The sequence below is a fragment of the Schistosoma mansoni genome (assembly GCF_000237925.1).
Source record: "Schistosoma mansoni, WGS project CABG00000000 data, supercontig 0253, strain Puerto Rico, whole genome shotgun sequence".
In the NCBI taxonomy this organism is placed as follows: domain Eukaryota; kingdom Metazoa; phylum Platyhelminthes; class Trematoda; order Strigeidida; family Schistosomatidae; genus Schistosoma; species Schistosoma mansoni.
The window spans coordinates 35,838-107,926 of record NW_017386116.1 but is presented as its reverse complement, the minus strand read 5'-3'; the positions used below and the strand labels follow the sequence as shown (position 1 = coordinate 107,926).

The window sequence follows — 72,089 nt, the reverse complement described above, 5'->3', positions numbered from 1 at the left end:
TGGCTAGCAATGGAATCCAGGACGCGCGTTCCATCATATTTGGGACTCGTCAGCTGGATGTGCCTGCATCTCAGATTTGAAATTCACTCTGAGACTAGAATCCAGCACCGTTCGCTTCAAACGCTATCGTGTTATCCACTTAGCTTCTAACTTATTATAGCCATTTACTTCTTCAATGAGGTAAGGTTCAAATTCATTTTTTATTGTTTGTTTTGAACTTCGCAAAAAGTGACTGATCAATTTAAGTCCTGAATGTCAACGGGAAGGTTCAAACGAACAATACAAAATGAATAATACCAATAATTAGACAATTGATTGAATAAATATATCAACACAGAAAACAAAAGTTAAATGTAGAATATTACAGTGAACAATATGTAAATCCCTTATTTAAAAAGAAGATCACTGTGGATTGGAATGAGATGAAGTATAGAATGAATAAGTAAGCAAAATACTTGAGTTAAGAGATCATTATTTCTTCATAGAAGTAGAGGAGAAACAGTTTCAATTTATGACAATGAGACAATTACACTAAAACTCGTTAAACAGTGTCTCTTTTGATTCTTTTGTTATTCAACAAAGTTAAAATTGTTCAATATGGTTAGTTATTGGGTTATTTATGAAATACGTCTATGAATGAGACGGTTTTTGCGGCCTTTATAAAAAACTTTAAATGGATACACGATTTGGCAATGAGAAATGAATTTCTAAGTGGATATTAAAACTAATCTGGAAATAAGGAATAGTTCGAAGGCAGAATTGATTTTTGAAACAGTTGAGTATCATAAAGAAATTATGTCTTGAAATGAAGTTTACAATTAGCTTACATCCCTATTTGGCTTTCAGTTACATAAACATTGAAAAGTATTCAGTATTGAACAAATGTTTCGTGGTGGTGTGGAAGTTCTAACGACTGAGCAACTAAGACTGCAACGGGAGTTGATCTTATGATCAGTAATTTGGTATCCAATGGTTTATATTCTTAAGTTCAGTTAATTGGCGGTATCAAGCAGTTGCCGTTCACTGCTACCGGTGACCATTGGCCGGACCATAATTGCGCACTGCTAACTAGTTACATACTTGAATGAAATAACAATCCAAAACTTTTAGGTTTCCAGTGGCTGTTGAACTGAAGTTAGATTGTGATACAAACTACTAAGTTAATAACCATCACTAACTTCTTGAAATAAAGCTTTATCATTAAATGAAGAACAAATTATACCCGATAACCCATTGATGACACGAATCTTTTCTGTGAGAAAACTCTAATCTTAAGGTTCCATTATCTACTTTTCAAATAAGCCGGAATTGTGAATGACTTTAAACTACAGTTCCAATTTTCCAACATCTAATACGTTTTACATATAAAGGCCGGATGCAGATGTTATATCAAGCAATCCCCTCAGATAACAGCGGTATATAATACCAGTTTATACATTAGTAAGATGGAATGAGGGATTTCCCAACTTCCACAGTTAAATTCCACTGATTAGTGGAAATAATACAACCCATTTTCTTGCTTTGTGTATTAGATGAATATTAATGAAGAGCACAACCGACCATTAGCTTGATAAATTTGGTAAATACATAAGGACCATTTCATTCGTCCAGGTGACTTGACAGTACTCTGAAATCAGAATATCATATGAAACGTACTCCTGACCTTCTAGAGAAGATTTTGTTCATGAAGATTCAATCTAAACGAGATAAATCTCCAGAGATCCCTAAGGATCATGTGTTAAGATTTCTGAGAACAGCATTTGTTTGATGGAACTCAAAATTGTGTTTCCCATTTCTTATCTAACTCACAGATATTTCGAGTATGAACTGCTACTTTGATCCATGTCAATGTGAATCAATCAGTTTGTTTGCTCTCATTCATCAGGTCACGTTTGTTAGAAAATGCATTTGCTTTCTAAAGAATGTTAATTACTGGACGACGCCAATGCTAAACACAAGGTTAGTTGTATTGTTATTAAAAATCTATCCTCCTTATCTTGAGATGTAACATAGTAAAGAACCTAACAACTCGCCTATGTAAACCTGATATCTGTATACACAAGTGGAATGTCTGCCGACGATAGAAGTTTAAATCAATGGATACCAACTTTGTGGTCTGGAGGTTTATTGTTGGGCGTCAGACTTGAAGAACTTAGATTTGACGCGTCATAATGTCGTGGACATACTGTTTCGTTGTCCTATACGAAGACGAAACACTTATCCAAAGCTTCTGGGTTTTATTCATCATTTAAATAAGTTTATCCAACAATTCCCATAAGACTATTGCAATGTTTATAATGGTTTTATCAATCTTTTATTTTCATCATGGTCTAAAGACTTTATCTAGTCTTTCTTTTTTACATTTTTTCTATTCTATCTGATTTGTTTATTCCTTATGATTTCTTACGTTTGTCAAGCGGAATCCCAGTCCCTTATTGAGAAATCATTCTTCATCTCTTAAGTAACGTGTATTTGGTAATTTGAATGTGTTCTGATATTCTCCAATTCATTTCATTAATATTGGCGCGAAACTTTTCGGATTTTTATTTACTTATATACTGCTACATTTTTGTAGAATTACCTATGAATACAAATTTGTAAAGATTTTGGTAAATGACGTCGCGGAGGTAATTAAATGGAGCAAAGGGATTATTATATCAATTCGGAAATCTTAATACATTAGCGTGTCTGTTTTTGATCAAGTACAGGGATAAGACGATTGGTGAATTCCACATATTAAATAAATTACAAGAATAACCAGAGACATTTTATATCGTCATGTTATAATGTTCACATTGTGATGTGACATGGAAGAGCTAGATATGCCAGCTCCGTCTTCGTTTCTGGTTCGGTGAATCGTAAAACATGTACAGTACAATCGTTTGTTTCAAATTACATAGACCTCAGTTAATTATTTTAAACTGTAATGTCCGCTTCTCATTGCCTTCGGATTTAAAACATCGTTGAGATTTATATTATAACGGTTTTCTAGGTGATTGATTAACAAAGCAAAGCCAATACAGCATGACCAATGGAGCTAAGCCACATTGGATGTGAAGCAGTTACACACAGAATAACTAAGAAAGATGGTCGCCCAATGTCATGGATGGAGTGAAGTTAGACAATAATACCGATGCATTTCGATTAAGTGATGTGAAAGGTAATTATTAGCACGTGAGACCGAAGTCACTTGATGTGGACATTTTAGGAGTTCAATACTGGGACAAAACGGCCATCAATTGCTTTCAGGTTTCCGATGATGATCTAACTGAAATCAGTTCATGATAACCTACAAATTTCCCAATTACTCCTCAAATCAGCCTTCTGTTCATAAAGTTCAGTTTATATGATAAATATTCGATAAAATGTTTTGGAATTATTATTTAACTTTTATATCTTATACTGGTTATTCATATTCAATGTTATTTACAACTGAAAGTCAACCAACGATAGTCGTTTTATTCTTGTATGGTTACTCTACCATCCTTGAAAAAACAAGGTCAAACGAAGTACCAATTACTTTACTTACTTACTAACGCCTGTAACTCCTCGTCGAGGAGCATCGGCCGCACACCAGCATTCTCCATCCAAGCCTGTCCTTGGCAATCTTTTCCAGTTCTTTCCAGTAAATGATCGACAAATATAGGTTCAACAAAATGTACTATTCATAGTTTGCATCATGAACTGATTTCCGTTCGATAATCACCGAGAAACATGAACAACTCGATAGCCATTTTATGGGACTTAACAAAATTCATTCACGACTTCATTGTTGACGGAAGCCTTGTAAAGATAGGAAAATATTCCTGTGATTGATGGGCGGACATGTTCATTTCATTGAATATTGTTAAATTCTGATCAATTTCTATCAGTATTATCTGATGTTTACAAAACAGTTTGATTGATTCTGTTGCAAAAAATATTCTTTTTGGTAAAAATGAAGTCAGAAAATACTTATGTATTTGCAAACAATTAGTATAACAAAACTGCGAGAACTGTGAGAACTGCAGAGGTATCACACTGCAATCTGCACCATGAAAAGTTTTCAGCAGAGTGTTACTCAACCTAACAAAGGTTCAGTAGACATTCAACTTCGAGATCAACGGAAAGGAATGCAATACGAATAACACCAACCCAATCACACTGGATGGAGAAACTCTGGAGGAGATGGATACTTTCACATACCGGGTCAGCAGCATCATCTATGAACAAGAAGGATTCCAGGCAGACGAAAAGGCAAGGGTTAGCAAAGTAGAGACAGCATTCCTACAGTTGAAGAATATATGGCATTCAAAAGAGCTATCTGTCAGCCAATATCAAGGTGAGAATCTTCAATGCAAACGTCGAAACAGTTCTACTGTAGAAAGCTGAAGCGTTCAGAACTGCCACAACCATCATCAAGAAGGTAGAGCTATTCACAAATAATAGTCTGCTCAAGACACGCAATATCTGTCATCCAGATATAATCAGCTGAAAACCAGCTTCCAGTTGAGGAATAAATTTTCAAAAGTCGCTGGAGGTGTATAGGATATACATTACGAAAATCATCAAACTGCATCACGAAGCAAGCACTAACTTGGAATCCTGAAGAGAAAATGGAGAGAAGAAGGCCAGGGCAATCGTTGCGTTGGGAATCGGGAGCAGATATCAAGGGAGTGAATAACGATCGAAAGCAACTGGAAAGAACGATGCAGGACAGTTGGATTTAGAATGCTTGTGTGCGGTGTATGTTCCACGGGGGTAACATGCGGAAGTAACTAAGTCAGCTAGTAGAATCATGAGACGTCCATAATCAAAAATATGAACTTTTGAGACCTTCACATACCTGACGACCCGTTATTCATTGGATCAACTCTTCACCGTTTCTAGTGTAGCGTTTTCGATCTGCATTAGTTCAGTTTGGCTTTATATGTACTACCAGCCAAATGACTTCATATTTGAAACTATTATTTAGATACTTTGAATAAATATATGATACATCTAAATAACATATTCGAGGTTGAACAACATCAAACAATTTACGTGCTTCTCACAATAAATCGTACTAAATCAAAATGGTTAACCATTTCAAAAAAATTGATTTAAATGTAAGTAAAAATAATAATATTTACATCAATAAATAGAAAAGTATATGAGTTTTGTGGAGGTTATAACTTGTATCACAGAAAAACTCCAGTTAGATAACCGCTAAAAATTGGGAGGCCTTATTTGTCAGACTCCGCTTAGAATACAATTCTCACTCAACATATATCGAACGTAGGACCTTTCAGGCCTATCAATGTGCTTCTAACATTTATAATACTTGCTCACAATCCTTTGGTCTATATTTCTAACTTCGATCAAATCATGATATTGCCTTGAATTTGATCCACAGTGAGATCATTTACGTACACTGCTGATGAGTCCAATACCATGACAAAATAGATGTCCATACTTCATGGTTTTCATTTGTTGTGAAATTAGTCAGTTCGTGTTATAGGCTACAGTCAAATGATACCTATACTGGCAATAAAGTGAGCAAGAAATGTTTTCAAAAAATAGTAGCTACTCATAAGTAATATGGGAAGTTCCATAAAGCTTATACACTTATTACTGATCTTGGAGATTATAGGATTAAAGTTAATTTTTAGGTTATAACTGACGTGAATAAACAATCCACCAGCATTCTTCTTTGTATCCTCAAAACGTGAACTGTGCAGTAAATCATATTCACAGAGTTAATTACGATAACCTATTTCCATTTATATGGAAAACAGGGAGCTTTATGATGTAGGTTTGTTCACCGAGCTTGATAGTTTGGTCATGGAACTTTCATTATTCTTTCGAATAAAATCATCAGTACAAACTTCAAATAGAAGTGAAGTGTTTGAATTTCTCCCTACATGGTTTACAGATTGTCCTGTAGACCTCGATGTTGATTGGTTTTCTTTGACCTTAAATCTGTGACTGTTTACTTCTGTGTTGAGGTTGTATATCCCATCGGTTTGACTTTCGTTCCTAATTTCACGGCCTCTAGATCTTGGTACTGAACGAATTATAAGAATTTAATGGCAATGTAACCACAACTATAAGTCATCGAATATCTTGGACTCCTTTGCCCCTAGGTAGTTCAAGGCAATCGTCAGAATATCTTACATATATGTTTCTCGTTGATTAATATTCATCTATAGAAGGAGAGTAATTGTAATTTTGAGGGAATTGATAATATAACCAGTTGAAATCGAACTTTAAATTTGTCCAACTAACGTTTAACGTCTCTTACTAATATTCATATCATTACGAATGAGACTAAAATGTAAAGAAGAAGAAGAAGAATAGGAATAACAACTATAGTGAATGAACATGCTTCAATAATGCCCTCATATTTAATTAATCAATCATTATGATCGTAAAGCCCAATGTAACAATAGAATCAATAATTCTGTTTGATTACGTAATGTATATTAACTGATTGAACGAATTCATATTCCACCATTTATAATTTGTACATTGCCAGATTAAATGAACTGAAATGTAATCTTCATTATAACTTTATACTGAAGCTTATATTATAGGCACTTAGTTGACATAACACAACAAATCATTTAACTTGGTGATAAAAGTGTGTGCCCATCTGTGAAGTGAACTTTGCACAGTTAATACGAGAAAATTGTAACTCACAAAGTTGCTATGTAATTGGTGGAAGTGAACAATCATGTAAACAAATCATTATTATATATATACAATTACCCTGATTCATAATTAACATGGTTTAAAGATTTGAAATGAATACGCGGTTTAGTCAAGCTCCATGAGTAGCCTAATTATAACGTTCTGAAAAAGAATTCTTCAGCTGAAACGAATTTATCAGTGAAGAAAATCTGTTATTTTGCTGATTTTCAGTGTGTTTAAAAGACGTATAAACTGTGATTTCTTCAGACGGTAGCATTCATTCGACCGACTGATTATCAGGGTACCACAAAACAGAACTACTAGATTTCTAATTCACCGGACAAATGAAGAAAAAGCTGTTGGAGTTCCGTCAGCTAGACTTATTTACATGACAATATTGTTGATTATATGAACCACAAACAGTCAACTATTATGTTAAACAACTATTTACCCCCTTAATATTACATTTGATCATTTTCCATTCACAAGATTCTAATTTTTTTTAACTTACAACAATCATTTTGACGGTGTAATAATTTTCATCAGGAAGTTATCAGGTAGTTTAAGTTAAAACATTGATACTATTGAACAGTAACATAACGTGCTGTTTATTAATTAGCAAGCATTAAGTGTCTAGTGTGAGGTAGTTATTTAATGATGACAGAGTAAGACAGCTACTCAGTATCGCGATCTGACTCAATTTAGACATGTAAACCATTAAATACTGGCTTCGTTATCTAATGTTAATCACTCACCACAACACACGGAAGTTCCTGGGTTCGATTCCTTAAGGGAATATTGATACAAACTTTTGATAAGTTCAATGCTAGATGAAACAATTCTCCAAGATTTTAACATTTGTCTAACTAAAGTTAATTCGTTATTAATCTACCATACATTAGACCGATAAATAGAAGAAGCAGGTTTCTTTACATATATTTAATATATATTTTGAAATAAGAACAATATTTCACATTAAAATGTTGATATAACAAACGTTAAATACCCATGATTTTCTGTACATTTTGATACCTACCCAACAAGCACATCTTTAGTCTTCTGGTTTGCGACTGTGTGGGTTCTATACGTTCGTGCCTCGTAGTTGTATACCATATTCCGCGTTAATCAAGTAGCAAACTTACCAGATGTGTACTATTGAACTATCACAAGCAAAAAGTTAAAAAAGTATTTCAACAAATTTTTATCTTTACTCAAACAATCTAATAACCATTTAACTAATCATCAATGCTTATCGAATTCTACTAGTGAATAAAACTATGACTTATACATTCAATGTATTCTGTTGATTTATTCATATACAAGCGACAAAATTAAATATGTTATAACATAAAATGCATTCAGTTTCTATTTCATATCAGTTCGAGCTGCCATACCACATTAGCACAGAGATGCAGTTGTCGATTCAAATCCTATATTGGTAGAAGTAGTAAGAGTATAAGCATTATGTGAAAGCTTAGGGTTTGAAGATGTTATTGGAGGAGTATAATCCAGTGAAATAAATATGGAAAGAGAAAAAAGGATAGAGACATAAATAATTCAGAAGATAAGAATTTGAGAGAACACAAAGAGTGGATGTACCTTCGCCATTGCAAACGATTTTCAGCCATGTCATTCAAGGTCTCCAACCATCGGTTGTTATCATCTCGAGGATCCCAACCAGGTAGTCTACACCTACCAACATGGCTCAGTTCACTTGTCAGTGACTTCATGGATTTGTGCCACATTATGGTGTGGCCGCCCTAACTTTCTTCCAACATACTCCTACACCATAAAACATTGCAAGTCGGGGCAGTCGGTAGTTAGGCATACGTAACACGTGTCCCAACCATCTCAACTGATGAAGTTTCACTAATTCATCAATCGATTCGCCTTCCTTACCTAGTACCCGTTTCCTAACAACTGCATTACTTACCCGGTGATCCTAGAGATATACGAGCAATGCTTCGAAGACACCTATGATCGAACACTAGTAGCCTACCAATATCCTCTACTCTTATCGGCCATGTTTCACTGCCATAAAGTAGGACGGAACGGACTGCTGCACAGTAAACCCGTCCTTTGGTTGCTAGACGGATATCTCGCCTACGTCATAAATGACGCAAGTTGGAGAAAGCTAGACGAGCCTTCTGTATCGGTGCTGAGATTTCGTCACACACCAGACCACAAGGGCTGATGAGACTCCCAAGATAAGTGAAGTGGTCTACACGCTCAACATGTGTGCGTGTGAGTGTTAAATAATAGTGATCAAATCTGAATACTTACTCACGCCTGTTACCTCTCGTGGAGGAGCATAGGCTGCCCACCAGCATTCTCCATCCAACCCTGTCCTGGGCAATCCTTTCCAGTTCTTTCCAGTTAACATTCATCCTTTTCATGTCTGCTTCTATTTCCCGACCTAATTTGTTATTCGGCCTTCCTCTTTTGCGCTTCCCTTCAGGATTGCAATGTAGCGCTTGCCTAGTGATGCTGTTTGGTGACTTCCTCAATGTATGTCCTATCCACTTCTAACGTCTTTTCCTAATTTCCTCTTCAGCTAGAAGTTACTTTGTCTTCTCCTACAGAAGGCTGTTGCTGATGCTATCCGGTCAACGGATATTGAGTAGACAACTATTTATAAAAACTTGTACCATCTTGATGATGGTTGCAGAAGTTCTTCATGTTTCAACTCCGTACAGTATAACTGACTGTCTTGACGTTCGTATTGAAGATTCTCACTTTGGCGTTGGTTGACAGTTGTTTTGAGTTACATATATTCATCAACTGTAGGAATGATGACCTCGCTTTGTATCAGATCCTCCTTGTTCATCGATGATGTTTCCCAGGTACGGGAATGTTTCCACATCTTCCAGAGTTTCTCCATCAAGTGTGATTGGGTTGACGTTCTCCGTGTTGTATCTGAGGATTTTTCTTTTACCTTCATGTATGTTGAGGCCTACTGATGCAGAGATTGGATTTTGATCAACTTGGATTTTGGACATGAATAATTTAATCTAGTTTTTTTTTCTACTTCCATCTACCATACAATTCATTTTCTCTTAGTCATTTTGTCATGATCAGCATTCATCATCAATGTAAAGTTGAATAAAATGACAAATAGTACCATAATATTCTGAATATTTGAATCATTAATTTGAGATCCAATTTACAATATTCAAGCAGCCTCAGCAGCAGTAGGTCTCAATATAAACAAAGAGAAAAGCAAGACTCTCCGATACAATACAATATGCACCAATCAAATTACACTTGACGGAGAAGCCTTGGAAGATGTGGAAACCTTTACATATCTGGGCAGCATCATTGATGAACACGGTGGATCAGATGCAGATGTGAGGGCGCGGATCGGCAAAGCAAGAGCAGCATACCTACAACTGAAAAACATTTGGAGCTCAAAACAATTGTCAACCAACACCAAGGTTAGAATTTTCAATACAAATGTCAAGACAGTTCTACTGTATGGGGCGGAGACGTGGAGAACTACGAAAGCCATTATCCAGAAGATACAAGTGTTTATTAACAGCTGTCTACGCAAGATACTTCGGATCAGATGGCCAGACACTATCAGCAACAAGTTATTGTGGGAGACAACAAATCAGATTCCAGCGGGGGAAGAAGTCAGGAAGAAGCGCTGGAAGTGGATTGGGCACACCTTGAGGAAACCACCTATATTGCGTCACAACACAAGCCCTCACATGGAATCCTGAAGGTCGAAGGAGAAGAGGAAGACCAAAGAACACATTACTTCGAGAAATAGAGACAGACATAAGAAGAATGAACAAGAACTCGATAGAACTAGAAAAGAAGGCCCAGGACAGAGTGGGTTGGAGAAAGCTGGTCGGCGGCCTATGCTCCATTGGGAGTAACAGGCGTAAGTAAGTAAGTAAGTAAGTTACAATATTCAAGATGCTCTTCATTCACACATTATGAATAGTCCTCTGATGGTTAGTTGTGAGGAATAAGTATGATAAGTTTGCAATTATAAAACTAAAAAATCAGTCATACATGTCACACGTCATTCTTTTCATACATCCAATCATTCTGATAGAAAACAAAAAAAATACAGTGAAGTAATGAAAACATTTTGTAATCAATAACCATCCTTTATGTAATAAGAAACTTTAGAAAAAATGTTTGGTGTAAGGTAGAAAGTATTAACAAATCGAATACATTCCATACATTGTAAATCATAAATGATGATGCCTTAGAGATGATCCATATCACCTGACCTAATTAGATCATTGTGCAAAGTTATCTTTTTAGAAAAAAAGTTTTTTTTTACTGAAACCTTGAGCACAATTTATATGTAGAGAGAGAGAGTTATAACTAATGAATGCCTTGTAATGCAAATCCAGGTACTTGGAAAAATCAAACGTAACTTTGATTTTAAAAAACAACAGTATGATTTGTTGATGAATGTCACATTGATAAACATGGAAGAAAAGAAACATGGAATAGTTAAGAAGATACCGTTCAAAGCTGATCAATGTTTGTTTCCAAAAAAAGTTGAATTAATACCTGGAATAATTTTAATGATCTACGCAAACAAGAAAATGTTGTGAACTTCCGTTCTGAAGTTAGAAACGGTAAATGTGTAGTCAATGCATAAAATAGCGTGAAAAATGATAGAATAATTAATTTAAGACTAAACATTCAATATATCTTATCAACTAATAAACAAAAACAAAACTTATGCTTAACTTTATTTATAAAATGCCCTGGTACGACCGAGAGTGTGGAAAGTCAGCTCTTCCTTTTGAAATGCTCGCACATGACCACGCGTATGCAAACACTACCGTGGAAGTCCTACTCACTACCTTCTCACTGCACCGGTGTTGTTTACGAAAGTGACAGGACGTTAGATGCTTTAACCAGTTCGGTGGACACAGGGTGTTCACTTAGGGGAGTTGGACAACCCTGATTCCAAACCAATTATGCATAAGGGCTCCAGGACACTGGGGGAACAAATGGTGTATGAGCCAATCATTGGTCAACGGCTGCCATGAGACTGCATCTCCTTACGTTGCTCCACTTTCTTGTGGATCAAACGTTTATATGAAACGCTCCGGGTGTGGTTCCCTAAGTAAACCACCTACTTCGGTTTCGGCACACGGGCACTATCACAACCCATACACAAATCAAGTGACTTGTGTGGCACATATGTATTCAGTGACTATTTGTACCAATATCTATGAGTTCAAATAAATGAATATTACTTTCTTATGATCTCTCTTAATATTCCTATGTCTCGCTAAGATACAATATATTTTGCCTAACATAGTATATGGAGACGTTACGTGTTGTCCAGATTATTGATACAGCCAAACTCCCCTTAGTGAGATTCAGTAAATTATGAGAATTTTCCGATTTTTAAGGCTTCATGTTCACAAAACTCTCATTCTGACCAATAATAGTCAGATTATCTGGAAGCGATCACTATTTATGGGAGGAAAGATTTGTAGTATTTATACCCTTTCAAGCATTAAATTATAATATATCGCAACAGATATTTCATGTATTCAGCCTTACATCCTTCTAGTTGATTTTGTATGATGGTTGATACATTGGATCATCACAGCAGACGCACGGAGATAGTGTAAAGTGTTGGTTGCAGGTAGTCGACAAGAAATCCTGTTTTATTTGGTTGGAGGTAGTCGACCAACCATCTGGCATCTTAACACAGTGCACGTGATATCGAGCCGGCTAGACTAGTGACCAAATTTCAACTTAATGGAAAGAATTCGGACAGCACCAAGATGGATTTAAAATATATTATACTGACCACTGTTAAGTGACCAATCAGTTTTAAAAAGTGAAACAATATTAGAGTAGTTGATTATATTTTCATCAGTTACATGTTGGTGAAACACAACGAATGAAATTGCTAATGAAATTTATTTTGGAACTGACTGTCAAAAGATCTAGTTGCATCGATTTTGTTTGTATTAACAGTAACTGAAAATGTACACATTCGTGAGGTGAATCTACATTAGAAAATGAAATGTTGACAACATTAAAAACTCATAAGAATAATCTAGAGCATGAAAACATTATTTAGTTACTGGACTTGTACGTCTCTCTTCTGTTGACAAAGACTTTTTGTCATAAATTGAATTGAACAAATGGAACCATCAAAAATTAGAGACCAGTAAATTATTCCAATTTATTTCACTGACGGATTCATCAACTTCGGCAGTGAGCACTGCTGAGGAGTCCCGTCCTAGGACGAAACGGCAGTCCAGTGCTTCCAGGTTTTACATATTGGTCTAGCTTGAACCAACTTATGAATTCAACCATCAATATAATACAATCTCTACAAAACTTTCTGATAACTTCATAAATGTATACTGCCGTAAATTTTTAAATCACGCCATAATAACAATAATATCTCTGGTGATTCATTTGGTATCTTTGAGAATGGATTTTAAGTAGAAAACTTAGTAAATATTTGTAATTCAACTGCTAGATTTCTGACAATGGTGTTCTCCTAACCATAAACGTTCTCGGATTATCTTCCAATACATATGCATATTACAAGTATTAGTTAAACCTGATAGTCAGATTTCATTATTTCTTCTTAGGATTATGTATATTACGATACCACTTTACTGGAGAATCAAATTATTCTGGTGAAAAGCCTATTCCTTTTTGGATAACACTTCCATTGAGTGACGAGGTGTTACATCAATAATTCAGTTTAATGGGCAGTTAAACGTTATTCATTATAAACTGTCAACCGTTCACTGATCTATTCATCTTTTATAAGAATTAAAAGCCTATTATCACAAATCCTGAAATATCAGTCAGTCACAACGTAGAACTCCGTACGTACATCAGATCGAGTTGGTAGAACACAAAGAGTGGATGTACCTTCGCCATTGCAAACGATTTTCAGCCATGTCATTCAAGGTCTCCAACCATCGGTTGTTATCATCTCGAGGATCCCAACCAGGTAGTCTACACCTACCAACATGGCTCAGTTCACTTGTCAGTGACTTCATGGATTTGTGCCACATTATGGTGTGGCCGCCCTAACTTTCTTCCAACCTACTCCTACATCCTGAAATATATGTATCCATGATACATAACATATACTTTTTATTCGTAAATCATTTAATTCAGTTTGAAATATCGACAGTAATTGAGCAGATTATGATTAATTATTCATTCTAACCTACTTCTCTCCCTTATAAGAGTATTTAATAGAATTAAACTAAAATCATAATCCAGAAAAATATCTTACGCCTGAAGTCTTTAAAATGGTTTATTAAATAGAATTTAAATGAGATTAACTGAAACGATAACACAGTTAAGAATAATAATAAAACAATCAGACAAGAATATCAGAACAACATTATATTTAGAGAATGGATCTTCTGAAAGAACTTATTAAAAGACTATTGGAGTTTGTCATTTTTCACTATTGAGAGATCGATTTCTTGTGAAATATGAGCTTTCTATATGGTTGCCACCATTATTGCTTCTGAATACACTTGAACTGGAATTACTAGAACATACTAGTAGAGGTAATCCTCATCTTGTATGTGATTCGTTAAGAGACGTTAGTTTTTAAAAGAAGCCAGTGTTTCGATGAACGACAGATTGAATCAGTTATCATCGTTATGATATTGAAGCTAGCGTGAATCTTTGAAACACTTTTTTTCAATTTTTATATGATATTTATCACGGCTTGATATCAATTTGAGTACCACTTAAAAGCTGTTTCGCCACAGAATGGATCCCTTCAGTAGTATACACCAATGATATCAGCTACAATCAAACCCAAGATCAATAAACCATCTTACACGACCATCATTCAATACTAACGGAGATATATATGTCAATTCTAGTATGGCTCAGAATCGATCACAATGGCGTAGGTATATACACTCTCTGTCTTTTCTTAAACTGTGAGATTAAACTAATTTATACCTATCTTTCTTTGAACTAATTATTTCTTCCTGTATTGTATCCCTATATGCAATCTTTCTTTTATATAGTGCTACTGTATTGAATGAGAAAACAGGCGAGGCCATCGAATTATGTACTTATCACAAATTACAAAATTTCTTCATAAAATACAAAAACCATACTCTGATACTCTATTTGCAAATTGTTCATTAATTTTCTCAGGCTTCATTGTTCCTGGATTTCCACACCAATTGCTCTCTATTTCTGTTCTTCTCTTCTCAATCTTCTGCTGCTAGATATTCTATTCCTCACTCACGATATATACTACTTATGTCAATATAAGTAGCCCACACCACACTACTATTAAATTAAATACTATGAATTTCGTGTTCATCTTATTGTGCTAATGAGATGTGGAAACATGGATTGATGCATATGTGTGCCTGGTCCATCGTTGTAGCTGACTGACTGACAATTCCAACATGATTGAACGCTCCATAAATTTCGTCATTCACCTCGAATAACGTCATACATGAATACAATTAGGATAGGCTGAGTTTAGTTTTTATCATTAACATTGATTTACTTAACACTGAAGTCACATTAATGATTAAAAAAAGCCGCAGTAAAATGAACATTTTCTTTAAATAAATAAAAAACTAGTAGTGAAGGCAAAACAAAACAGGAGACAAAAAATTTGAAAGACTCTCCATACGATGTGTTACGTCAATGTCATTTACAACAATGGATCAGTAAACACAAAGATTGAACATTAACTATACGTATTAAGTGGTAGAATCACATGATAAATGAGTGTACATAAGAAAAGAACACAAGAAAAATATACTTATATCACACACATATATGTCTGTTAGAAAAAATAAGTAATATACTACTGATAATCATAATAGTGATCTGTATGGATAAATGATAGAATTTACATAGAAACAATTTATAGATCAACAATTGTTTATATGTCAGATATACTATTTATATGATATGGATATTTATTCATTTCAATGAAATAATCTTCCAAATTTAATAAACCATTGATATATTCCTGAAAATAAAAAATAAGGCATGATCAATGAAAGAGGGAATGAGCATAGTAGTTGATAACTTAGTAGGAGAATAAAATTATTATTGGTAAGCAAAGATGGATAGTGGCTAGCAGTGGAATCCAGGACGCGCGTTTTGCCCTATTTGGGACTCGTCAGCTGGATGTACCTGAGTGGATAACACGATGGCGTTTGAAAGCGAAAGATACTGGGTTCGAGTCAGAGAGTGAACATCAACTCTGAGATGCAGGTACATCCAGCTGACGATTCTCAAATAGAACGAAACGCACGTCAAACTGGATTCCACTGCTAGTCACTATCCATCTTTGCTGACCATGATTGTGAATTTAGGCTATATCGAGGCAGTACGCACAGTATGCACATATGCCAATTAGAGACTGACCAGTTGTAGTCCTAAGCATCAATGGGAAGGTTCAAACACACAATACTAAGTGAATTTTAAAATTATTATTGGTGGTGGTGATACTAAATAGTGTGATTGTGTTTTCATACCGATGTAACTTGACCTTTTTGAAGAAAGAAGTGGTTGTTAGCGTTTAACCAATCTTCTTTTTTCTTAAGGATTACTATAAACAAGTGAATAATGTTGAGGTTAGATGAACAGGCGATAAATTAATGAGTAAGGTTATGAAATTAAATCAATTCAAGTTGTTAAAATATGTGTTAAACACTCATATGCAGTATCTAATCTGTAATTTTATGCTAATTAGGATAGAAATAAGTTAGAAGAGGCTACATCAAGACAAAATTCTATTCATTAATGACAACATCAACTGATATGAAGTGGACGAGAAAAAGTTTTTAATGAGCAGAAAAACTTGGTAAACTTTCACAATGCTCAGTGTCGTGTGAGTTGAGTATTCTAAAATATATCAGATTTTATCAGAAAAAATGTGAAACATGAAAGTTTTCAAAGGTCAGGTGAACCGTTTTGAGGAAAACACTGATGTGATATATTGTTTGAATAGATCTATTTGAACGACGTTACATGTAATAAACTGTCATATAAACCATCATAGTCTTCATCTGCATGTTTGCATATGAAGAATTTGTTAGTATGCTTAACCGATTCAATGTGTGCAAGTCAGTCTAGCTAATGATGCGGCAAGTTATTCACCGAATTTTATGCTTCGTTGCACTACACGAAGTATATCAGAACAGTTTAGAAAAAGTGAACATAGACAATAGAAATTCTGTATTCTCCAAAATCATGAAATCCAGCCGTACATTATCTACTGAATAACATGTTTTAAAGGTTTAACAAGATAACCGACGTTCAACTATTTAAACAAAGATTCAAGTCACATTTCGATTGAGCTATTTTGTAACTTGTACAGAGAAATGTCGTAAACTTTTCATAAACGCACCTGAGTAGGTGATGAGACTAATAGGCATATTGATGTGTTAAGACAAACAAGAAAACAGATAATATGTTGAAATCTCCAGATGGCAAGAACAAGTAGCCCAGATATTCAAGCAGGCCTTTTAGAGAAGAATTTCTGAATTGAATTAATGATTACTTTCTAATAATTTTATTCAAATGAGTTTATGTTACATTTAAATAATTTAGGTTAAAATTGATTTGAAGATTAACTAACTAACTAACTAATGAACTGTTATGGCTTGTTGAATAATAAGAGCAGTTAAGTGTACACATAAATTAGCATTTACATTGATTGATATAAACAATTACATGATTAAATCACTCTTCATATAACATAAATATTTTGATAAATTTAATCGAAAACTTATACAAATAACGTGTGTTGATTGATTCACATATTGGACAGACAGAATAGTGAAGTATTTTATAATTTAGCTCCCTAGTAAGCACAGGATGACTGTTATCATAAGGTGTTAAGTTTAAAATCTCAAATTATTATTACACAAACACATAAATATTGGTACAAGGAAGCACCAAATATATATGCGCCACACAAATCTCATTTCATTTGTATGAAGGCTATGATACTGCCCAGGCGCCCAAACTGAAACAGGTGGTTTTCTTAGGGGGCCACACCCCGAGCTTTTGACCTAAAGGTCTAACCCACAAGGCAGTGGAGCATCGTGAGGAGATTCAGTCCCATGGTAGCCGGTCACCAACAAGAGGTTCATATGCCATTTGTTCCCTCAGGATACTGGAGCCCATGTGCACCATTGGTTTGGAATCAGGGTTTTCTAACTCCCCTAGGTGGACGTGCCGTGTCCACCAATCCGGTTAAAGCGCCGAACGTTCGCTTTTCGTCCTCTTAATTTCGTAAACAACAGCGGTGCCACGGGAAGGCAGTAAGTAGGACTTCCCTGGCAGAGGCTATATACGCGTGGCCATGTGAGAGCATTTGGAGAGAGAGAGCGGACTCTCCCCACTCTCGGCCGTACCAGGGTATTTGGGGGCGTCAGATGATAGTGCAATCGACAGATATGAAGAAAAACGACAAACACAGAGTTCATAATAATAGACTGAATAATAATCATGAAAACTTGTATAAGGTAATAATAATAACTAATTAGAGTTAAAAATGCAAAACAGTAGGTTAGTATGCAAACTCATTTGTTGGTTATTCTCGAATCAATTTATAATGCAATCTTACCTAGCCTCCTATAACCATATATTTTCTATATAACTATATATACGAATATACAGCTTCAGTAAATGATTTCGTCGAAAAGAAAATTTTCTTCGCTGAATTCTCTTTTTCTTATTCAATGACACAATGGGTTATTTTAACTATCAGAGTGACATTGATTAGATAACTATTGGAAAAAAATAAACACTGGACAGCTATTTCGTTTCAGTATGACAACCCTGCTAGGGTTTGCACACAGGACCTTCACGTCTCGCAGCGAGTGTCTAATTTTCATAAATTAATCATTTTAAATGACAATAACAATAATCAAGTAAAATAACTAATAACGTAAATAAAAACGTACATATGATGGAACTGAAGGTCCAGTCCCGTTTAAACCACCATTACACGGGAGTAGATGGGGAGGGATTGCAGCATGAAGACTTTCTAACGATGTATTGTGCATAACAACCTGTGATTACGTAATAAATAACAACCATTAGTTTCGAGATACAAATAAATAATTTTGTATTTATTTCCTTTAAAAAAGTTTACAGAACAGAAATCACTTATTTGTACAATGTCAGGTTATGAAAATTAGGAAAGTTACGAGAATAAGCGTTTTATTCTATAATTAGTCGTAATGTCCAACTATGGAAAAGAACAAGCCAGATCCCAGCGGAGGAAGAAATCAGGAAGAAGCGCTGAAAGTGGATAAAATACACATTGAGTAAAGCACCCAACTGAGTCACAAGGCAAGCCACTCGCTTGGAATCCTCAAGGCCAAAGGTGAAGAGGAATATCAAAGAACACATTACGCCGAGAAATGGAGACAGACATGAGAATGACCAAAAATTGGATAGAACTAGAAAGGAAGGCATATGAGTGGTTTGGAGAATGTTGATCAGCGGTCTATGCTTCACGGGGGTAAAAGGAGTAAGTAAGTAAACATAATTCCTAACTCAGACGCAAAACTTGTATACCGTACAAATGAATTTACTGATGCATAAGAACAATTTGATTGATAAATTCTGTTACAGTATAGGATACTAATATTAAAAATTGTGTTTGTGTATTAAATGTAAATTGAATTGTTCAAAATTAGCTATTCAATGATAAATTTATCACGAAGTATTCAATAAGTCTAATCCCATCATTGTTTATGTGAAAAAGTATATATACAACTGTGGACATACTACAATCTGCACAAATCCCCATATTGAAATACCACAGTAGGTGTAATTGATTTTTGAAAGTTTAGACACTGAATATGTCTCAGTTTGAACTGTTAATTTTATTTGTTATAAATCTACTACTTATCTGGTATCAATGCTCTATGCTTTAGCATTCTACCCTTGATTCTTTTATAGTATAATTTGTTATTTTTCAACATGTTACTATGTCCCATACTTTATATGAAGGTGCTTAGAGACGTTATTGTTGAATTTTGCACGTTCCTGAGACGCAAAAAATGTTAATCAAGAAATATAACGGTTAGTGATAGAGTGACAGTCAAGGTTTGAAACGACTTCTTTTTAAATTGTTAAGTTTCATACCAAACAAACATTAATGACATAATTTAACAAATTTAACAAATTCATAGTGATGATAGACAGTAAGGTTCAAAAGGAAAGAGGCAAGTTGCCTAAAGTCTTCAATTTAAGATTATCTTGAGAGTCTAAAATTCCCAACGTGAATTAATCAGTAACATCATTAGATGGTGTTGTCTTATATTCGACCCACATCCAGACTTCAATCTGTTTTCATGCTACGTAGCATTAAACCTTCGATTAAGAGGTAAGAGGATACCGATTAATAAGAAAGAACAATTTTTGAAGAATGTACTTGGTCACTTGTTTACGGGAGCTTGTGTTAGGAAATGTACTATTTCCCAAAAAGTTAAACCAGTTTTACAAATAGTAATTCCAATTTCTAAACCCTGTGAGTACAGATGAATTTAGCTGTATGAAACTGGAATTATCTATAGTTATTCCTCGAGAAAAACCCTAAAAACCTGTAACTGCCCGAATGCTTTCCATATATTGCTGCTGGTTAGAGTAAAACTGAAAAGTGCGGTTTTATTTTTATTCTCAATATTTAGCAGTTAAATCAAGAATCATTGGGAGTATAGTTCGAACTCAGAATACATATATAAACTTACACGCGCTTGATTTTTTGGTTTTAACAAAGGCATTAATGCTGAATATATTTTAGAAAACATATAAGGACTATTGAAAATATGAACAGCTTTTACTCGTACAGGACTTGAACCTTGTAAAAAATGTACTGCTCGATGTAGAAACCAAGGAGACATTAAATTAATGGCATGTCTCCAGGAAAAGCCTGATAGGTCCACTAGAATTATTACTCCATGCACTTGCACGGCTGGCCAAGACTAAACAGAGAACAAGAGAGATGAAATGACATATAGGCATGTAACAGAAAATGTATAAAAATACAAATGATGTTTTCTCTTACAAATTGTTTGACTACACGGTAATTAAGATGACTAATTATTGAAAAACGAAGTACTCCCCCAAAATCCAACCGGAATCAGTTGGTAAAGATGTTCTTAAAGTCATTGTTTCGAAACTTTTAAACTGTGCGCTTGAACTTGAAAACTAAGAGGCGCGGAAGTGGTATATTAAACATTCTTCAGCACTTTTTATAAATATCCACATATCATAGTCGATTTGAAATGTGATAAACTACAGCGATTTTCTTTGTCATCTCTAGTGCTTTAAAATGGGATTACGGTTATTTAGTTAGATTGATGGTTACATCCGTTGTATTTCGTGTACTTTCTGAACGTAGCCGCGACCTTGACGTGGTGGTCAGGCTTGTCTGTCTTGATGACTCGACCGAGCTACATTGGCTAGAACACATGTTTCTTTACGTCCCACTATGCCAGGAAGGCTGACCCTCAGAAACCGTCTATTTTTGTCAACCACCAACTTCAAACATCAAGAAAAATATCGTCTGACGTCGCGACCTCCACAATCGACTCATCGATGGACTAAAATAGATCAGATTGTCACTAGATATTGTTGGAGGGATTCTACTGAAGACTGCCGTTCATTCTAGAGCACACGTTTAGACTCGAGCAATACCCTCGTTTGAGCATGCATCTTTCTGGGTCTTACTGAATGTAGAAAAGCCACATCAAGAAACCTCCTGAGAGTCTAACTTAGTGATGAAAAGACTAATAATATATTTCAGGAACACCCAGAAAAGGAGTTAGTTAACCGCCAAAATGATATCCACCCCGAGTTAGTTTGGTATGATATCCAAAAATCTGTGAAAACAGCAGTGATACCCGCTAGTAACTTAAACCAAAAAATGTTAGGAAACGAACACTAGATCTCAGTGGCGTCTACAGAACTGATACATGATGGACAACTCATTTCGTCCGGCTCTGAACTCAATGGGAGGCGGAGGAAGCCTAAACGTAATAATAGTTCTGTTTAGTGAAGAAACTGACAAGATGCAGTCTTCTGACAACCTTAAGCAACAAAGCACCCATATTCGGGATGCGGTTCTCTCCCTCCAAACAGAAAATGTTAATTCCGGATTCGTTTGCGTCATCATCTGAATTAGCGATAGGGAGTAAAGTAGTTGAACGTATCGACAGCCTCACCTGTCTTGGGAGCCTCATCATTCCTGATGGTCTGGTGTCTGACATAATCTCAGCACGAACTCAAGAGGCTCGATTGGCTTTGCCAACTTGCGTCGCTGGTGGAGAAGGAGAGATAGGCTTCTGCCAAGTAAACGACGAGTTTACTGTGCATCAATTTATTGCGTTATACTTTATGGATGTGAAACATGGACATTAAGAGAAGAGGATATTCGTACGTTGATAGTATTCAATCACAGGTGTTTGCGAAGCACTGTTCATGAGTTTCTGGACCACGGAGTAAGCAATACCTGAGTTAAGAATAGAGAAATAGGTAAAGGTTGTAAATCGATTGATGAGGTAGTAAATTTTCACCAACTGAGGCGGTTGGGAAATATATTACATATGTCCGACCGCCGCCTTTTTCGACGCGCGATGTTTTATGGAGCAGAAGTTCGAAAGAAAGCTGGGAACGGCCAAATTAAAAAGTAGCATCCGCTCATGAAGTCACTGATATTTCAACTTAGCCAAGTTAATAAGTATAGACTGCTTGGTTGGGGTACGCGTGATTATGGTAACCAATAGTTAGAGACTTTGAACGACATGGCTCAAAATCGTATGCAATGGTGCAGGTGCATCTGTTCATTGCCTTCCCCCGAATCCGGGGATTCTAAATTCCTCACGACTTATTTTTGTTTTTATTTCGCCGATTTAGATTTTGTTCTCGAATCTTACCCTTGATGCTTAATCTTTCCTATCAGCTTTGAAACTGTTATAACCCCTGCTATTCTGGGATTTGGCCTGATAACGTCTCTTTCTGCTAGTGGAGCGACTTGAACCGATGTACATACGTACCAGGTTCTACATTGTGACTAACTGACTGACTGTTTCTTTTACTTTATCATATCTGATTACCAGATTATGTAACGAAGTCAGTACGTGATACCAAGTAACCTATATATACATATTCCAGCAAAATCGAAAAGAGATATGTATACACAACTATCAATAATAGTATTAGTTTATATTAACCAGTCAGTATTTTTAGTAATTAGCGTAAGAGGCAATTGTATTTACTGTTGGTGGAGTTTTGCTCACTGAGTTCAATGGTTTGGTCGTGATAAGAATAGGTTAGAAGTTAGAAATAACTAATCAAGATCGAGATGAACGGGACAAGTTGTAAGTCGTATGTGGAGAAATCCGAATACTTAACTTCTGCCTGAAGTTTGTGCTAGTGGTATTGTTCACAAGAACAATGAAAGCTCCATGACCACACCATGCAGCTCGAAGAACGAAACTTCATCAAAATCATCCACCTGAGCTATAAATCTCCGTCATCATTTCAAATAGACACCATAATTGATGAATCTTTTGCAGGCGACTAAAGTGTTTTTGATACATTCAACCAAAGAGATTAAGTATGTGACCATTTATACACGTGGTTGCAAGATATTCCACCACTCTATTCTTAACTATCAATCCTAACTTCTAACTGAAGCCTCTAATCCGAAAGTTAGCGCTTTTTGAGTTTTAATGAAGGAAACTATTCATTCATATAAACAGTATTATGACTGACTACATATTGGATTTTCTTTCGCAAGGTCATTCGACAATTGCTGAAGATCATCGGTAAAGCATACTGTCATCAGAAACACCACACTTTATTTTCCAATAAAAAAGATACCAAAACACATTTAACTAATAAATTAACCAGCACAGTAGTTACATGTTGGTTGAAATGATCAGTAACAAATTACGAAAACATTTTACGTGACAATACAACAAATTATATGCATGAGGTCAAGAAAGTAAAAATAGATCATACAACATCAATGTGAGTAGATGATAACGTAAAATTGTTTTAATATCATAAATAAAACTAAACAAGAAATCAGTACTGGATTCAACTATAGCTCAAGGGAAACAATACTAGGAAGGACAAACCAACAGAGACATAAGCATAGTGTTAGACAGGATAGATTTGAGATTTTAATTTAATCTCGATCGATGTTACATTTTATTTAAATACATCAAATCACATGTTCTTCCTAAAGAATTCATTAAGCTAAATTCGTTAAGAAAATACATAGTTGTGTAACCGAGATTAGGTCACATGGTTTAGTGTGAAAACCAGTGGATACTTGTCCTGCTAGGCAAGCCAAAGTGAGTGAAGTTGTGGTTCTATCTGAGATGCTGGCTATGATTGTTTGTTGTTGATGATTGTGTCTTAGCTGTCTGTGTATATAAATATTATGATTACCTTCACATTGATATAAGGGGCGCATATGTATCCGGTGCCCTTTGTACCAATATATAAATAAATAAATAAATAAATAAGGGGATTATGGAGATTGAGTATTTCACAGTTTAAACAGAGGACTGGTTTTATCCGGATAAATTAGAACTTTCATTAGTGATACACTGACAAATAGTTAGCCCAAAAACATTATGAGCTTAACGTAGCGACGTACTGAGAACTGTATGTATATACCTCTAATAAGGAGAATATATAAATAATTACTACATGTAATAGACAGATGGGCATACTTCATCAATATAACAGTTATAGATGATTATTCTTCAATAACAAGTACATTAGCACGAAATATGTCGTTTGTTGACCATTCTGCAGGATTCCATAAACCTGGTCTAAAGTAGATAAGTGCTCTACCTTCTGAATCTGGTTGAGGCAATCGACATACAACTCCACTTTGAAATACATGTTCAACTAATGATGGTCTTAAATCATGGAATATATCTGGATAGCGTAATCTTAATATATAATAGTTTGTATACAGTCTCAATGCATTATCCTGATTAAATTTTTTAGCACGTAGAAAACGTAGGAGGAATTCATCAGCCAAACATCCTTGTAAACCTGATGGAAAAAACATCAAAAAGTATGACTTTGGAGAATTGCGTGACACTTCTAGTTCCTTTACCAACAAATATGAAAAATTTCCTTTTATATTCCCCAGTCACCATCACACCAGTTAATCCAATAGCGGAATTCATAGTATATAAGATACTGTTGATATAGAGAGCCAATCAGAAGTATCCTGATGAGAACGTCAATCGATGGCAATCAGGAGTGACCTTAAGGACAGGTGAATTTCCCTGACTAAGAAATGGGTTGGTTTCCTAAGGAGTAGAGTTGTATATATAAATGAGTATTTGTGTATTTTACTCGGTAGCCCAACATGCTTTCTTGCCTACTCTTGTGTTCTCGCTCAAGTGGTCGGGTGGGGGTTAGCACGTAGCACACCGTGTGTCAATATCAGTATCGGACACCACCTGTCACAACGCTGATTTTAATGAAGATGGTTGACTAGATCAATAAATAACACTTAAAAACATATTAGACGGTTGGAAGCGGTCGAAAGACTACTCTAATTCAGGTATTGTGATAGTTGGTATTTGTCAGTAAGGCGTGACCGTAATCTTGAGGGAACTGGTGCTATATATGGCAGGCTAACTATTGTCAGCCTTTTGAACAGTCTATCATGCTACAGTTGAAGCTATTCAGGCAGTAACTGACATACTCTGAATGATCGATCCCTATTTTGTGCCAAACATGGAAGTGGTCACTACTCATTGATCAATAAATAGCTATTAATACACTTATGATTCTTTTGGGAGTAAGGAGAAAAGTGGATGTTAAAAGGATAAACCAGTACGAGGAAAGCGTTTTCATACCGTTGCTAAAATGGAGGAACTTCAGCAAGAAAAGCTTAAATTCAAGATTGCAAACAATAAACAATAAAAACAGAGAGTAGAACACCTCCAACCAAATCAATGGTACATATTGTCTATTTAAGCCACAACCTTTTCGGTAATCCAATATCCAAGCGATGATTCTTTAACATACTCTAACCAGGCAGAATCAAGTCACACGAAAAAGTACATTAAATATTAACAGGGAACTTTACTATTTAAAAGATGGATATAAATTTCAGTTAAGCAATAACATCACAAAAACATCGACAAAACTCCCTTCTCCATTATCATAATCATCATAAAACAAACAAACGTAACTGTTCAATGAATTTTATGAAAAAAAATTGACAGATAAAACCAATTTACTTTGTAACTGAATACGATGTCTTAACTCGGCAATGGCATTCTGTCGTTGTTGCGGCTGTTCATTTAATTCTAGAAATGCTTTTTCTAATGTTTGAGGAGATAATTCTATCATGTTCAAATCTGAACCCATAGTTGATTGAGCGTGAGGAAATACATAATCATTATAGCCAACCGTTTCTAAAACACCCTGAAGCAAAAAAACTCAATTAGAAAATTTAATGACATAAACAGCGTTGTGTTTATTAACGAATATAGACCCCATAAACCTCATGATTTAAGATAACAATGGGTCCATAATAAGCACTACAAGTCAACATTTTCTAAGCATATGTCAGTCGAGAAAAAGACTAGGAGTTCAAAATAGTCTATAAACTAAACAGAAACTTATTAAAGACGATGACCTTCCGTTTTTGGCACTTACAAAGCCGTCGTCATACATTTAGAGAAAGCAAAACTGTCTTCACGAAAGAAACTTATTTTTAGCCACACAAAATTTTATTTAAACACATAAGTATTGGTACAAGGAAGCACCAAATATATATGCGCCACACAAATCTCATTTCATTTGTATGAAGGCTATGATACTGCCCGGGTGCCCAAACTGAAACAGGTGGTTTTCTTAGGGGGCCACACCCGAAGCCTTTAAACTAAAGGTCTAATCCACAAGGCAATGGAGCATCGTAAGGAGATGCAGTCTCATGGTAGCTGGTGAACAACGATTGATCCATATGTCATTTGTTCCCTCAGGATACTGGAGCCCATGTGCACCATTAATTTGGAATCAGGGTTTGCCAACTCCCCTAAGTGGACTTTCCATGTCCACCAATCCGGTCAAAGCGCCGAACGTTCGCTTTTTGTCCTCTCAATTTCGTAAACAACAGCGGTGCCACGGGAAGGCAGTAAGTAGGACTTCCCTGGCAGAGGCTATATACGCGTGGCCATGTGAGAGCATTTGGAGAGGGAGAGCAGACTCTCCCCACTCTCGGCCGTACCAGGGCATTTGGACTAGCTGTTCCAAGTCGATTGATCTTTGTTTCTATGTCCTTTCTAGCTACACTTCATTTCAAACTCAACATGTTGAATAACAATAATACACAATCCTTTAATCGTGATTATTGATTTTATCTAACTTTTGTGATATTTTGATGAACACCCTAGGCCTTTGAAAGTATGTTTTGAGTTCTTAAACAGGTAAAAACTTTGCAAACAATTATTTATTTTGGTCATTTGTCACTGTTCAGCAAATTATTCTTATTTTCAACAAAAATATCAGTTACTATCTTTGAGAAAAAGAATATATATATATTGACAATTTTACAACACTGAAAGTGAATTCTCCGAAAATGAAACCCTTTATTGTGAGTTGCATTTTCTTATTTTAATCTAACTACTAATCGATCGGAATTATTCATAATGCAACTTTATGATCATTAGTATGCTATTTAAAAAAGAACTTCATAAAAAGTACTCATAATCATTTTAAATAACAGAGTATAATAAGAAAAATTCACACCTTAATCGGGAATAATTTCTCAAACTTATTTGTCTGAATTTTTGTACTGGGAGAATATCAAAGTTTTGTTATAAGGTAGTATAACTACTTTCAAGTAAAAGAGTCTTAATGACCTAATAGACAATGATGCACAAAGTTATCTTTTATTACATGGGAAAATTTTGTCAAGTTATCTACTTTTCTATTTATTTACCATAGGACCAAGTAATGATTAGCATGAACGTAGATGGAGCATGATATGTAGCCAGTCAGCTCTAACATCGAATAAGGCACAAATGTGAATCGGCCTAAGTTATAATATTTTCTCAGTACACAAAAATGAAATACACAGGATAAATACCATTGTAATATAACTAGTGGTATCGGTGACAAGTGAAAAGATTAAAAATCAAAAAAATGGTTTAGGAATAAAAATAATTCTCGGGGTAAAATTAGTGTGAACTGATTAATGGTGTGGACCAGACAGAATAGAATATATTTGCCCCCGAATGCCCTGGTACGACCAAGGGTGGGGAGAGTCAGCTCTCCCACACAAAATGCCCTCACATAAGCACGCATATGCAAACACTGCCATGGAAGTCCTACTCACTACCTTCTTGCTGCATCGGTGTTTATGAAATTGACAGGAAGAAAACCGGATTTTAGGTGCTTTAACCGGTTCGGTGGACACAGGGTGTTCACTTAGGGGAGTTGGACAACCCTGATTCCAAACCAATTATGCATAAGGGCTCCAGGACACTGGGGGAACAAATGGTGTATGAGCCAATCATTGGTCAACGGCTGCCATGAGACTGCATCTCCTTACGTTGCTCCACTTTCTTGTGGATCAAACGTTTATATGAAACGCTCCGGGTGTGGTTCCCTAAGTAAACCACCTACTTCGGTTTCGGCACACGGGCACTATCACAACCCATACACAAATCAAGTGACTTGTGTGGCACATATGTATTCAGTGACTATTTGTACCAATATCTATGAGTTCAAATAAATGAATATTACTTTCTTATGATCTCTCTTAATATTCCTATGTCTCGCTAAGATACAATATATTTTGCCTAACATAGTATATGGAGACGTTACGTGTTGTCCAGATTATTGATACAGCCAAACTCCCCTTAGTGAGATTCAGTAAATTATGAGAATTTTCCGATTTTTAAGGCTTCATGTTCACAAAACTCTCATTCTGACCAATAATAGTCAGATTATCTGGAAGCGATCACTATTTATGGGAGGAAAGATTTGTAGTATTTATACCCTTTCAAGCATTAAATTATAATATATCGCAACAGATATTTCATGTATTCAGCCTTACATCCTTCTAGTTGATTTTGTATGATGGTTGATACATTGGATCATCACAGCAGACGCACGGAGATAGTGTAAAGTGTTGGTTGCAGGTAGTCGACAAGAAATCCTGTTTTATTTGGTTGGAGGTAGTCGACCAACCATCTGGCATCTTAACACAGTGCACGTGATATCGAGCCGGCTAGACTAGTGACCAAATTTCAACTTAATGGAAAGAATTCGGACAGCACCAAGGAGGACTGAAAATATATCTCAGTTCTCACACAACTCGAATGATTTGTGTGGCGCATATGTATTCGGTGCCTCTTTGTACCAATATTTATGAGTGTAAACAAATAAATCTTCGCCTACTGTAAATTAACCAGTACCATAATCAGTCTGCCTAATAAGTATGGGGTATTAGGTATATATGGTAAATCGATTGATGGGATAGTGAATCTTTATCAAGCAAGTTGGTTGGGAAATGTATGGCGTAAGCTAGACCTCTTCCTACCTTAACGAGGGATATTTTCCTGTATATCAGTAAACTAGAAGAAAACCAGTGGTGCTAAAAACAAAATATGATGCCTGTCTATGAAATCATTAGTAAATCAAGTGATTTGTTTTCGTAGATGCAGACTTTCTGGCTACAGCTCGAGCAATTCCTCTAATTAATATTTAGAGACTTTGGGTGACAAAGGTCAACGTCGATTCCAGTGGCGAAGATGAACCAAACCCTCGTCTTCCCCTAGATTCTAAGTCTTGAAATATATTTATATCTGTTTTTACTACTTTCTAGACCTAATGTTTCCTATTAAAACTTCTAATACTCTGGGGTTTGTCTTAATAATCTTATGTTTATGTGTTGTGGCAATGTGAACCGATGCACGTGTCGAGTCCTACGTCACATATGACTGACTGATTACTGGATCCCGAAAGCGTAGAGTAACCATGTAAGTATTCAGGAAAAATGGTCTTACTTGAAAAAATTCAACCACCAACATATAGGTTCGAACCACTTGTCACCTACTTTTAGTACGGCAATCGAGTAATATCAATAGTATTCATGCAAAATATGTAGATTAAAGCCGTATTATTTTCAACTTTCGAGTTGCAGTTACATGTAAGTTGATCGAAATGAATGTCTGATATTACATAGTGTTGATAGTCTATAAAGTTTAAGCTAAAATAGGTCGAATATGTTAGGGTTTAAAAATTTACAACGGTTTCAGCCATAAATGAGATGAAATATGGATATATTCGACATGAATAGTATAAAAATGATTGGCTAATTACGAAGATAAGGTATTTTTGAATTGGTATGCATTTTGTTTACTAGCGCATTTCACTTGGATACTACCAACACATAATTAATGGCATACAGGATTTAATGAACAACGCTCTGAGTCACGCATCACCGCAAATATACGGTACAATCAGACATTAAGTGACTCTCAGAACGAGAGAACAATTTGAAATACCGTGAGCTGTTCAATAATGGTTATCTCAAGTAACAAATCAAAATATCTGAAGGGAGATTAAAAGATCTATCAGCTTACAACCAAGATAGAATTTATAGAAGACTTACAGCTTGGAAAATTTAAAAAGTATGTGGCGGACGGAAAGAAAAAAACGGCAAAAAGTCTTTGGACAGGTAAGGCTCAATCGTAAGTTACAAGGATGATGAGCTAAAACTGAAGCTCAAAAATCTGATGGCCACGTACTTCGCATTAAAAATAATTGAAGATAGATACTTTATTCAGGGTTTTGAAACATAATGTTTGTACATTCGCCACAACAAATATAGTTAAAGTGATGCAGAATCAACAATAAAAGTAAGCCAGTGAAGTCTTGCATCGATGGCATTTAGTTGAAAAACTAATTATTAGAAACTCTTTGTTTAGCTGACCACCCAAGATACAATATCTTGGCCCAAAGTTGATCGATGTTATAGTCAGTCTAAAAAAGGGACAGTACCTCATATTATTAGTCTTGTTAGCTTATGATATGACAAATTGTCATGAAATAATAAGACATCAAAAGAATAAAAGAAAGACCAGAAACAAAAATTTAGGGCCAAATTAAAAATCAAACAAAAGAATAAATAAGAGAGAATGAAGCACCGACTTGCTTAACACTGAAAAAAAGATGTGGACTCTGTCTCATAGACTTTGCCAAACGCAACGAAACACTAACGATTAACTCCTAACATCGAGACCACAACCACAAGAAATCTACTGATACAGATTAGCCTGCAGGAATATGATGAATAGTTATAGAACGGTACGGCTCAAACAAAATTTCGCATATGTTCACGAAGGAAAATCCATCTCATTCTGCCGATCCCGGTTATAATTTAAATTATATAAGCTTACAAACAAGTATGTAGCTGTAAATAATTCCCTGAAATCAATAGCTCATTAAGGGTTCGACATTGGATGCTAATCACATCGCTTTAGGCGAACTTGTTTAACTGAAGGCTTTCGATCATGCATCTGTACCAGATCATGTTACGACTTAACGTGGAAAACAGCTCCTACAATACCGGTCGTATCTTCAAGTAAAACAAACCCTACAAATTTAATTCCTTTCCATAGGAATTTCATTATCATAAATCGATAGAAAAATGTTGAAAAATTAAAAAACAAAACGTCTACTGTAAAAGTAAGTTTTATTATAGTCTTTATAGCATTCACAGCCCGTGGCTTGAACTTTCATCGGTTACCTTGCTTTCCAATTACGCACGTTTCTGAGGTCACACAAAGTGGTGTGTTCAAACTATGCCTTAGTATGAACTTCGCTTTATCATGCGATATCAGTTGAAAAATGCAGGACTATAATTGATGGACGAGTCTAAAAACCTCAAACTTGCTTAGTGGAATTAGCGAATTAACTGTTCCTTAGTATCTGCATCGGTGTAGTTGGAAGAGGTTCCTTGTTATGAAGAAAATGAACATCAAAACAATTTAGCTGATAGTGGAAGTGATTGAGAAATAACACTAGAAGTAATCCTCCCTAATTTCCATAGGGTTAAGGTGACTGTAAATCACAAACGGAGTTCTGTGTAGAATGATTGGGAGCCTACTTAATTTGGATAATAGTGTGGTCAACCAGCTAACGTTGAAGATACACCTCACGGTTACCACCTAACGCGGACTACCTTTTTGTCGTATTCAGCTACTACGTATACTTTGATCACCCTACAACACAAACAACATTATTTCAGAAACATATTGGCAAGAGTAGGTACAAGAAACAAAGTGTGATCACCACTGTATGAACCAGTACATGGCGCGTAATCAACTGATGCGCATTGGTTCTTCTTGACCTTGACGACAGTTTGAGAACTGTTTGATATTCAGCAACACGACTGCCAGATGACTTGAGAGGGGCTTGTCGTTGTTCTTTAAAATCCCACTTATAGGTTCGTTAAATGTCAAACAATTAACAATGACAATAATAAAACAAACTTAAAACATTTGGTCACTTTGAGAAATTTCGATAATCTAATGAGAAGGCGAAGTTTATCAAATTATATGATTTGTTTGCGCAATACATTTCGAACAATCCTATCACACATGTACATGTTAGGACTTTTTTATATGAAAACTAAAATGCCAACTATACAAGTTAAAGGTAAGTCGCAACAAAGAAAGAAGATATACAAAGTACAAAAAACAATGTGATAACCACGCTGGACAATAAATCAGTATTGCCAGGGTAGAATAAGGGTAAGAACAAATTATTTTTGAACGTATAAAGGGGTTTTCAATGTTTGTATAGCTTAGGCTTCACTAAACCTTAGTATACGTTCTTGAAGGTTTTTGTTCAGTACTACAAATGCTGACTTAATTTCAACTTTATGACCAGTCTCAGCTAAATGTTTCGCAATCGGGGAAGATGTTTGTCTATCCTGTGAACTTATTCGACTATTGGAATTCAGTTGTTTCAACAGCCATTTGGGTATGTGTTCCGCTACTCTTAATTGCAGATCACGATTGCTCACCACTATGTACGTGTTTCCGCACATACAGGTAAATTGAAGGATAAAGTGGGATGTGGCACAACCGCTTACGAGCTGTTTGGGTTTTTGATGAAACACAGAACTTGACTTTTCAATAATGACAAGTTGAGCTGCATAAAATGTCCTGTTGATGGCTATATTAAGTCTTCATTTCAACATTAGACTATTTGAGTCTTCCCTAAATGGTAACATGATATAAACTTGCTCTTTGAGTGCCAGAAGCGTCATAGGTCTAATCGTATTGCAACCCTTTCAACGGTTTATGAACCTCAATGAATAACCATTATTCATTAACGTATCAGTCAAGAGCTTCGTCTCTTTTTCAGTAGTATCTCTAGTACAAATACGACTGATTCTATTGAATAAGCCCTTTATTAATCCACGTTTGTAATGAATTGAGAAGCGGCTATAGAAAATGAAGATATTGCCCAGTCTATGTCAGCTTTCTATATACAGAACCTTGAATGGAACCACCATCCTTCCTTTTAATTTTCATGTGAGCGTCTTAACAAGTATATGTGTGATCAGATTGCTCGAAACGTATTGCGAATATATATCACATAATTCTGATAAACTTCATCTTCCCTTTGCATTATCGAAATAGAATAAACGTTGACCTTCAGCTTTCCCTTGAAGATTCCCTGCTGCTTTGCAACGACATATCTGATACTATAGATGATGGCAACATCTTGTGTTTATTTTTGATCGTGGAATTAATCCACTTTTGTGTATTCAATTCCCTCAGAGTCCATGATATATTTCCTCGTAGAATTGCATGAAATTGGCGTCAAGACGGACACCAATCATTGTCACTGCAATACTAAACCTATTCCCAATATTTTAGTTATGCCATGATGTGACTACCTGATCTGTGAAATCTTATATGGAAGTCACAACCTTGCCGACACTGACTCGTTCTACAATGATAATCAGCAATATGAATTTCAGGACCTCTGAAGGACAAACTAGGAGTTGGTATAGAATATTGTGTTCGATATTAAAGGGAAGAAGTTATGTAGAGTGATCACACCCGTATGACCGAGCCATGCCATACCGAATAGGTTTTACGACCCTCATTTCTGGCCTCCAAGTGGCAAATGTTGAGTGCGAATCTTCCTAATTATCGTTGGTTCGGCTTCAAGGATCGAGTGGTCAAGAATCCCTACCACTAAAAGCTCCCTTACTAGAATCAACGAGATATTGATCCGACACATATTCAAGTTTGATCATCGCACATCGGCGGCTACTACTAGTATATGAAGAATCCCCCAGGTATAAACAACCTGAAAGACAGATAGAAAAGAAAGCAGCAGCAATTGATTGAAAAATGCACGTAATAATTTCAAAATACTTGGTTTCATTTCCAAAACACTCAAAATGAGAAGTGACGTACACTTTGTTGAAAGTCAACCAGCTTGAGAATATGATGCTGCGAAACCGTTTGGTATTAAGATATTTCGATGAATAACATTCGAACATAAAACAATAACCAATGGTTAGCAATTTTTCGTGTGAACATTCCAAGCATATGGTGGTTAGAGTGATAGTGATCGATCAGTGTTTTAGTGATATCGATATCAGGATTATCTTTAAATTGAGTTGGAAAGTTGGCTTGTAGTGGTACTCGTCCCTAACCACTCGAACTTTAAAGCTGAGGGTATAATTAATGAAAACCTCTGCTTTCAACATATGGTGTGAAGAGAATGCCAACAATGGCGGACGCAGGAACAAATAATCGAAGTGGTATGTCTCGGTTATGCAGGTGCAGCGAGATAATCTTTTTCTAACAAATATGGCTCTTCATCGACGTAAATACTCTTTAACTTGTAATTTGAGCATGAACTGGATAGTTATATGTATCTAACACTTAACTCTTTTCTAAACTATGGACTATACCCTAATATCTTTTCTTTCGAGCACTAGCTGCCTAACTTTCAATTTTCGAGTTTCCTTGCCAAACAGCGTAGACAGTATTTCAGAAACTTGCAGTGAGTTTAGGCTATAGAGATTTCACTCTTTTGAGCTCTTTTCAAACTGTTCATACTGTGGGAGTCAAGTATTTTCCTGGATTCTTGGGTTTGTACTGAATCAAGTGGGTGACAAAGTCAATAACATCACGTACGCTTTGGCATTAGTTGCAATAACGATCGTCTAATTTGATTACTTTCGGACCTATATTATTTTTCGTAATTGACCTTTCATACGTCATATACACAGGATGATTTGAATTTTACTATTTTACTGGATGATCTATCATGTTACTGATAACTCCTAATATGTATATATTTTCAATGAGACTAGCTTAATATATTTCATATGAACTATTCTCATTGGAATATTACGAATATGTTAAGTTATGAATAATCTAACGAATGATCAATTTATTCTGAATTATCAAGTCAGACCTTCGTAGTGATACCTATGCATTCTTAAGACCATTTTGAATAAGATATATTTCATGGCTTCAAATGATGTACTACTGTTAGAAAGTTCATTGTTTTCAGGGGAATCATGTTAGACTGAAAATTGATATGACACTACGTAGTTCTGATCATCGTTACTACATATTTACTAGGTTAACTTCGTCAACCACCTATGAAAATTCCATTATACCGGTTGTACTCCTAACTGCGGTTCCATAGATCATGTTCAAACTTCTAAATTTTTCTTGCCAATTTTTTGTGAGTTGTTATCTTCCGCATCAACTAGCATGTTACCATGGCTTGTACGTGCGTCACATTATATAATCTCCATGCCATTTAAATTTAACGATTATTTGAACCGCCTCTGACAATTTCCTTTAAACCCATCATAGTCGTCATTCCTACATATATTTGAGTTTATGAATCACATCAGTTGCCTAAAAAGACGTTTAACATTGTGAGGGAGATGACTTCAATTCACGTGTGTTTGTAGGGCAGAACATTTTGTTTGTATCAGACTTTTAATGGATAAAACCAAGTCAATCAATCTGTGATATTGAGATTGTTCTCCTACACTCACCATTCAGACTCATGTTTCTAATTTTTATGCCGGATTAGTTATTCTACTTAGACAACCTATAGCATGCCAACTCGGAATTTTACATGAAAACTGTGTGGCAGGCATCGGATGATGAAAACGGAAAAAACTGTAAAGGATATGGTTCTTATTTTACGAACGAACGCTCTTTCCCAAGATCATAGTTCGCACCAGGCACTCCACAAGTCTACTTTATAACAACTATAAACTTAAAAAGCTGCATTACATGAATACTTAGCACGATAAAATCATAATATTATTTTGCCAAGATTGGATCTGGTGTGTAACGTGGACGCGATGCTCCTTCGGAAAATATTTGGAGGACTACACAGTATATCTGAACGAATGAACTGATATTCACTTTTGTGGATAATATTTACTATACAACCCTGCTTGGGATGCGTGATGTGAACCAGCATATGTTGTAACTTGTAGATCATGCCTGTAAGAGTGGCTTGTACCTGGGCCTGCAGAAATATGTGATGGTTATTATTATTGTAATGGTAATAAATTTACTGAACTAGAATGTCGTACTGCACTGGCATGATAACTAAACCATCGAGTAGTTGTTGGACAAACAAGCGTTGAAAATAAAATCTCTACTTTAAAACTACCAAGACTTTTGACAAAGCACATCACACTTCCGTTCTACTTAAGCTAAAGATTTCCATTGTGGCAGATGCATAAATGGACCTCATTCTTCATAAGGGATCTAACCAATGAAGTGAAAATGGAACAACACTCTTCCGACCCTCAGAACATTACTAGTGATATCTCCCAAAGCTCAGTCGTTGAACCTAATTGTTCATCATATGTCCGAAAAATATATGTAATTGTTTAACACTCGACAAAAGTTTTTACTTGCTAATGGCCTTAAAGTCATACATTCGTCCTACTCACATCCCGGTATAAACGTCAGCTGTATAATGTAAAGGGATCTACAAGTACTCCAAGGCTGATGTGATCCACGGTTTCTCGCTTTTATTACTGAAACAATGTGGTCACATGTATATCAGCATGTTTGAACAACAGATGTGTAGTGGATATCGAGTCGAGGACGGACTATGATCACCACTACAATTCGATTACGCGCCCAAAAACGACTTGGTTCCTTTGATAGCTCGTAAATCAGAAGGCTTTATTAATCCAGATCAAGTATATTTATTGGCGATCTCGTGGTATTGAAATAATACCGAGACGTGCCAAAGAGTACAGGCAAAATGGGCAGTGCGTGAGCAAGTTCGAACCAAACCAGGCGGATAGCGAAACAAGAAGTGAAACTGATACAGTTAAAGAAATACAGTAAAACAATCTCTGGTACAATTGGTTACAATAATAATAATTGTTTCTGTTATTCCAATCGTGTTCTTATCGAGACTGGCCGTTCACTACAGGAGCCCCCCGCTAGAAAGAGTTTACACTTTCGATACGTAGCGGTTTCGTTCGTGGGACTGATCGCGAAACGTGCAATTGTAGGACGAAGGCGTTGGCAGAACAGGAAGTGATCGTTGATCCTCGAGTTGCCACCAAAAGTCTTTGACGTAGAACGGTACCAGAAGGAACGTACTATATTGATTGCTTGGATTAGCATGCTACACCAGAGTGGTTTGTATCCAGAATCTGAAGGTTGCGTTCGTAGAGGTCCGGACCAGAAACGCTGCAGACGTAGGACGAAACCAGATTGAGCCAAGGAACCAGATGCGACCAGAATAACCAAGTTCGGGATTAAATGTGTACCATACGTATTCGGAGCCAGAGAGATCGACTGAGTGCGTTGACTAGAGCGTGGGTGATCAGGCCAGCTTTCGCCAAGATTGACTGAAGTCGACGATACCAAAACATCGATGGTTGGAGGCGTAGGCTCGGGGTAAACAAAAAAAAATTGAGAGAAAAAGAGAAAAGTGTAGCATTCGTGTAGTATAGGGTTAGGGTCCTATACTGTATCCGCAGTTGGTTATGAGGTTAGTCACGAAAGCGTACGGGTAAGTGTACTCGGCGACCGGAACGTGAGACGGTAGTCTCGTTCGAACGTCGTGAGCCTGCAGTCTCATCCACAGTCAATGGCGGTGTGGTCTGCTGGTCTGGACGTGAGACGGGAGTCTCGTCCGTAGACGGGGCAGATGACACGTGCTGTTGACTGGGACGTGAGAATGAGGTCTCAGGTGCATCTAGCGTGGGATCCGAGGTAGATGTAGAGATCCCGCCAGAAGCTTTGATGGGTCTAGCATTGGGTCTCGGCTTATCAGGTAGGGCACTGTCATCGACGTGTGCTGGCATGAGACGATCAATGCTGACTACTTTGACGCGGCCATGTCGATCAACCTTGAAGGTCTTTTCGTGACGGGAAATCACGTGAAAAGAGCCTTCGTAAGGCTGTTTGCTCAGATTGACCGTAAGTTGTCGTGTACCATAGTTAGGAATGACTGAGTCATCCGCAGCGCGTAGTCGAAGCATCGTAGCTTGAGACTTACTGTTATTGATAGGTACGACAAAAACTTGGGCACCTGTATCCACTAGGTACCTGGCGTTAGTGCGATAATCGTGCACGTAAAATAAACGGTCAAACTGAGGTGAAGGGCAGGTGAGTACGGCCGTATTTACTCACCGGCTCGGGAAGTTCCCGCCTTGTATGGGCAGGGAGCTCGACAATGACGGGCACCGGCCCCGAAGGCACGGTGGAACCAGCACCAACTCGGACTCGCTTCCGGAGCCGCCTTCTGGCGTGGCTTGGAAGATGCCCGCTTGGGGCGAGTCGTTACGGCTTTTCGAGATTGTGACCTGGGTCGGGGGACGTAGGGGGCTGGCACATTTGCGCGGTCTCGGAAACTGAGACGAGTATGGATACACTTATCCCTATCCACATGAGCCGAAGGTCGTCTAGCATCGAAATCCATGTTTGAACGGGAAGTAGAGGCAACAATATAGTTGTCTTTGGCGCTAGCTCGTGCTAGAATTTTGTCTGCTATGAGGGCCACCTTGTTGAGTGGGGTGTCCTCAAGCAGGGCCGTAAGAGTTGGCTGGATACTCGCTGGTAATGCTTCGAGCCACAGCTCTTTGACTATCTCGGAGTCGGCTGTCGAGTTTCCTGCAAGGGATTGCAGGCGCGTGAGGTGGTGGCTCGGCTTAGCATCACCCATAGGGTGACGTGCTAATAGAGTCCTCAATCGTTCCTCTCTTGATGGGAGGAAATGTCGAAGGATAGCATCCTTAAGACGGTCGTAAACGTTTGGAACGTTGGGATTGAGGACAACCTCACGAACAGCAGTTAAGTGATCCCCGGGCAATGATTCCAAAGTGCAGGCGTACTTCTGCCTTTGATTGGTTATGCGGCTGATCTCAAATTGAGATTCCAGTGCCGCGAACCAGACTTCTGGATCATGAGGGATGAAAGGAACCGGTCGAAAATTAATAGCCTGTACCTCGGAGTCTATTATATTTATACTATTCTTATCGTTATCCACCATAGTAAGTTGCCAAAATATTATATATTGAAAATACCAATACGAATATGTGCAACAGAAGTGTATAGATAAACAGACTCACCGAATTGATCTGGGTTGGAAAAATGGCCAAGTTCGAACTATGCTCGATGAATTGGGTTACCAGTTGTGGTTCACCAGATGTTGTGGGCGTTCCAAATACGGCTCACCAGTTTGTAGTTCACCAGATATTTTGCGTGTTCCAAAATACGGCTCACCAGTTTGTAGTGGATGTCGAGTCGAGGACGGACTATGATCACCACTACAATTCGATTACGCGCCCAAAAACGACTTGGTTCCTTTGATAGCTCGTAAATCAGAAGGCTTTATTAATCCAGATCAAGTATATTTATTGGCGATCTCGTGGTATTGAAATAATACCGAGACGTGCCAAAGAGTACAGGCAAAATGGGCAGTGCGTGAGCAAGTTCGAACCAAACCAGGCGGATAGCGAAACAAGAAGTGAAACTGATACAGTTAAAGAAATACAGTAAAACAATCTCTGGTACAATTGGTTACAATAATAATAATTGTTTCTGTTATTCCAATCGTGTTCTTATCGAGACTGGCCGGTCACTACTGATGAGTGTGCATATGAACAAGCTGAGATTTAGACAATGGGATAGCACCTGAGTTTAATAGTAAAATATTCCGAAATTCTTTGAGTCCTTTAATAGGCCACATCGCAAGCCTCTAGGGCCCGTGAAAATGTTGGGAATTATCAAAAACATGGAAGACCATCTAGTGAAATGGTAAATTTTTCCTGCATTACTTTCTAAATTCAGATCATCCAGTGTATTTGACGTCTGAAAAGCCAATTACAATAAATACTATGTTTATTTTCACTCAGGCTAGCTTGATATATTCCGTATGAACTCTGAACTTGTGCGTGAAACAGTGTGTGGAAGATTTAAACCGAGCAGTTCTTTAACTTGACCAGATGTTTATTGGCAACATATTCGAGAGGTTTGCATAGCGCGTAACAAAGAAAGTTTGTTTTTATTTGCTTGAGATTCCCGATGTCTTTGGTGCAAAATCCTGATTCTGTATATCATAATTACTACTTTTCGTAAATTTTGCAGTGCTACAATCTACTGTGGTTCTATTGCATGGAATTTTTAAAAGCAATGTAAGGGTATGTTTAATTCGTCTTCGGCGTTCGGTAGTTCAATGCCTATATCTCACATCTGTCTTTATATTATAGGTATGGCGTGAGACGTTTCATCAAATGTCATTAAACGTTTTTAACTTTCAGTTGATCAGTGGAATACAGGCAGCTGAATATATTTAAGCAGTGTTACAGTACGGGCCGAACACATACCTTACAGAAAGTTATTTTGGATTCCTCTTAACGGAAACTAAGGTTGATGGACTCAATAAGTTTACGGGCCTTAGAGGCTTGCGATGTGGCCTATTAAAGGACTCAAAGAATTTCGGAATATTTTACTATTAATCTCAGGTGCTATCCAATTGTCTAAATCTCAGCTTGTTCATATGCACACTCATCTGCGGTTCAAACGTGCTGAAATACATGTGACCACATTTTTCGGTAATAAAAGAGAGAAACTGTGGATCACATCAGCCTTGGAGTACATCTAGATCCCTTTACATTATACAGCTGACGTTTATACCGGGATGTGAGTAGGACGAATGTATGACTTTAAGGCCATTAGCAAGTAAAAACTTTTGCCGAGTGTAAAGCAATTGAAATAACAAATATTGAAAATAACCACTTCACAGTCAAAGCCTCAATTGTATCTAGAGTGACAGAAAACTTAGTTAAGGTGGAGGTAGTCCAACATCCACTTTTTAATAATTTCATCTCGACACCCCAGCATGGCCTTTAGGTCCAGATCATCCTATACATGTTTAGTAGACTTCCTATATGATTTAACTCTGACAAGGAACAATTGACTCCTTATATCTGTCCTATTCTTAGAATTAAAGAAAGCTTTTGATAAGGTCTCTTACAGCATGCATCTCGTTAAACGTGAATACAACAGACAACATAAGGGTAGAACATGTTCAAACGCGCTTCACACGTCAACTGCTGGGATGTGACTCCACTCTCGAATATACAGATAGATGTAAGCTCCTAATTGTCATGTCTTGTTTTCTGTTGCGTGTAGACAGATAATTCATCAATCTCATGGATGTTATATATATATATATATATATAAATATAGGGAAAGCACGTTAAAGAATTATTTAAATGACATTTTAATTCCATGCTTTGAAGTTCATAGTATTTGCGTTAATTATTGAACTTCCACAAATGCTACGCTACACTTGCCTGAATAGAGCATGTGAACACAAATGTTTTCAAGTCAGTTTTGTGTATCTCCAAGGCATTTTTAGAAAGTTTCGAAGTTATATTTTGTCCAAGTAATCTTATGCCACTTATGTCCCAAGTAAAATTATCCATCAATGATGGCATTCAACAATTCCTAAGCCATGGACTATAGATTTAGTCCAAGCCAGGATTATTGGACAAAGTATATTGTGACTAGAGAAAATAACTATCGTAGACAACTCTACAACCTAATGACTAGATTTTTCAATTATCCCTCCACCGCTAGGTAGGAAAACAACAGTTTGGTGCGTAACTAAAACACTGAAGAACATTTGGAAAATACTACTTTGATAAAGTCTTTGAACTCATACGTTTCAATTTGCTGTTTTCAGAGATATCCATTATTTTTATTGACTGTCATTGGTTTGAATAAGTCGAATACGGTAGTTAGAACAAAATCAAAAAATCTGCTATACACAAAGGCAAACAGCCTTAGTATCTTAACATTCGAGAAAAAATTGAAATTAAGAGGATATTGAGTGGTGGCTTTGGAGAAACTGTGAAATAGTAAGGAGAATACCAAATAGTTCTCGTTTATTTTCCTTGAACACTTTCCCGGATCTTTCTACGAAATTCACAAGATTCCCACAAAGCAGAGTTAATTCTGAGGAAAAACTTTGAGGCCAATGTAAATCCTGAATTTTATTTGACAAACGACAACCAGGAAAAAACAGTTTGAACCATTTGAACTCTACCCCGTAAGTTGAAAGATCATGATGCCTCATGGTGAAAGCCAAGATTCTTCGGAAGTCACGAATGTATGGACAATCTGGTCTCGAGGAAGAGAATGCTTCACATATACAGGTAGTCACAATGATGCTGTCCAACAAACGACGAAAAAAAGTCGGGAGTGGATAGGACATACATTGAGGAAATCACCAAACTGCATCACGAGGCAAGCCCTAAATTGGAATCATGAAGAGGAAGGCTAAAGAACACATTACATCGGGAAATAGAAACAGATACGGAAAGGATGAATAACAACAGAAAAGTACTGCCCAGGACAGGGTTGGACGGAAAATGCTAGTGGGCGGCCTGTACTACTCTACGAAGGGTAACAGGCATACGTGAGTGATATGACCTAGTTCAGAGTAGGTGATATCTTCGATCTTAGCCGACTAACAAGGCCGTTTGTTACTTCGTTCAATATATATAACGAAGTAGCAAATCTCCATGTCGAAAAGCAATCTGAATTGTGCACTCTTACACAGGAATGTGGTAATTTGCGACAAGCAACATACTATTAAACTGTGGAGTTCGGAATCAATAGTTATCAGTGGGTTTCTATTACATCGCTGTGTGTGCTTTAATGTGACAACCGTACAAATGAGAACCATCTATCTTTTTTTTAAATCATGGACATTTCACTTGAACTTTTCTTAATAATTGGTTCTTTATATCTAAATCTGTCCATTTTTACTGAGATCCGTGTTATTGTAATGTGTGACTAGTTTAAATCGGTCCAGACTAAAGAATATTGCAGCAAAACTAGGGATTTAAGAAAAAGGGGCATTGGATGGGAGCAAATGCAGCTGCGGGAACATGGTTTCTCAAAAATACGCTTAAAATTTACACATCATGGAGTTCCAATAAATGTAAGAATCAGACAGTTATACACGATATCACTGCTGTCAATGGGAACAACCATGATGAACGTGGACATATATGCTCAGTGACGGAATCGATTGAAGAACTGGAATTATTGCCCAGTTAAAATTGGCGAATAAAGAACATGGCAATATAACCTAATAAATAAATAGTAAACTGTTTATTATAAAACCTAAATGTTCTAAGGTACTAACTCATGAAGTCAGAAATATGTGCTGTTAAAACCCGATACGAAAACAAACCAGATATCAAGTACCATTTGCCAAAAGATAATAAATTTAGGTACATATATATAGTGAATTTCAAACAGTATATTAATAAATTTGACACGAAAAAATAATGATACATACATTATAATAATAACAATAGATTTATAAATCTGTTTTTTCTTAGTAAGAAGATTGTGCACGTTAATATTTAGTAAACATTCTTTTGTACAATACATTAATAACTAGGAGATATTTCAAGAAAAATGCTTCTCCGGCAGTTGTTGAATCAAATTAATTAAATTAGTATTAATCAACGTTTATTTTTCTTGTTTGGTGATTTTGTTCCATGACGAGATTTCTTATGAGATACTGGTGATGGACTATGAGCTCGTTGACGTTTCTTTGGATGCACTGTGTCGGATATTTCATTTTTAGCATCCTCTGTAAGAAAAAAAGGAAATAACCTAAGTAGTAAAAATCCGAGAAGAATACATTTGCGAGGTTACAACCGTTTTATTAAGGATAATTTATATAGTATTGATAGGATTTATCGAAAACTTCAATAAGCAATTAAAACAACAAAGTAACCTATGGGAAAACACATAATAAAAAACACATAAAACAGACACTCAATATAGGTCACGTACATGTCACACGGATTTGCTATACTACCTGGTTTCTTAAACTGCAGTGCATAGTGATATTTGGAATATATGATGAAGTTTGACAGATTATGGAGAAAGGGATAGTGTAGACAAAAGGATTTAAATAGAAATCTAACAAGGTAATTCACTTCGCCAAACTTAGATAAAACATATGCGCTGAAAACAAACTATATAATGAAATCCATGTTAATCAAAGTCGAATGATATTCTGTAAAAAAATGTCAACAATTTAATTCATTTGTATCGGTTGTTTGAATTTTCCCATTGGTGTTTGGGTCTACAACTGATCTGTCTCTTTTGGTATATGTGGATTCTGTGCGGATTGCCGCAAGTGACGAGCATTGTTAGCAGAGATAGACAATGGGTGGCAGTGAAATCCAGGACGCGCGTTTCGTCCTGTTTGTGACTTGTTAATTGAATAAGCCTGCTTCCTAGAGATGATGTTCACTCTGTGACTCGAACCAAGTGCCGTTCGCTTCAAACGCCATCGTGTTGTCTACTTAGCTACTGAGTCCAGATAGCGGCCTGGATTCCACTGCTAGCCACCATCTATCGCTGTTTATGTCAATAATTAATTCAAGATGTTAGAAAGTTGTGAAATAACCTTCAAATATTTTTAGCTGTTTAACGCTGTTTGTTAGTTTTAAGTAAAATCCGAAAATTGTTGAAACCATGTCTTCAATTAATTGGATCAGTCATATACTAAGATTGTAATTAATATTACCATTTCTTCCCAAATGTTTTTAGGAATAGAATCGTCAGTAGAGTTCATCATTTCATTCATTTGTACCACTGGCAGCAAGAAGTCTGGTGTGAGTGAAACAATCTACGAGGATGATGGGATGCCAATCACTAACATCTCCCGACGTCTTGGACGATGGGCGGAATTTTTCGAAGGGCAGTTCAACTGGCCTGCTGCTCCGGCAACATCAACCAGCTTGTCCTGCCCCCCATGGCCGGTGACGACTGTTCCACCAAACGAGGCGGAAGTCCGCAAGGAACTCCAACTCTTGAAACGTTACAAATCACCTGGCCCAGATGACTTCTTACCTCCGGCTCTTTTTAAAGATGGTGGCGACTTTCTGACTAAGAAATTGACTGTGTTGTTTGGAAAAGTTTGGGAGCAAGAAAGTGTTCCAACATCATGGAATGAGTCAATAGTCGTCCCTACCTTTAGAAAGGGTTCACGTTGTTCCTGCAATAACTATCGGGGGATAAGTCTACTCCCGATTGCGTCCAAACTATTGGCTTCTATCATTCTTCGTAGGTTGTTTAAAACCCGAGAACGATTGACTCGCGAGGAGCAGGCTGGTTTTCGTTCTGGTCGAGGATGCATTGATCACATCTTCACCCTCCGCCAAATGTTAGAACACCGTCATACTTATCGCAGGCCAACAATCGTAGTGTTTCTTGATATCAGGGCTGCCTTCGATTCGTTGGACAGGACTGTTCTCTGGGATTGTCTATTGAAGAAGGGTGTGCCTGAGAAGTTCATTAACATCTTAAAGGCCCTGTATACGAACACCTCAGGCAGAGTGAGGGCATACAACCACCTTTCTCCCTTGTTCCATTCGAGCAGTGGGGTTAGGCAGGGTTGCCCGATCTCACCATTCCTCTTCAACTTTGCCATCGACGACATCCTGGAAACAGCTCTGGTGGATGTAAGTAATGGCGGTGTGGATATGTTGCCTGGAGAACGACTTCTCGACCTTGAGTATGCGGATGATATTGTCTTACTGTGCGATAATGCCCAAGGCATGCAATCAGCACTTAATCAGTTGGCAATCAGTGTCCGCAGGTACGGCATGTGCTTTGCACCCTCCAAGTGCAAAGTACTCCTACAAGACTAGCAGGATTCTAATCCTGTACTCACCCTGGATGGTGAGGAGATCGAAGTAGTTGAGAAGTTCGTGTATCTAGGTAGCTATATAAGTGCTGGTGGTGGCGTGAGTGATGAGATTGGTACACGTATAATGAAAGCCAGAGCGGCTTATGCCAATCTGGGCCATCTTTGGCGCCTTCGTGATGTTAGTCTGGCTGTAAAAGGTCGGATCTACAACGCGTCGGTGAGAGCAGTTTTGCTCTATGCTTGTGAAACCTGGCCTCTCCGAGTTGAGGATGTTAGACGTCTCTCTGTGTTCGATCATCGTTGTCTCCGAAGGATTGCTGACATCCAGTGGCAACACCATGTTAGTAATGCAGAGGTTCGGCATCGTGTGTCCGGGCGCAAAGACGCCAATCTAATTGGTGTTACCATCTTGAAACACCAACTTCGGTGGCTTGGACATGTTTTACGAATGTCGTCCCAGAGACTTCCACGTCGTGCATTATTTGCCGACTCTGGGACTGGTTGGAAAAAGCAGAGAGGAGGTCAGTGTATGACATGGTGTCGTGGCATGAAAGAGAGCTGCAAAGGGCTAGCTTACGTTGGTCCTTCACGACTCCTTGGTTGGGGTCCGAGAGATGGTGCAACACAGTGGCTAGAGACGTTATCAGATATGGCTCAGAATAGAAGCCAGTGGCGATCCTGCTGCAACCTTCTTTTACTTTCTACATAAAGAATGGTTCTAACTTTCCTAACTGAAAGAGTCTTCCGGTTGTACATTTCAGTCCGCCTTATCTTTTCATCCCTTCTCTTCCTACTTTCATTATTTTGTGTGGCGCATATGTACCTGGTGCCCTTTTGTACCAATATATATGTGTTTAAATAAATAAAAAATAAATAAATAAATGTTTTTAGAATCATCCATGTAATTAAACTAGCATTAGAAATAAGAACGCAGTCTAATCTTCTGAACAATTAGGGGTATACAAAATAGAGACTAATAAGAGTTGAAATATCAGTCACGAATTCAGTGTCCGATTAACCAAGCTCATTTGTTCCCATAAAATATCCTCGAATTAGGGTACTCGGACTTTGAGTTACAGTCTTAATGAGGGCTTGTAATACTCTACCAGATTGTCCAAATCGGAGTATTTATTAATTTAACTCAGTTAAAATAATTATAGACTTGACACAAACCTTTTCTAGCTTCTTCTTCTAATTCATCCCAATCTTTTCCTTCTGACTCATCTGAGTCTAAACTTTCTGGTTCATCCGATTCTTCTTCAGCTTCCCAATCCTCATCATCATCGCTAGACTCATCACCACTTCCATCTTCTTCACCATCGCCAGATAGCTCACTTTCTGACGGTGCATAATTCTCATCTTCATCTTCCGTGTCCTCTTCATCTTCATCGTCATCCTATTTCAAAAGAATAAAAAATGTATCAACGAGTGATATCTAGGTTACACACAGTAGTAGATCTAGGACTTAGGTACTCCGACGACTTGTCGTTTTCTGAACAGATAATGAAACAAACGTCCAAGTCTCAACGCCTTATAGGTTTCATAACTCGAAACCTTCATAACAGCGAATCTCGTATTCTAATGTACAAAGTCTGTGTTCGACCACTCCTCGAATACTGCGCGTTTCTCCTTAGTAGCACGCGCATAAAGGATAAATTAAGACTGGAATCAGTACAGAGACGATTTACACTTCGTACTCTTGGACCTGATAGTGTCTTGACATATAATTCGAGGTGTAGTAAACTAGGGCTTGACCCTTTGTGGATGAGGAGACTCAAACTTAACCTTATCTTCTTTTTCAAAATACTTAACAAACTCTCCTTCACATCCAGCCAGGCGATTCAATATGCTAAGGCCTCACATTACGACATTCGTAACTCCTTGTCTTTAGCCAAACAAACATATTCTAGATCTTCTCTCTATATGAATTACTTTGCCTGTAAGTTTTCTAGACTCTGGAATAATTTACCTCAAACTATCCGTATGTTAAACTCTCTCCCATTGTTTGTTCGCTCAATTAATGCTTTTTGCTCCTCTGAAAATGCATTAAATGCTCTAGCGCCTGCAAGTGTATCTTACTCCGCAAGTGAGATTATAGGAACTTTAAATGTTTAACCTCTTACTTGCTATCATTGTTTTGTTGTTCCGTGCTCTTTGCTTTAATCTTACTTTCTCTAGTTGTAGATAATTAATAATAACTCGCTTTGGCACTGGTAATAACCTTACAGAACAATGTTGATCAATCATAAGGCTATCCACTTAATAAAAAAAATGACAAGTTCCCTGGTGTTGCATTGGCTTGCCGTGACATATGCCATATTTAAACTATTTATCAATTACTAAACCAGCAAACATAAAACTTTCTTATATTTCATGTTTGTTCTCTACATTAAATGTTGATTTTTATAACAATCTGATCATGCCTGTAAACTGGTGTGAATTCTGTAAATATTATCTTCAGAATATATTATTATTATTATTATTATTATTATTATTATAAAATAGTTCTATGATAAGTAACGTATTAAGTACACCAATTATTACTAGGTTCAACAGACAATATATGTTCTTCGTCAACTGTCTAGGTAGTGAATCTTCATTGACTAAGGTGAATGAAATATGTATTACATATTCTTAAGCACCATCTACCTAAACGGGTGATGTCGTCTGGAGTAATAGAAGGTTGAAAGAAGGCTAGAAGTGGTTAAGACAAGACATAGCATCAGTTCACGAAGACACTAACTGGTGAACTGAACCATTTAAATGGTTACAAACTATACGATTGGGGTCCGAGTGTGATTTTTGTAACCCGAAATCGAAGGTGTTGGATGACTTGGTTCAGAATGGCGGAGATGCATCTACTCATTATCTGTATCTTAGATCATGTGTGTTAAACCTCTCTTATAGTGTTTTTCTTTTTCTAACTCATCTTTTCTACTACCTCTAATACTGTTACTACTCTGATTTTTCTTGATAATTTCATCTTACTGTGTTAATATCGTGTGGCCACTTGAGACAGTGTACATGTGGAAGGTCTCATGTTGCGTATGACTATAAATATCAGAAAGATAGGTTATATAAATAACACAATCATATACTGCATACACGAAACAATCAGAATAGTATGATAGGAGTATGGTATAAGTAAATGTTGTTATATAGGACACATCCAGATTCTTTTGAGTAGTTGGTACTTCTGTTACGTTTCTCGTTATAAACGGATACATGTTATCAATAAAAATATCAAATTACCATTATGTGATGTTGGTACTCCAACACTCTAAAACCATAAAGTTTTGGAAGCCTGGAAGCTGGATGTTTTTTTCTTGATACCACTTTCCAAGGTATAGCTGAAGTCTGTCAGGCTACTAAGTATCTAAATATGAGACGGTAATCCCTTTGAAGTTCATCAGTACCACAACTCCTGCGTTGTTGCACCTAATTTTGATGAAATTCCGTCATGAATATTAGATCATAGTTTGTCTGCTGTCAACCTACACCAAACTGTGCAGTCAGTAGGGAAATGTCTATCTGTCTAGTGTGACAGTACGCTTTGCCCCACTTTATATGTGAGAAACATGTAACAAACGTACAAATCTTAAATATCTAATTGTGTTACCCGGACATTGATCACGTACATAATAACCAATAGGTGATTTGATGCTAAATGCAAAGTATAATGTGAAAATGGCATGTAAGTAGGTGGATTAGGTTGTGGCATTTGATGAAGCTATTAACTAATGATCCACTATATTTGGAGGAAGATGTCTCTTGTTTGAATCCGTGAAATAACTGTTATCCAATCCTGGAGACTTTGGATGATGGATTTAAAAATAGATGACAATCAGTACACATATACTTAGTCGAAAGTACTTTAAATCGTTCATATAGTGTGATATTTTTTACTTGCTAATCAAACCAGTCTTCCTTGATATCTTCCTCTGAAGGAGAGTTTTCTATACCGACGACCAACAATATCTTTACGTCTTTGGTTTTTCTCCTGTTAGTTTACTCTTACGTGCTGAGAATTGAGGGTAACATTTAACTGATCAGCATGACATGAGGAAAATAAGAAAATACTTGTATAGTTATATATATAATAGCACTCACTTCATCTGGTGATATAAATGACCAACCTCCTTGTTCAACAAATCCTTCCGGATCATCAAGAATAGTTTTCATTAGTTTGGGCCAATTAAGTGATTTTGACGCTTCGGCATAGAAGATATCACACGATCTATGATGCATATGAATATTTTTTGTTAATAAGATAAATGATATTTCTTGCATCAATTTTCTGCATGAATATTAAACTATCCATTCATAATTAAACGATAATTAATAAGTAAACGGTTTACATTCGTTTGTTGAACTACATTTCTTTACAGAAAAAGAAATCATCGTTGAAAATAAAACACCGTTAAATGTAGCTGGTTTACAAACAATGAATTGTAAGTTGAAATACTAGAATTTCAACTAACAAGTCCGGTCAGGTTTCAACTACGTTTTACTTTGATTTGATCAATCGAGTAGTGTTATTTGCATCCATATATCGAGTAAATAAGTTACAATACAGTTACCAGTTACTGGATTATCTTTTTATTCTAGGAAAATAGAAGTGAGATAGTCAGACAACAATTTAAATATGGGCGCACGCGACTAGTCAAAAGTTGAGCTGTTTAATAAGGAACGAGAAACGCCTTTGGTTGAATATGTGGCTTAAATATCTAAGGGATATATATATATATATATATATATATATATATATATATATATGAGCGTATATATATATCTCGACTTGGTTTAAAACTTTTCCCACTCAGGTAACCGGTTCGAGTTTACGTAAACAGAGCTTGTATATCAGTACCAGAACCAGACATCATACACCATAGCAAATACACACCATTTACAATACGAATTAGCTTAATCGAGCTGTACTACAGCACCTTAATGGTTAGATTGAAGCGTCAACCATATCTCATAATGCTTACATAAATGATAAACCCACCGGTGTTACAAAAATATACATTATTAGTAACATTTTACGTCACCCATTGTTAATATTGAGGACTGAATTCCGATTAGTTTTCATTGGCATATCTCTATTCTGTGTAACTTGCTTCGATATAGCCATTCTATAATATGTTTTATAGAACAGATGAATTGTTCCTATCTTACTTGTTGAACAAGTTAGTACATCAATGGGTGGTGCGTTCAATGTCTCAAACGAATGAGACCGAATTTGAGTACCATAGTGAATATCAGCACTGAGTTACAAATGTATCCAGCTGGTGAGCCCAAAATAAGAGGGAAAGTGATGTTTAGATTATATACAGCTATACAGTTTATGAGTGCTAAAGAGACCTCAGGTTATTTACTTTTTGCTATTAAATGTTAGTTCTTTTTTCGAAGGGTAATCTCAATACCACTTCCTTAATTTATATTCCCGTAAAAACCTTTGCTGTTATCTGATAGGTTGCTATTGCCTTTAGTTTACTAACTTTGAAGATCGTTGCAGGTTTCTACATAAACAGGGCTATTCCTTCCCAATTTTTAACTTCTGTAAAAAGTATGAAATTGTTCTGAAAGTCTCGTACTCTCTGTTAGTGTGGATTACTAATGTTGAAATGTTTTTATGTGGCAGACGTCCAATTTATACAAGTTGTAATTAATTGCGTCGTATTTGGAAGAATCCTCAATCGTTTGTAAAAGAATTTACCGTAGGTCAACTGGAAACTCCTTAATATATAATCATCTTATCAAGATTTAACAATTCGCAGTACACAAATTAAAAATGTACGCAAGTCAATAAAATCACTTAAAAATTACGACTTACAGTAACCATTCTTTAACCAGTTCCAAAGCAGTACTCGGTATTGAATTAATCATCGCTGGTTTTTTATGATAATCTTTAAATACAAACACCATATCAAATGTACGAATCGATAAGCTGACACGTTCCAGCATGACAAATTCAACTTCATCCAATGTAACCACGAATGCAGGTAATTCAACAACACTTATTAATGCACTACTTGTAGGCATCAGTAGTACAGTTGATCTACAACGAAAAAAGTAGTGAAAACAACAGCGATAATAAAAGGAACAATTAGATTTTCAGGATTATCAGAATAATGTCATTTGAACACTTTTCCTGATCGAGTGTAGACGTCATGTGATTTTTAAGAAATGTTAACTATGGATAGCCACCTTCATACACAACGTAAAATCTGGCAAATATGTACACACCATATCAGCACAGAGATAAAATTATGAAGACAAATCCCAGTGTATCAATAGCATCAGTGATATTAAAACGATTAGACAGAGATACTATGGCTTTAAGGTCATGAATTCGAGAGTTAAAAGACAACAGAATTTCAAAACTCAAAAGGTGAATGTATCGGTCAAATAGTTGAAACTTTCGCATTACGCTAAACAGTACGATTATGTATGATTCCGATAGATGACTTATCAAAAGAAATTCCAATTCGTCGGGGAAAGTAAATTTTGCATGAAATTTCAGTTCTATGTGTCATAAGACGGTGTGTTTGATGGCGAACTCTATCTAATAAAAGTGGTAAGGTGAAAAGACATGTAGAATAAATTATTAACATAAACAAACGAGCCAAGGCACAGTAGGAAAATGACATATCCCGTAAACACTAGGATCATATATATAACCCAACAACCTACCGGAAAGGACATCCATGAAATCCAAGTTCACGGAATGGTGTTTCAAATTCTAGATCATATCGACGCGCTAAATTCTCAGATCTATCCACGAATGAACGAAATGCCATTTTAATTTGTTCTCTCATTTCACGTTCTCTTTGTTCTGCCTCTAAATCATCACGATCTTGCATACGAGAGTGAGTTTTACTCAAATCTGTGGTTAATTCACCAACTTCTGTATAGAACTGGATATCGGTATGCTTTTTCTTGCCATACATAATTGCATTCTACAGATTTAAGGGAAAAGAAAGAAAAGTCGAAACTTATTTCATACTAAAAATAAGTATTTAAATAGTAGAGGTGTTTAGAATTGAGTTAAACAACCTAATTACCAAGGAGTAGTAGTATAGGTGTATACTCTTTGCTGTAAAGTCTATTTTATGACATGATATTACCTGACTATCAGAGTCGAATTCAGAAGTCTGTCCCAGTGGTTGGATGTAAAGTGCTTTTGAAGACTAAGAAAACACTTTTATTCAGTGAATAAAAACCCAGAAATTATCGCCAGATGGCTATGAATAGTAAGTACTTTCAAATATAATATGGTTATGAATAATTAGTTTATGTGTGAAATATTTGTGCTACGTACAATAAAACTGTGATGCTGAGCTAGATTCCTTTTCATTAAAAAATATCTAAAGATGAAGTTGTTGTCAGTAACCAGTTGGAAAGTGAAGCGAATCAACTTCCAGAGTACAAATTACTCAGAAAAAGATATAACCAGAATTACTGGTGAAAGATTACTCACAACCCTACATCTATAATCATAAATGCAGTAAAAAGTAAACCGTTAGAGACAGGTGACATGTAGGAGTAACAACTGTAAGAATATTCCTTGATAAATTAAAAGCACGAAACTGGTTACTACAAACAGATCATTTGAAATGACGACTTCAAACAATCGTAAAAGTACCTGTTGACATACCTTTAAATGAAAATGCAGTAAAATAATCATTTCTCCATCACACGGTTGATAGAATGCATGTTTAATATTATTATACAGAATATCAACTTGATCGCCTCGAACTGAAGTGAAACGGAAACCGTTTGAATGAGCCTCTAGCGTACCTAACGAAAAATAGGTAAATATGGACGACATGTAAATGATGGTAACGATAATAACAAGCAATATTCCATGTTCATCATTTTGTCAATTCTTTTGACAGTAGAGCACTATACATCATTCAAAACTACGTACGGTAATTTACTTGGATTGGTACTTAATATCAATTACCCTTTCCGATCAACAAATAGCACATAGAAATAGCAACTTAGTAAACCATGTAATAAGGGTTATATAAATATTTTAAAATACCCATAATACTACAAACAAGTTAAGAGAAGAGCACATTCATTAGGTTGAATAATTTTTAAGAGTTTGGGAAACTGCTCAAACACATACATGGATACATACATACAGTGATACAAATATAGTAACAAATACCTGTTATTCTTTTCGATGCAACATTAGGACGAATGTATAAATCTTTCAAACGAAAAGAGCCTTTAGCGTGATCTACAACCAAGTCATCTTGTTCTACAAGATTTGCACGTTCTTTCTCTTCCGCTTCACGTGATCGAAAACGCTTCAGTACCTCTTTAATTATACGATAAGCATTATTTAAATTGGTCGATGGTATACTAGCTTCACCATGTCGACGTACGTTTGAAGCACGATAAGTCATCTCTTTTACATAGGTTGATTCAGGACTCTAAAACAGAATTAAGTTGTACAGGGAAAATTTTTTAATGTAATTAACGTAAAAATACTGATCTCAAAAACTACGCAGGTTTTGAATTGTATAAACAGATAGGTCGGTAAAAAGCCCTCTGATTGTTTTAACACTAAATAGGTTGGGGAAGTTTCGGACTTAAGATCAGCTAGCTGACAATAACAATGCTGGAACTCAGTCAGTTATATACAACCTAGAACCTGGTACATGTGTATCAAGTTTATTAACACAGTGATATGAAATTGTCAAGGTGAATCCCAACGTAGTAGAAATAGTATAGATATTAATAATAATAGATCAGATTAGGTGTTGACGAAAAAATTCCAGAAAATATGAATTTGTGAAATAAAGTTTTATAGATTAAGAAACTCAGTTTCTAAGAGGAGACAAAGAATGAGCGCGCCTTCACCATTGCAAACGATTCCGATCAATGTCACCTAAATTTTCTGACTGTTGTTTACCATAATCATGTGAACCACAATCAGATGATAGTCTGCACCTACCTACATGGTTCAGTTCAAGTCAGTATTTTCATGGACTGATGCCATGTTTGGAACTTATAAATCACATTTTGAATGATTAACAAATATTTTTGCTGTACTAAACATGAAAAACAAGACTAAGTAAATGAGTGTAACTATTAAAACGAGATAAAAATTAAGAGAAGAAACTTCATTCTTCAAAGAGTTTATAGAAAACCTTAGTAATTTGTCGGCGTATTTATTCGTTACGTATTTTATTATCTAATGCGTTAGACCATTTCACTCACTTCGTTCAACATTTCCTTTAAATATAAACTAATATCATAAGCGCAGATGACTTAAATTTGACAAACTAGTCTTCCTCAAGGATTCACACTTGTATGGATTCAGTTGATAGTGGAAGATAGAAACTTTTTTTCAATCTATAGAAAAATAAACTAACTTGAAAACTGGCTGTATCTTTTGCACCAACTAATGCACCAGGATGATGGAAATTTATACGTAAATATGTATAGTCAGCTTCAATAGACGTAGAGACATTCTTTATTGTGCTGATGTGAAATGGTGTTGGAAGTCCGAAAATTGGCAAAATAACAGTTTCATATTTCTTATCTATAAAGTAAGGGACAAAAGGAAGATGGAGTGAAAAGAAAATCACGATGAAAGTGAATCATCTACAATTTAAATCAATTTATATAAGTGTATGTACTACTGATTACTTTACAGAATTCGGCTACATAATTTATTTGCCTGTGTTAATCGAGTACCAAAACCTGTGATGAGTTTGAAGTGGATAAAGTAAATTGCATTCATCAGGTGATAAAGTTCCACTAGAACAGTTAGGATTTCGAAAATATAAAACATATCACGATATTAATGTATTATTACTGACAGAGACATACAATCACTCTTCATTAGAGTTGGTGCCGATGTTGTCAAGACAACAGCATTGAAGAACTAATCTGGACGAAAGCTAAAACAGATACCTGGCAAGGAATTGTATATTAAAGTGTCGGCCAAATAAATTCGAAAACTGGAGAATATCAGTCTGTCACAAACTTAAGAATTCTATATCAGGGAAATGATTAAGTTAATGCACTTTAATCGAAGTCAGTCACAACATGGAACCAGACACATATACGCATCAGTTTGAGTTAGCATACATCAATAACACAAGATCAACACCAAATTCATAGAAGCAATTACTTTAATCGTAGTAATATACACACAAAAGGATTGTATATGAGGATATAGTACAGGAAAAAAGATATGAGCAAATTTTATTCTAAGAGTTTAAAGGAAGACAATGAGTGTATACACCTACGCCATTGTGATCGATTCTCAGTCACATCAACCAGATTCTCCAACCATTGGTTACGATAATCACGCGGACGCCAACCAAGTAGTCTGCATCTACTAACACGGTTATCAGTGTCCAGGCATGCGTAATACGTGACCCAATCATCTTAGTCGATGAAGACTCACAATCTCATCAACTGATCTACCATCATTCTCTAATACCCTGTGTCTAACCTCACTATTATTTACCCAGTGATCCCAGCAGATGTGAGCTATATTTCTAACACAAGTGACTTACGAGTATCCCTTACCCTAAACGGTCATGTTTCGCAACCGTAAAGTAAAACAGAACGAACTGTTGAGCAGTACAGACCGACCTCTTGCCTTTGCTATACGCGACGTAAGTTGGCAAAAGCCAAACGAGCATTTCGATTCCTTGCAGAGATTTCGTCAGACACCAACCCATTAGGGCTTATCAGACTTCCAAGATAAGTGAAGTTGTCGACGCGTTCCACTACTTCACACTCCCTTTGCTTAGTTCAGGTGTTGACGCAGGCCAGACTTCTTAATTCCTGCACTAGAATTGTTGGTCATGATGAACTTGAGGAAGATGTTAAAAGAAGTTTAGAGTTGAAATTCGACGGAGAAATAATACGGATTAAAGAGAGATTGAGTATGAATACAGTGGTCTTGAGTGCTGTTAGAGGTATGAGGGTGGTTATCATTTCCCAGTTCCCCACATTGTGGAAGGGTTTTTCTAGAGGTACCTTAAAATGAAATTGTGTTAGAATTGGTCTTAGTAACCTAAGAGCGTGACCGCAGTGCCCAAGGGACAACTTCTTGAGGTTGGTCACACACGACCTTTTTGTAATTTTCGTGTCAGCTCCGTACTTGTTGGGACCTTAACACCGGAGAGGGAAATCCGTGGAATAAGGCGAGGTGTGAATTTTCAGGGTCAAAATTTTGTAACACAACATGCATCAATCAAATCATACTTGACGGATAAGCTTTGGAGGATGTAGGAACCTTTACATATCTGGGCAGCATCATTGATGAACGCGGTGGATCTGATGCAGATGTGAAGGCGCGGATCGGCAAAGCAAGAGTAGCATATTTACAACTGAAGAACATCTGGAACTGAAAAAAACTGTCTGTCAACCAACATCAAATTCGGAATTTTCAATACAAATGTTAAGACAGTTCTACTATATGGGGCGGAAACTTGGAGAACTACGAAAGTCAACATCCAGATGACACAAGTGTTTATTAACAGTTGTCTATGCAAAATACTTCGGATCCGTTGGCAAGACACTATCAGCAACAACCTACTGTGGGAGAGAACAAACCAGATTGCAGTGGAGGAAGAAATCAGGAAGAAGCACTGGAAGTGAATAGGATATATATTGGTGAAAGCACCCAAGTGTTTCACAAGGCAAACACTCACTTGGAATCCTCAAGGCCAAAGGAGAAGTAGAAGACCAAAGAATACATTACACTGAGACAGAAATGAGGAAAATGAACAACAATTGGAAAGAAAGGTTCAGCACACAGTGGGCTGGAGAATGCTGGTCGGCGGCCTATGTTCTATTGAGGGTAACAGGAGTAAGTTTTCTAACCTCATTCTTCCTCGTAGGAAGGCAGCATCGCTGTTATGCTGGTTGTCTGATAGAAACACCTTACTGCCGTCACATCTCCGTACATTCAGTAGTACGACTTCACCCTCGGGTTTGTTGGTTTTAGTCTTACGGCTCTTCAACCTGTCTGGCATGGTAGTATAGTGTCTGTTACTATATTAAGCCCATATAACTTATTTTAGCTTCTAAACAGGCCAAATTATCGATTCTTCTTGAGTCATGTTTTGACCTTTTGGACTATTTACTTATCAATCCTGACTGCTTTTATATGAGTATATGTGTGTGTACATCTTATCCTACTCGTCACATGTCTGTAGCTTATTTTTGTGTGACGATAGATATTGATTAACGCTTAATTAAATCGGGTCGGCTTTCTCCACCGCGCACTATTTCGCTTTGCTTTCGCTTCTTCACATCATTCGATGCGATTCACTGATTATCTATTCCAATCAACGAGTGTACAAAATATATGTATTCGAACATCCATTCTCGTATTTGACGTATTTATTTTCGTTACTCACCAACGCCAGTTAGGTCGATAATTTCTATATCTATTTTGACAAAAATCACTCATACGATATAACTGGAGTCAGATCCCGGGACACTAAAGTAGTGAGCCCGTCGACAACATCATCCGACCTAATTGTAGACAAAATGAAGGGCCCCACAGTAGAACCCTGAGGAACGAATGTTCCAGATATTATAGCTCGATTGGTTTATTACGATAGACAAGCCCGACCACCACGTCAAGGTAGCAGCAGCAATCGCAGCCTACCGTATATTAGTATTTTAAACAATCAAAGCATTTTTAGTTAATAAAGTTGTGACCAATTACGCGAACACTATGTTATCATACTGTGTTGGTGATATGGAGTATTGGAGCGAAACTTACCAACAAATAGTCGAAGTTTACGAACATCATCTTCCTTAGGCATTTGACCAGCCCCTTTATAAGCAATGCTAGATTTCATTTTAGTGTCTAAATTAGTATCAGTTTTCAATCCTGTTAAACGATTTGTAGAACTTGTTACAAGTTCTTGAAATAGATCTCGCCGGCGGCTCATACGTTTCTCTTCAGCAGTTTGTTCATTCTAAGAAAAAAAAGTGAAGGAGGGAGGCAACAAAATAGTTATTCAGTTTATATAATCGGAAAGGGCATGAACAAGTTATCCATCCTAAATAACAAATGATTTTTGCTCAATATTACGAATACATTGAAAGGAAGTTTGCAGAGGATTACAAATTTAAATATTATGTGCTTAGTGCGAACCTTGAAGATCCTTGTTTACATTTATGTCCAGATTTTTGGCAAGAACAGTCGAGTAGTCCCAAATTAACACAACACAGTCGTATATTATTCGGTATTTTTAAATACATTTCTATCTGGGATCAAATACTGTGACGAATTAAACAATTTTCTTTTCATACGGCTAAAAAAATTTCGCTAGATGAATGCGGACTCGAAACCGGAGACTGGTTCACAGACTAATAATCTATCTGTTATATAAGCAGATCTAGGCAAACTAATGTATTATTATATTATACTAAACTACACTATACATAGTATATATACATATATTTGGGTATGACAATCTATTCGTTTTAAAACTATTTAGTCTCGAAGAAAACAGATAGGTGGCTACCTGATTATAAAATATATACAAAAACGGCGATATTACATATCAAATTATTATCAATCACATGTAAATAACAATTTTAAACAAATGAAAAAACACTAGAAATATTTCATAATCGTCGCCTACTTATTCGGCTTGCTTAACAGGGAGATACAGATCAATGTACTTGATTTCAAGCCACATTTTGAATGTGAATGAGATCTAGTAATACTAGCCGGTTGCCCAAAACTGAAGTAAATTATGATGATATATTTATTTGAACATATATATAAGTAAAAAGAGGCACCGAATACATATGCGCCACACAAGTCACTTGATTTGTGTGTGGACTACGATACTGCCCGGACGCCCAAACCAAACCAAGCGGTTTTCTTATAATGCTACACCCACAGCCTTTAACCAAGAGGTCTGGTACACAAGGAAGTAGAGCAACGTCAGGAGATGCAGTCTCATGGTTACCAGTGACCAATAATCGGTTCATACGTATTTCTCAGCACCCGAATACCCTGATACGGCAAAGGGTGGGGAGAAATCGTTCTCCCCCCTAAAATCCTCTCACATGATCACGAGCATGTAACCACTGCTAGAAAAATCTCATTCATCACCTCGTGGTGAGGGTGTTGTTTACAAAATTGAGGACGAAAAGTGAATTTACGGCGCTTAAATATGGTTTGTGGATACAGAGGATCTACCTAGAGAAGTTGGAAAATCCTGGTTCTAAACCAACGGTGAACTTGGGCCCCAGGATCCTGAAGTAACAAGCCGCGCATAAAACTATTCTTAGTCACCGGCTACCATGGGATTGCATCTGATAACTTTGCTTTACTGCCTTGTCTATTAGATCTTTAAGTCAAAGGCTCAGGGAGTGGCCACCTAAGAAGAATACTTCGGGTTTTGGCACCCGGGCAGTATCTCGAACCACACGCAAATTTTATGATAACTATTTTGTGTGTCTGATATATATTTTTGTGCCCTTTTGTGCTAATGTTTGTGTTTAAATAAATAAATAACACAAACATCACAATGACGATTGAACAGTATCTACCGTATATCTAAACTGATTATTAATTAGTACTACCATTATCAATATTATTACTATTATTTAAAATGGACAAGTCAGAACACCATTTCGGACAATGAATGAGAGTATGGTTCATCTTTTGTTTAACATTAACAACAAAGATATCAAAAAATCGAAGATAATTAGTCGTTACATAAGCGTAGTGTATGTAAGATTTCACGCAGCCTTGAATTCTTTTACGGATATGCAACTCTAGCAAATTGTTACCATCATGCATGAAATAAATTAATCACTACCTACTCGAGTTTTCTGTTCAATAATAGCACGACGATGTCCGCGACCCAATATTTCTTGTGCAGCATTTACACCAGCACTGCCATCACCATTTGGGATAGATTGTTTTTTAGAAATAGCACCTGCACTAGTACCATTTGCTGAACGTGCGCTCTGTGGATTTCTATTGCTAGTGTCTCTTTTTCCAGCATTTCTAGTTTCTTCTTCGTCCTCTTCCTCATCCTCTTCCTCTTCCTCTTTTATATACAAGCTGATTGATTTCGGTCGACGTTTTGCAGTCAAAGTATACACTAAATTCTCACCGGTATTTCCAACACCAACAGCTAGCACATCACCTAACCAAAGTGCATAATTTTTCTCCGCTTGAGATTTACCAAGACTATTTATTAAATTCTAGGAGAAAAAAACAAGCAAACAAACAGGTAAAACAACACAAAACATAAAGAAAGAGATTGGAATTATTCCATTAATTACGACTAATAGGTTTGATCAAATGCATAAAAACATGTTATATTGTTGATTGTCGGTGTAGACCACAATTATATACTAAAAGTAGTTAACAAAAATAGTAGTAATGTAATTTACTTAGTATTCAACTACCATTATAAAGATTGTATGAAGATTAGTGACACACCTTGTAACAATGATCACGGAAGATAAGTTGTGTATGAGAAATATCAATGTTTATTGGGAGAAAAAACAAGCTTTATGTGAGCTTTCGTTCTGTAGCTAGATATTTTATCCATCTCTCACTTATCAGCTTATTTTTAAATATTTGTTCTGTTATTACACTATGCTCGCTTATTATATATACAACAGTTTTCTAAATGTTTTCTTAAAGTCACTGTTGAACATAAAGTTTGAGACATTAGACGGACGAGGGTGATTGCTTATTTCATGTGAAATACATCAATCTTTTCCCTAGATGTCAGTTAAAATTCATCATATAAACGCATCTGTAATAAACATTTATAACCTTATATATCAGAACCTTGAACAATTATTATTATGCACTTGAATATATTCAAAGAATGACACGAAAATAGATATATCAATACAGAATATATATAATCAGACAACTGTCTACAGATTAGCGTATCTCCCCTTATAAATGTAATTTATTGCTCCAGGAATGGCCTGCGTCAACACCTGAACTAAGCAGGGTTACAAAAAACCAATGGATTTCTTCTAAGTCTATTGCGCTGATGGATTCTCGTAAACTCATCCCGTCAGGCTCTGAACACGACGAAGAGTTAAAGCAAATCAAATCTAGGTTAACTAAAAGTCTACGGAACGATTATAAGCAGTGGTGGGCAACGAAAGCAAAAGAAATGGAAAAGACGGCAGCTGCAGGTCACACCAGACAACTCTTCGGACTAATAAAAGAAACAGGAATTGAGAAGTCTGGCCTGCGTCAACACCTGAACTAAGCAAAGGGAGTGTGAAGTAGTGGAACGCGTCGACAACTTCACTTATCTTGGAAGTCTGATAAGCCCTAATGGGTTGGTGTCTGACGAAATCTCTGCAAGGAATCGAAATGCTCGTTTGGCTTTTGCCAACTTACGTCGCGTATAGCAAAGGCAAGAGGTCGGTCTGTACTGCTCAACAGTTCGTTCTGTTTTACTTTACGGTTGCGAAACATGACCGTTTAGGGTAAGGGATACTCGTAAGTCACTTGTGTTAGAAATATAGCTCACATCTGCTGGGATCACTGGGTAAATAATAGTGAGGTTAGACACAGGGTATTAGAGAATGATGGTAGATCAGTTGATGAGATTGTGAGTCTTCATCGACTAAGATGATTGGGTCACGTATTACGCATGCCTGGACACCGATTACCACGATGCGCAATGCTGACTAGTGTCGGGGATGGTTGGAAGAGAGTTAGGGGCTGCCAAACCAAAACGTGGCATCAGTGCTTGAAGTCACTAACTTCTAGTCTTAACCGTGTTAGTAGATGCAGACTACTTGGTTGGCGTCCGCGTGATTATCGTAACCAATGATTGGAGAATCTGGTTGATGTGGCTGAGAATCGATCACAATGGCGTAGGTGTATACACTTTTTGTCTCCTCATAAACAATCTTTGTCTATATAAATTACTGCTACTGAAGTAACTGCTTCTATGAATTTGGTGTTGATCTTATTGTGCTAATGATGTATGGCAATTTAGACTGATGCGAATATGTGCCTGGTTCTACGTTGTAGCTGACTGAGGGGAGTCCTATAGTGTTCCTTGTCAAAGTCTCTAGAGGTCCGGAAACGCAAGAAGACATTGTATCCACTTGGTGTTGAATAGGAACTCCACAGAAACATATAGAAAGTGCAGACGCGTGTCATGGCTTGGATTGAATGCACTGATAATATATTCCGCATGGTTCCAGAAGTTTCCAGAAGTTCAAGATGGTGTACGACTATAAATACACATGTTTTTTTGTACATGAGCTAACCTCGAAGTAAAGCTTTTACTTGCAGTTCGCACCTTCTGTCTGTTGTACCAGTCGACGTGTATAAGTAGTTGGAATTATAGGAATGGGTTTGGAAGATAATTAAGGGGTATCAGCACCAATATTTATCAATAATCAATCAAAACCAGCCAACTAGTCAGAGCTACGAACAGCAAGAAAAACCATGGTTTAGGATTTGACAACGTTGATTACTAACTCATCTTAGTGTTTAGTGACATATCAAGCCCTCATGGGTTATTCTAGCTTCCGAACAGACCTATTTATTCATTAAAGTCACATTTTGACCATGCTAATTACTCGCTTACTAACCGTGGCTGTTTTTAGATGAACGTATGTGTATGTATTGCTTGTCCCACTCATCATGTGTCTGTAACTTATTTTTTTCCCGACTGTAATTATCGAGTCGTGCTTGGACAAATCGAGTTGGTTCACTCGCCTTTTCCGCTCCGCTTCTTATTTTGAATGCCTGTCTGGATAAGCGAATGTTTAAAATAAGTTCCTCCGACACAACCCGTATCTGTTTTTTTATTACCACCGTCAAACGAACGGGAATAGCCTAGATAATATAAGTAGTTAAATGGGAGATTTGTTCATAGCATATTTATACGTTTATCTAAATTGGAGCCAGATCAGCGGGACACAAAGAATCTTACCATGCTTTACTAAAAACACCACGAGAAAAAGGCGAAACGATGTGAAACAGAGAGATTTATCAAAATTACTCTATCATATTAATAGGATTAAAAAACTGAGATGACACTATAGTGTTCAGATGACATTTGGCGAATACTTAAGCGACCTCGAGAAACTCCAGTCATAGTGAATTGTAAATAAAGTTATGAATCAATATGAGGGATCAGGAGTTTAGGTTAGGAATTAAATGTTAAGTTTTCATAACGAAATAACATTAGTTATAATACCAGACTGCTATTTAGTTTTGAGGACAAATTCATTTTGCGCTAAATCCAAGATGTACTAACTGAAATATCCTGGGTTTGTCCACAAATCATAGTCCCACTAAATTACTTACAGAAAACAAAGAACGGGAACAGGATAATGATGGTGCTACAAAATATCCTTCCGTTTTAGGTTAAACTGACTGGAAGATTAGATTTCAAAAGCATCTTGATTTGACTGTATTACGACATTGTTTCAGTGCTAGTTAAAGTCGACAAGACAATTATTGGATAACAAATAAGCAAGATTATCGAAGTTGTGTTTTCTGAGTCAGATTGTTTGGTGGTCAAAATTTCACTACCCTTCTAGATATTAAATCAATAAGACGAATGTATGGTAGCGTAAAAACTGCTGAACATTCATTGATATAACCAAACTAGATGAATGAGAAGCTATCAGTAAACTTTCAGTCTTTAGGTGATGAGATCAGTTTCGTGCACCTTGGCAATCAATCATTAAATTTGATATGATTGTGTAATAATATAAAATAAATTTAATTTGGTGAAAGTTAACAAACAAAATACAACAACACATGAAAATCTATTTTATGATGGGATGCGCACACATATAATTAGGCACAAATTTACTTTAAACAACCAACCTGGAAGCCTAAATTGAAATTTAGTGTCATTCCTCGACGAAATGTTGATGCAGATTTAGGTGATAACAGTAAATTACTGTCTCGAAATTCAATCCCCGTTACAAATCTAGAGAAAATTGAACACAGTGTAAAAAGGTACCACTAAACTATCAAAAGATTTATAGGTATCATTACCAAGTTTTGATTTGATAATTTTGAATAAATTGAGCATTGGGTAGATTGCTATAAATAAATAATATATTTGTAATATCCCAATGAGTAGAAAAATTAGATTTTCTGATGTTTCGTGACTTAGTGTAAGCCACTTCTTCAGAGAATACATAACCAAATTAACCATAATCCAAGTTTAAATAGTACAACGGAACAATCCAAGAATAATTAGGTGATCAATCAAAAACAGGTCTGAATAAATCAATGTCACGTCATTTCATTGCGGTCAAGGTGATTTTTCTACTCATTGGGATATTACAAATATATTATTTATTTATCAAAAGATTTGTTTAGAAAATTCTTGTCAGCATTCATTATAACATGATAACTGTTATATCCTCGTGAAGATTAAACTACGAGTAATTTCTGAGAACCATTAATGGAGTAATATTACATATACATATTCTTATTGTATAACTATTCAGTAACTAGATTATATATATATCATTATTCCTCTTATTATAAGCTTCATTTTGACTCAGATTATTATTATACGATTTACTGTTCTTAAATTATGTTCAGTTAATTAATTACTGTCTCCCGCGTTCATAGACATATTTTGCCTTCACCTTGTATGGATATTATTTCCTATTTTATGGTGTGATGCGGTCTGTTTGGTTGGTATATAAACCAAGTATGTTTGAAATAAATGATTCGCATAGTGGAAGCTGTTATTGATGTTCTGGACTCAACTGGACAGGCTAGGCGAGCAAAGGCCCCCACATGCCCTGATACGGCCGAGAGTGGGGAGAGTCAGTTCTCCCTCTCGAAATACTCTCACAGCCACGCGCATACAACCACTGCCAGGGAAGTCCTACTCACTGCCTTCTCGTGGCACCGCTGTTTACGAAATTGACAGGACGAAAATCGAATGTCCGGAGTTTTAACCGGATTGGTGAACACAGGGAGTCCACCTAGGGGAGTTGGGAAACCTTGATTCCAAACCAAAGGTGCACATGGGCTCCAGGATGAGCCTAAGAAACAAATGGCGTATGAACCAATTATTGTTCGCCGGTTACCATGAGACTGAATCTCCTGACGTTGCTCTACTTCCTTGTGGATCAGACCTCTAGATCAAAGGCTCCGGATATGGCCCCTTAAGAAAACCACCTGCTTCGGTTTGGGTACCCGGGCAGTATCACAGCCCTGACACAAATCACATGACATTTGTGTGGTGCATAAGTATCTGGTGCCCCCATGTACCAATACCTATGTGTTCAAATGAATAAATAATTCAAAAACAACAGGGAAGTGGTGAATGAGAACATAAATAATCGCTCATCATACCTGAAAGGTAACAGATATACTGAGTTGTAGATTGTACATTTGGCACAAAAGTCGACTATACCCCATGATAGCTAATACTTAGCAAGTAAACGATTATTTACTCCCGTTTGAATAACACTTACATTTATTTACCCAACTATTCAATCTGAAGTAAATACAGAGAACAAACCTGTAGCTTAGTTTCTAAAGTTTAATACTTCAATTAATGAACCCATCAGTCAGTCAGCTACAACGTAGAACCAGGCACATATTCGCATCAGTCTAAATTGCCATACATCATTAGCACAATAAGATCAACACCAAATTCATAGAAGCAGTTACTTCAGTAGCAGTAATTTATATAGACAAAGATTGTTTATGAGGAGACAAAAAGTGTATACACCTACGCCATTGTGATCGATTCTCAGCCACATCAACCAGATTCTCCAATCATTGGTTACGATAATCACGCGGACGCCAACCAAGTAGTCTGCATCTACTAACACGGTTAAGACTAGAAGTTAGTGACTTCAAGCACTGATGCCACGTTTTGGTTTGGCAGCCCCTAACTCTCTTCCAACCATCCCCGACACTAGTCAGCATTGCGCATCGTGGTAATCGGTGTCCAGGCATGCGTAATACGTGACCCAATCATCTTAGTCGATGAAGACTCACAATCTCATCAACTGATCTACCATCATTCTCTAATACCCTGTGTCTAACCTCACTATTATTTACCCAGTGATCCCAGCAGATGTGAGCTATATTTCTAACACAAGTGACTTACGAGTATCTTTGTAGGGGATTTTTGACGTGTTAGCTCTGTCCTTCAAAGGACCTTACCGCCGGAGACGGAAATCCGTGAGTTAAGGTGAGGCGTGACATTTTTAGTGTCGACCTTTTCTAACCCCTTACTTCCTTGTGAGAAAATAGCATCGCTGCGAATGCTGGCTGTCCGAGGGAGATACATTACTGCTGTCACTCCTCTACAGTCAGCAGTACAACTTCGCTCTCAGACCTTGAGTTGCTGCTTTTAGTCTTACCGTTCTCCAATCAACCTGCCTGGCATGGTAGAAACTGCAGGAACATATGTCCCAGCCAATATAGCTAGGTTGGGTCATCACGATAGGCAAGCCCGACCACCACGTCAAGGTAGCAGCCACGGTCAAGGATGTGTGTGGGCCCCCAAATGCCCTGGTACGGCCGAGAGTGGGGAGAGTCTACTCTCCCTCTCGAAATGCTCGCACATGGCCAGCGAATATATAGCCTCTGCCAGGGAAGTCCTACTCACTGCCTTCTCGTGGCGGGGGTGTTGTTTACGAAAGTGAGAGGACGAAAAGCGAATGTCCGGCGCTTTAACCGGGTTGGTGGACACGGAGGGTCCACCTAGGGGAGTTGGAAAACCCTGATTCCAAACCAATGGTGCACATGGGCTCCAGTATCCTGATGGAACGAATGGCGGACGAACCTGTCATTGGTCAACGGCTACCATGGGACTGCATCTCCTCACGATGCTCCATTGCCTTGTGGATCAGACCTTTTGGTCAAAGGCTCGGGGTGTGGCCCCCTAAGAAAACCACCTGCTTCGGTTTGGGCACCCGGGCAGTATCACAGCCCACACACACAAATAGTGTGGCGCATATGTACCTGGTGCCCTTTTGTACCCAATATATATGTGTTTAAATAAATAAATAAATAATGTGTGGGCAACGATACTGCCCGGATGCCCAAACCGAACCAGGCTGTTTTCTTAGGATGCCAAACCCAGAGGTCTGATCCACAAGGAAGTGGAGCAACGTCAGAAGATGCAGTCTCATGGTAACCGGTGAACAATAATTGGTTTCTACACCATTTGTTCCCTAGGGTCATCTTGGAGCGCGTGTGCACCATTGGTTTGGAATCAGGGTTGTCCAACTCCCCCAGGTGGACTCTCCATGTTCACCGACTCGGTCAAAGCTCTGGACATTCGGTTTTCGTCCTGTCAACTTCGTAAACAACACCGGTGCCGCGAGAAGTGAGTAGGAATTTTCTGACAGTAGTTGTGAGAGCAGTTCGAGAGGGAGAACGGACCTCTACCACCATCCGCCGTACCACGGAAAGAAGATGGATACGAATGAATAGAAAGACCTGTCTACTCGCCCAACTATTTTGCCCTATGGAAGAACTGAATGTTTACGAAAACACGTTCTGAAGAAAATTGACCATTCAGACGGGGGAGAACATAATCTTATGCCCCTCCTTACATCGAGTCGCACTAGTCTTTGTCCAGTTACACAGGAGAAAGTACGCAGTACAGCCTACAGGATACAACCATAGCATTTTTAAAGCTACAACAGGATTGTCACTATTTAAAGACTCTATTTCATTGAATTTTTCAGTAAACAGAACAACAGTGTTTGTTAACACTCAGCCACAGTCACCAAACAGTTAAATCTCCAAATCATCAGACAAAGAGCTAATGCAAGCAGTATATCTACGATAGTATCAGGTAAAACTGGGGAGTGAGGCACCATGATGTATACCATCAAATGTTACTAATCTCAACCATAGATCATCGAAAACTGTGACAACCATTAGTGATCAACAACAGACCTTAATAGGTTGACATAATTTTTGGCACGCCAATTTTACAGACTTGGTTTCCAAGTAGTTGTCAAGTAACAATCTTCAATACTACGATGTCACGAAACACTAGAATGTTTCTTATTTACCTCGCACTTATGAGGGTAAACAATCAAAGCCTGTTAATGTGTTAGTTTAGATTGTAATAGGGTTTATCTCAATGTATAACATTTGGGATTAGGTAGCAATTACCTACCCTAAAGGTAATAACAAGCTATGAGCGAAACAGATGAATTAGCTAATTGGTGCAAACAAGAGAACGTTAGCGATGCTCTCCCTTTAGGATATGGAAATCCAGTGTCAGCACGGCTGCTGTTTGCAAGATTTTCTATAGCTTTGATAGCGCATATCGGGTTTTAAATCGTTCATGACTGATCACTAAACAATATTACTAATTACACGATATTCTATACCAAAAAATCTACTGGTCACTTTTTTATGCACACAAAAAATCCATCACTTACTCTATCTGAGTCAATGACGTCCATGATTTGCTCTTTTAAATGTTTAGTGAAAAGATTGCATGTAATATCGCAAGCCTTTTTCAACAATATTAGTTCTGTTTCATCCTTGGTAGCTAGGATTTCACTGATGGAGTTAGAGATGTCAACGAGTTGAAATTTCTCCTCTTGCAAGGATGACATGAAAGATTCAGTTAACTCTGATGTGAATTTATCTTTCGCCAAATGACCCACTTTATTATTCTTTGCACCGGACTTGATACCGTCAACTAGTTTTTTTAGGCCTGCCTTATCTTTGTCAGTCTGCAGGAAATATAGCTTTACACCTAACTTACTGGGTTTCTTGGGATTAGAACGACTGTGTGATTGCCGAAACGACGGTTTTCCAAGGGATGTAGGAAATCCAACTTCTTTTTCCCGCACAACACAATCATAGACTGCTTATTGAATACAATTACAGTGTCTTGCAACTCATATCCAAAAAGCCACATCTATACATATGAAGAGTGAGGATACAAAATTTACGTGTAGTGATAAGGTTTTTCCGTATACACTGTCCACTTTTCCAGCTGGTACAACTATAGACTCTACATCATGAAGTTCACTATTGGGGTCCTTGAGAGATGAAATAATCAGTTATAAATCAACTAAGTCTTTACCTCCCAATCTGCATATAATTTAGATAACCTCTTCTCGAAAGAACCAATATCAAGGTTCAGAGCGCACATTGTAGCGCAACTCAGAAATCGAACGCGAGCGCAAGCTAAACGAGATCTACAATTTTCCAATCCGTGGTTGAAAAAATTATTATATAGGAACTGATGTTTTCTGCGTTTTGATGTTCAGATAAATGCTTTAATAAGTCCTGTAGTGTTCTATGATGTTTACTCATTTTTCACAGGCGAATAGTAATACTCTGCAGTGTTTACACTGCTAAGCTACGATGTCAGTTAGAGGACTTTATTTCAAGCCAAGTGATTAAATGGTTCAAATGGTTGTGGATGGAATAGAAGAAGCTCTCGTTTAAAAGGATTCCGTATCTGTTAGCAATGCATCACCAATACCTCCGGTCAAGGACCCAGGTATATTAACGATAAATGAGGAAAAGGATGTTGGTAAATGATAGTGTAGCTGTAAATAATTCCCCAAAATCAATAGCTTTCTAAGTGTTCGACATTGGATGCTGACCACGTTGTATAAGTGGACTTGTTTAACTGAAGGCTTTCGGTCATGCATCCGTACCAGATCACGTTTCAACTCGGCGTGGGACACTGCTCCTACGTTCACTAGTTAGCTTAGAATAAACGTTCCTCGATACATTGATAACGTATCAAATATATCTTTCCTACCTCTTCTCGTCTGACTTTTGATTTCCATTGGCCAAGAAGGTTTCGATTATAGAAGGTGCTACTGGTAGCTAATTGTAAAGTTAGAATAACCAGTCATATCCTCAGTAGTGAGCCTTACGTGATCTGGTACACCAAGCCAATAAACTGTGAGTCTGTTCCTTTTTGGAATATTATTATTCATTGTTATTCTTTATTTGACTTTTATATATTGTGATATACTTTTTTTCGCGAGTTTTACCGGATATATTCTGATTAAATATTTTACGTTCTTTATATTGCGGGCACGGAATCACGGACTCGTGCACACGATTCCTCGCGGTAGTTAAGGCGTTACCGCGTGAATTTAACAGGTACGTAACACCTAGTATGTTTACTAGTGATGTTCCGGAACCTTACGAAACTCTCAAACGGTCGATTTTAAAACGCGGAGACCTAACTGATCAACAACGGTTAGACCAACTCCTTAACAATATTGACCTGCAACATGGTTCTGCGACAGACATGTTGCTAAGAATGAGAGAGGTTATCGGCCAACGAACTTTCTATGATGGCCTATTCAGACAACTTTTCTTGTCTAAACTTCATCAACAGGTGCAAGCAGTTCTCGCCTCGTTTCAAAACAACGCCGTAGACGAGCTGGCTGCATCTGCCGACCAAATCCACTAGCGCCGAGGTCTTTTCCGCCAAAGAAAAACCTCAATCGACCCTGACTGACATAGCCGAACTATGTCACACACTTACACGATATCTTAGATTTCGTAATGACCGTAGTCGGTCAAAAACCCCGCGTAGAAGTATCTCACATAGGCGATCTGTCTCTCGTGGTCGAGAGACAGATAATCCCGACTGGTGCTGGTATCATAACCAGTACGGCAAGTCTTCCAGAAATTGCAGGAAACCCTGCAATTATCCGACCTCAAAATCGAATGACACGAAAAACAGTTCGGGAAACTTCCCAGCCGGCACGCGTTAACGGCAACCGTAGCCGGCGAACACAGCCGCCTCTTATATGTCACTGATGTGACGACGAAAGTTCGCTACCTCGTCGACACCGGCGCAGAAGTTAGCGTTCTTCCCGCGAACTCCAACGACAGACTTCAAGAGTCTGTTTTAAGTTTACAGGCGGCAAACGGAAAGCCGATCGTTACTTACGGTAAAAGGTACGTCTACCTTAACGTGGGTTTACGCAAACCCATACACTGGATTTTCGTGGTTGCAGATGTCTCTATGCCAATCATTGGTATAGACCTGTTACAATAACACATTCTACTCATCGACACACGCTCACGAAGGTTAATAGACAGAAACACTAAGTTATCTGTTTGCGTAACTCCTTTTTCTGGTTGCAGATTATCTCCAGTCACGATTAAGCACGCCATGGACCCCCGATATCAGTCA

At 37.1% G+C, this 72,089-nt stretch overlaps 3 protein-coding genes across 3 annotated transcripts; all 3 read right to left on the bottom strand.

Annotated features, from left to right (window-relative positions):
• Nucleotides 1-15,204: 15,204 nt before the first annotated feature.
• Smp_170200 (retinaldehyde binding protein-related) lies at nt 15,205-31,487 on the bottom strand. The gene is made up of 6 exons (XM_018792534.1): nt 31,442-31,487; nt 25,920-26,106; nt 24,431-24,714; nt 20,385-20,618; nt 18,588-18,695; nt 15,205-15,637 (listed from the first exon to the last, which is right to left on the bottom strand). Exons 2-6 carry the CDS (start codon nt 26,047-26,049, stop codon nt 15,548-15,550), a joined length of 846 nt encoding a protein of 281 aa, XP_018644381.1. The 5' UTR covers nt 26,050-26,106; nt 31,442-31,487; the 3' UTR covers nt 15,205-15,547.
• Nucleotides 31,488-43,720: 12,233 nt separating this feature from the next.
• Nucleotides 43,721-64,813, bottom strand: Smp_212220 (chromatin-specific transcription elongation factor 140 kDa subunit (M24 family); the record flags this gene model as incomplete). Its single annotated transcript, XM_018792533.1, has 11 exons — nt 43,721-43,851; nt 47,098-47,320; nt 50,035-50,161; nt 51,761-51,985; nt 52,621-52,886; nt 53,585-53,727; nt 54,104-54,371; nt 55,317-55,486; nt 58,700-58,898; nt 60,766-61,152; nt 64,784-64,813. The coding sequence occupies 11 exons, from the start codon at nt 64,811-64,813 to the stop codon at nt 43,721-43,723; spliced, it is 2,169 nt and encodes a 722-aa protein (XP_018644688.1).
• A 4,496-nt stretch (nt 64,814-69,309) lies between these two features.
• Nucleotides 69,310-70,070, bottom strand: Smp_212210 (chromatin-specific transcription elongation factor 140 kDa subunit (M24 family); the record flags this gene model as incomplete). The annotated part of the gene is made up of 4 exons (XM_018792531.1): nt 69,310-69,645; nt 69,678-69,833; nt 69,868-69,957; nt 70,002-70,070. The coding sequence occupies 4 exons, from the start codon at nt 70,068-70,070 to the stop codon at nt 69,310-69,312; spliced, it is 651 nt and encodes a 216-aa protein (XP_018644687.1).
• Nucleotides 70,071-72,089: the final 2,019 nt, after the last annotated feature.

What these genes read in the sequence shown, in the direction of transcription:
- Smp_170200 (XM_018792534.1), bottom strand. Translation starts at nt 26,049, where the DNA reads ATGGGTTCAGATTTGAACATGATAGAATTATCTCCTCAAACATTAGAA. An exon ending in ACATCGTATTCAGTTACAAA is followed by an intron (nt 24,715 to 25,919) that starts GTAAATTGGTTT and finishes TTTTTCCATCAG; the next exon opens with GTTTACAAGGATGTTTGGCT. An exon ending in AACCAAAAAATCAAGCGCGT is followed by an intron (nt 18,696 to 20,384) that starts GTAAGTTTATAT and finishes ACGTAATCACAG; the next exon opens with GTTGTTATGCACAATACATC.